General features: G+C 48.2%; 1 protein-coding gene across 1 annotated transcript; it reads right to left on the bottom strand.

The window, feature by feature from the left end:
* Positions 1–3046: 3046 nt before the first annotated feature.
* LOC143962924 (protein GOLM2-like) lies at positions 3047–32655 on the bottom strand (the record flags this gene model as incomplete). The annotated part of the gene is given in 4 exon segments (XM_077472425.1): positions 3047–3131; positions 3220–3322; positions 12722–12776; positions 32237–32655. Coding segments are annotated over 4 exon segments (570 nt in total), but the record flags the coding sequence as incomplete, so codon positions are not given.
* Between the last annotated feature and the right edge of the window lie 29727 nt (positions 32656–62382).

Here is a 62382-nt window from a genome sequence, read left to right as displayed (position 1 = left end):
CCAATGGCTGAGCTGATATCAAGTTATCCCAATCAAGTGCCGAGAAGCCCGTGCAGAGAGGGACAGTGCGTCTCCGCCGAGGGAAATATGGCTGGTCATTGCCAAGTGTTTCTCCCCCCCCCCCCCAAAGTGGTTGTAAACCCTTACAAGCCACTTTGACCTACAGGTAAGCCTAGATTAAGGCTTACCTGTAGGTCCAAGAAATATTTACTCGAAGACAGCCACCGTGCAGGCGCACTGGGCAGGCTGCAGATTGCGGTGATATGCCGCGAGTGTCGGCTCCTGCAAATCACAGCGCCGGAGCAGCGAGACCCGGAAGTCACTCCGGGATCCATGGCAGCGGCAGACATGAAGATGGGGGGATCACTTCGGGGGCTTCGTTCTCAGGTAAGTTATTCATAATGAGCTAGTATGCTATGCATACTAGCTTGTTATGCCTTTGTCTTGCAGGTTGCTTCTCCCCCCCCCCCCCCCCCCATGGGTTTACAACCACTTTAATGCATTAAGGGGAAAAACACAAAGGTTTAGAACCACTTTATAACCCCCATCCCACCAAGCTCACACGCAGAAACGCACTTATATGTGAGTAGCGCCCGCATATGGAAACTGTTCAAACCACACATGTGAGGCATCGCCACAATTGGTAGATCGTGAGCAATAAATTCTATCCCTAGACCTCCTCTAACTTAAAACATGCAATCTGTAGAATTTCTTAACCACTTGCTTACTGGCCACTTAAACACCCTCCTATCCAGACCAATTTTCAGCTTTCATCGCTGTCGGACTTTGAATGACAATTGCACAATCATACAACACTGTACCCATATTAAAATTTTTATCATTTCCCCCCCCCCCAAATAGAGCTTTCTTTTGGTGGTATTACATCACTTGTGCGATTTTTATTTTTTGTTAAAAATAAAAATGACCAAATAAAAACTAAGGGTACGCTGATGAAGCGGCAGTCATGGGCACCGACGGCCTCCCGGGAATTCACATCTGTGCTGTGGCTGTCATTCGCCCATAGCGTGGATGTCAAGTGGTTAAACATCGCCTATAAAGTTTGTCGTCATTCCACGAGCGGGTGCGACTTTGAAGCGCAACATGTTGGGTATCAATTTACTCAGCATAACATTATATTTCACAATATAAAAAATAGGCTAACTTTACTGTTATCTTATTCTAAATTAAGAGGAGGAGATATAGAGAGATAGAGAGATAGATAGAGAGATAGATAGATAGATAGAGAGATAGATAGAGAGATAGAGAGATAGAGAGATAGATAGAGAGATAGATAGAGAGAGAGATAGATAGATAGAGAGAGAGATAGAGAGATAGATAGAGAGATAGATAGATAGAGAGATAGAGAGAGAGATAGAGAGAGAGATAGAGAGAGAGATATATATATATATATATATACATACACAATCTCAAAAAGAGGCTCGGTCCTTAAGACCCCTTTCACACATGCGGACGATATGTCCGTATTTCATCCATCCGTTTGCGGATGAAATACGGACATACATGCATTCCTATGGGATAGCGGGTGTCAGCAGATGAACATCCGCAGACACCCGATATCGTCCGTCTCCGCTATTGTCCGATTCTGCACACGGAGGAAAATCCCTATTTTTCTATCCGTCTGCAGAGCAGATCGGATGAACCCATACAGACGGTCCATGTTCATCCGATACCCCATAGAGGAGAGTGGAGAGCTGACAGGGCGGTCCCTGCACAGTGTGCGGAGACCGCCCCGTCATCTGCCGGCTCAGCGTAGATAAACGGAGCGATCCCCGCTGAGCAAGCGGATCATCACGGATCCGTCCCGTGTGAAAGGGGCCTAAGTGGTTAAAGACTCAACAAGTTTGGCATGCATTTACTCAACGCAACCTCTATTTTACCACAAATTGGGTAAAACTTTGTTTTTTGCTTTTAGTAAATCAACCCCAGACTACAAAGATTACTCGATCACATGCAAGGAGAAAAAAAAAAAAAAAAAAAAAAAACAGCATTTTGCTTGCACATGAATGGAAGATGGAAGTCAGCAGAGCTTCCTCTCCTATACTAATCTCTGAAGCAACAGCACTTGCAAGTGATCAGTCTATTTGCCTTCAGTAAATGAATCCCATTGTGCTTCTGTGCCCTAAACTTTCGTGTATTCGTTACTGAAAATATCATGATAAACAGTTGCTCTATCATCATGTAGCACAAAAAATTGCATCTACCACCACTTTAGTCTCCAGAGTCCTGGTTTCAGAGCATAATAATATTCCGGGGTTTTACCCAATCTTCAGGTCTAAAATGTGCATTTTAACGTGTGCAAAGAAATGCTAAAACAGCTCTGACTGAGAGAAAAAGAGGTTCAACGCCGGCCACACACACACACACACACACACACACACACACACACACACACACACACACAAATATGCAGCCTCTCGGCGTGCAGAGCCTTAACGCCGAATGGCCGCATATATGTGACTATGTAAACCATTGCCAGCACGGTTTGCACAGAGCGGCCCCCCAAACCTCTTATGTCCCCCACCAGCTCTCCTGGCCCCTGTCCAGTGCCCCTACAGAAAGCCGCTTCCCATGGGGGTACTCACTGCTTCATCCACTGACGCAGACAGCGGTACTTGGCCCATTCCCCATTACTGCCTTTGATTGACAGCACTGGGAGAGTCAATGGCTCCCGGTGCCCCCCCCCCCCCCCAAAGCCAGTGAGACCCGGCAGTAAGGGGAGAGAACAGCTGCACACATGCACAGCGCTGGATCGAATGAGGGCTCAGGTAAGTATATGCCGGGGGGCTGATACCTAAACATTTTTACCTTAAAGTCTCCAACCACAATGAAAAAGAAAAAAATAAAATAAAAAAAAAGTTGTCTATAGTTCTACTGAAAATAAAAAAATAAAAAAAAATTGGAGAGAGAGAAGGTTTAGCTTTAGAACAAAAAATAAAAAATAAACTATTTTCCTGGCTTGAAGTTGATATTTCTGCCGGAGACACACCATCACTGCAATGGGCAGACATTTCAGAATCTGGCTCACCTTATCTTTGCTTGCCATCTGCAGCTTCCTAATGCTCTCTTCATATTCACGCTTCTGATCGGCCAGCTGTTTGGTACACTGTTGACTAATGTGAACATCAGAAGATTAGTGGATACAGTGCAGCACAAATAACCGTTCCAAATGCAAACAGCTCCTGAAGATTAAATCCCGACCTCTCTTCCTTCTGTGATTTCTGCAGCAAGGTGTAATTGTTCTTGTACTCGTGCAACTGATCCTCCTGTCGCAGGAATTCCTGACGCAGTTCATTTAATTGTTCTGCAAAAAAATTAAAAATAAACACAATACAGATGACTCTTCAGTGGTGGAGGCCAACGTAGCTGGCGCTGTGAACCCACTTGCCCCCCATAAGGTCTTACCCCTTTCATGACCGGGGCATTTTATGCAGTTCGGGACTGCGCTACTTTAAAATGACAACTGCAACAGTCATACAACACTGTACACAAATTTAAAGCGGGATTCCACCCTAAAGTGGAACCTCCGCTGATCGGATCCCTCCCCCCCTCCGGTGTCACAATTGGCACCTTTCAGGGGGGAGGGGGGTGGAGATACCTGTCAAAGACAGGTATTTTCACCCACTTCCGGGCATAGACTCCCGTGGGAGTCTACGCCATTTCCTGTCCTGCCGCGCTGTCTGCTGGGACACACACGGGTCCCAGTGACAGTGCGGAGATTTCCTATTGCGCGGCGCGGCTCGCGCATGCGCAGCAGGGAACCAGGAAGTGAAGCCGATTCGCTTCACTTCCTGATTCCCTCACCTAGAATGGTGGCGACAGCAGCCGAGAGCCGAGCGATCGATCGGCCTCGGCATCGCTGGAACCCAGGACAGGCGAGTGTCCATTTATTAAAAGTCAGCAGCTGTAGTATTTATAGCTGCTGGCTTTTAATATTTTTTTTTTTGGTGGAATCCCTCTTTAATTTACATCATTTTTTTTTTTCACACAAATATAGAGTTCTCTTTTGGTAGCATTTGACCACAACTGGGGTTTTTTTTTTTTAATTATATAAACAAAAGACTGAAAATTTAGGAAAAAATAAAAATAAAAAATGGGTTTTTTTTTTTTTTATACACAAAACCTATCCATTAAAAAAAAGAAAAAAAAAAGAAAAAAAAAAAAAGTTATTTCTTCATAAATTTTATTCTGCTACATGTATTTGTTAAAAAAATCCCAATAAGGGTATATTAATTGGTTTATGTAATAAAGACTGGAATTTTTTTATTTTTTTTATTTATTACAGGTACTTCTATAGCACCAACAATTTACGCAGCACTTTACATATATATTAAACATTGACATCAGTACCTGCCATTGCCATTTAAGTACTAGCAAGTGCGGTGATCAGCAACTTGTAATGGGACTGCGATAGTGCAGCGGACAATCTGACACTAATTGATGCTGGGGGGGGGGGGGGGGGGGGTGGGAATACACCAATACAGTGATCAGTGCTGATAACATACACTGTCACTGTACTAGTGACACTAGCCAGGAAGGGTTTAACATCTAGGGGCAATCAAGGGGTTAAATGTGCGCCTAACAACGTGAAACATGTGCATTCTAAGCTGGTTTTTAATCAAGATCTTTGTTTCTACTCCCTGCTTTGGGAGAACAAAGCCATCATTCCTTCTGTACAAAGCCCTTTGTTGACTGTCAGCACAGAGCTCTAGGCTGTGATTGGACACAGATGATCAGCAACTCCGGTCCATGATCCATTGGCCAGAATCTGCTGACAGATTCCCACTGTGTACAATCACAGCGGGTGTCGGCAGGAGACACACGTGTACCCTAGCAGGCAGTGACATACCAGTACAGTGCTTTGCCTGCACGGGCCACCTGTCCACAGTAAATTGAGGGCGGTTGGTCCACAAATGGCTATTGAAATGGATTTAAATTTAAAAATTTACATTTTACACTCGCATTGAGACCCCACCACAACGTGGCGCTCGCGTTGAGACCCCACCACACTACCAGGGGAGTCATGGAAACATCTCCAGTGAAGATAGGGGCGAGCTTACAGAAAAAGTTAGACAGATTCTGGTGGTAGGGGATTCAATTGTTAGAGGGACAGAGAGGGCAATCTGTCACAAAGACCATTATCGCCGAACAGTATGTCGATCACCGGGTGCTTGGGTTCAGGGCATTGTAGATTGCATGGACAGATTGTTGGATGGGGCTGGGGAGGACCCAGCCGTCATGGTACATATTGGTACTAACGACGAAGTTAGAAGAAGATGGAGCAACATACAAAATTATTTCAGGGACTTAGGAGCTATATTGAAGAAAAGGACCTCCAAGGCAGTATTTTCAGAAATACTGCCTGTACCTCTCGAGCCACATTAGAGAGGCAACGGGGAGCTTACCAAGTGGTCGAGGAACTGGTGCAGGGAGTAGGAGTTTGGCTTCATGAGAACTGGGCTGATTTTTTGTTCGGTTTAGCGTCTCTATAGCAGGGATGGACTGCACTTAAATGGGAGGGGTGCAGCTTTTTGGGGAGTAAAGTTTGCCAAAAGATTGGAAGAAATTTTAAACTAGGTGGTGAGGGGGAGGGATCAGAGGATGATTTGCTAGTGAACATGAGGAAAAAGGGATTTCCAAGTCAAGCCATAATCACTGGAGTGTCCTCTATGTCATCACTCTCTTGAAAGATTCTCATCAGCACCTTTCTTCACCACCAGGAGTGCTACAGTATCTTTTCTGCAGGTGTATGTCAGGCCGCCTATGGAAGGTTAGATGTAGGTAGTCCTTTCTCCCGCAGTTGTGCATCGGGACTGCTATGAGGGGAGGTTGGAGGGCGGTAGTTTTTTTTTGCAGATGTCTGTTGACCAGCTATGAGGGGAGGTTGGAGGGCGGTAGTAATTTTTGCAGGTGTGTTGGACCTGCTATGAGGGGAGGTTGGATGGCGGTATCTTTTGCAGGTGTGTGTTGGACCTGCTATGAGGGGAGGTTGGAGGGCGGTATCTTTTGCAGGTGTGTGTTGGACCTGCTATGAGGGGAGGTTGGAGGGCGGTATCTTTTGCAGGTGTGTGTTGGACCTGCTATGAGGGGAGGTTGGAGGGCGGTATCTTTTGCAGGTGTGTGTTGGACCTGCTATGAGGGGAGGTTGGAGGGCGGTATCTTTTGCAGGTGTGTGTTGAAACTGCTATGAGGGGAGGTTGGAGGGCGGTATCTTTTGCAGGTGTGTGTTGGACCTGCTATGAGGGGAGGTTGGAGGGCGGTATCTTTTGCAGGTGTGTGTTGGACCTGCTATGAGGGGAGGTTGGAGGGCGGTATCTTTTGCAGGTGTGTGTTGGACCTGCTATGAGGGGAGGTTGGAGGGCGGTATCTTTTGCAGGTGTGTATTGGACCTGCTATGAGGGGAGGTTGGAGGGCGGTATCTTTTGCAGGTGTGTGTTGGACCTGCTATGAGGGAGGTTGGAGGGCGGTATCTTTTGCAGGTGTGTGTTGGACCTGCTATGAGGGGAGGTTGGAGGGCGGTATCTTTTGCAGGTGTGTGTTGGACCTGCTATGAGGGGAGGTTGGAGGGCGGTATCTTTTGCGAGTGTGTATTGGACCTGCTATGAGGGGAGGTTGGAGGGCGGTATCTTTGCAGGTGTATGTTGGACCTGCTATGAGGGGAGGTTGGAGGGCGGTATCTTTTGCAGGTGTGTGTTGGATCTGCTATGATGGGAGGTTGGAGGGCGGTATCTTTTCCAGGTGTGTTGGACCTGCTATGAGGGCGGTATCTTTTCCAGGTGTAATAAATTTTGTGAAAAAACAGTGTAGCGCTTATTCGTTTTTTACCACATTACAATGTGACCAATGTAATCAGTGCATACATTAGACTGTGCAAACAAATAAATACATTCTAGCAACACTTATTTTTTTTCGTTTCAAGTAATTTAATAAAAAATTATCAAACTCGCGTGTACAAAGAACATAAGCGCTTTTTCAATAAAATCTCTGCAGCCTGAGATTTTATTGAAAAAGCGCTTATGTTCTTTGTACACGTGAGTTTGATAATTTTTTATTAAATTACTTGAAACGAAAAACGGAGTTACGCTATTGTGGTCCCTGCTTTCTTCTTTTATATCTATCCCATTACCTATGATGATTTATGTGGATGGAGACATACTGCAGAGGAAATAGCCACACTTGAAAGTCTTCCAGAAAAGGACAACACCGAAAAAGCCTATGTATATCTACAAGCATATATGATCCTCCAAATATAATTTTGAGTAGGATCCATTAAATCTGGTAAGCCCCCCATTTTATGTGGTGGAGGGTTCATGCGGTGATTGTGCGATCATTCTTTGGAGAAGGTGTAGGACTGTTTTCACTTCATCGTATCATACACAGAAAATTTGGAGAACTTTTTCACTTGTTTTCACGTTGTTTTCCTATTTTTTTATATATTTGTTTGGACATTCTAGCTTTAATTATCATATATAGCAAAGAGTGTTTAAATGTATTTATTTGTTTGCACAGTCTAATGTATGCACTGATTACATTGGTCACATTGTAATGTGGTAAAAACGAATAAGCGCTACACTGTTTTTTCACAAAATTTATTATGCCACATTTGTACACCTAGATGTTGTGTTAGCTGCTGTTTGTATACCGTCTACACATTTGAATAGCGCAGTGTTTTTGGTTCTTTTTGAAAAAAATCTTTTCCAGGTGTGTTGGACCTGCTATGAGGGGAGGTTGGAGGGCGGTATCTTTTTAAGGTGTGTTGGACCTGCTATGAGGGGAGGTTGGAGGCCGGTATTTTTTTCAGGTGTGCGTCAGACCGGCTATGAGGGGGGGGAGGTTGGTAGTTCCTTTTCCCCCACACCTGTCCTTACTCAAGATGGGCGCAGCTAGAAATGCTAAGGGGAGGGGGTTTCAAAGCGATTGCTCAGCAAAATAAAGCGTTGAGACATGGATGGATGGGGGCGTTTGCTTTGAATATTAAAAAATGAATTAAAAGCCTTTTCAGGTTGTTGCGCTCAGACACAATTTAGTTCCACTTTCAATTAGCTGAACTTGCCAATGATGATCATGTGACCTACACTGAAGGAAGCAGCATTTTTCTCCCAAACAAAGGGTGAATATTTCAGCCCATTACTGTTATTGATGCGTACTAGCAAGAGTGCCAACATGGCTTTATAGAACAAATAACCTGGTGACAGATTCGGCTTATAGCAGTAGTATTTCTAATTCCCGGGTATAATACACCCATTAATCTTCCAGACTAGAAGGCCTTTCTTACAAAACTTCTCAAAAGAAGATTGTTTCTTGTTGGCATATAAATCCAGCTGTCCCATAATAGCAAGTGATGAATAAAAAGAATGCATCTGGTTGCTAATGGAAACAAGAGCATTTGTTTGTTATATAAAATAGGGTGGTAATTACCCTGTGGATTCCATCACCGGGAGAGGCTAACAATGACCGATCTGTCCATGCTTAGTCACTTCACTGGGTCTCCTGCAATTTATGTCGGACTCTGCTGTCTATTGTGATATTTTTTATTAGACTCATCCACCTTGCCAATGGTTTAGGGTCCTCCACCTCTCCGCTCAGTGCCCTCTAACCGTCTCTGCCAATCCCTCAACGGCCTCAGATCAGCACCCTCCATCCCGCTCTGCCAAACCCTCCACCCCTCTCCGCCAATCCCTACACTGGCCTCTGCTCAATGTCCTCCACCCCTCCCTGCCAATCCCTGCACTGGCCTCTGCTCAATGTCCTCCACCCCACCCTGCCAATCCTTACACTGGCCTCTGGCAGGGAGGGGTGGAGGACACCGAGCAGAGGGCAGTGGAGGGATTGGCACGGGAGGGGTGGAGGACACTGGGCAATCTCTCCACTGGCCTCTACCCCTGTCCTCCACCCCTCCCTGCCAATCCCTACACTGGCTTCTGCTCAGCGTCCTCCACCCCTCCATGCCAATCCCTACAATGGCCTCTGCTCAGCGTCCTCCACCCCTCCCTGCCAATCCCTACAATGGCCTCTGCTCAGCGTCCTTCACCCCTCTGCCAATCCCTACACTGGCCTCTGATTATTGTGTTCTCCACCCCTCCCTGCCAATCCCTACACTGGCCTCTGCTCAGCGTCCTCCACCCCTCTGCCAATCCCTCCACTGGCCTCTGCCAGGGAGGGGTGGAGGATACTGAGCAGAGGCCAGTGGAGGGATTGGCGGGGGGGGGGGGGTGGAGGACACTGAGCAATCTCTCCACTGGCCTCTGCTCAGCGTCCTCCACCCCTCCCTGCCAATCCCTACACTGGCCTCTGCTCAGTGTCCTCCACCCCTCTGCCAATCCCTCCACTGGCCTCTGCCAGGGAGGGGTGGAGGATACTGAGCAGAGGCCAGTGGAGGGATTGGCGGGGGGGGGGGGGGGGGGGGTGGAGGACACTGAGCAATCTCTCCACTGGCCTCTGCTCAGCGTCCTCCACCCCTCCCTGCCAATCCCTACACTGGCCTCTGCTCAGCGTCCTCCACCCCTCCCTGCCAATCCCTACACTGGCCTCTGCTCAGCGTCCTCCACCCCTCCCTGCCAATCCCTACACTGGCCTCTGCTCAGCGTCCTCCACCCCTCTGCCAATCCCTACACTGGCCTCTGCTCAGCGTCCTCCACCCCTCTGCCAATCCCTACACTGGCCTCTGCTCAGCATCCTCCACCCCTCTGCCAATCCCCACACTGACCTCTGCTCATTATCTTCCACCTCTCTCCGCCATTCCCTACACTGGCCTCTGCTCAGTGTCCCCACCCCTCTGCCAATCCCTACACTGGCCTCTGCTCAGCATCTTCCACCCTTCTGCCAATACCTACAATGGCCTCTGCTCCGTGTCCTCCACCTCTCTCCGCCAATCCCTCCACTGGCCTCTGCTCAGTGTCCTCCACCCCTCCCTGCTAATCCATCCAGCGGCCTATGCTCGGCCAACATCTAAATACTAAAGCTTCATGCACACGGCCACAAATGGTTGTATAGCATAAAACATGGCCATATTTTCTCTGCTGGGAGTGACAGGTGCAGTGTACAGTCATCATTTAGAGCTCTTTCACACTGGGGCAGTAGCGGTGAAGCGCCGCTATATTTAGTGCTGTTTTACCGCCGTTACGGCGGTGCTTTGTCGATGCTATTCGGGCGGGTGCGGGGTGCTTTTAACCCCCCTAGAAGAGGTTAAAAGGGGTTATAAAGCGCTCGTGTAGCGCTGCTGCTGAAGCACCTTGGCATCGTTGCCTATGCACTCCAATGGGGAGGAGCGGCGTATACACCACTCACAAACCGCCCCAAAGATGCAGCTTGCAGACTTTTTCTAACATAATAAGGGCACCACTCGGGTTTTCACACTGGGACTGCAGATGAGGCATTTTCAGGTGCTTTACAGGCGCCATTTTTAGCGCTAAAACACCCCAGCGTGAAAGGGGTCTTAGTCACCTTCTACTAATCAAAAGGCAAGCGACGGCCGATTTAAACATACAAATATGCAAAAACAGATGCCAATCCGATCGGCTACATGTGCCTCACCAAAAACGCAAGCGGTCTGTATTCAGGGAGATGCATACACACCTCTGTACGCATGTAGCCAATCAAGTCTGCATACATATGAGTACGGCCACCATCTGCCACCGATTTGTACTGGCAGACTGAGGATGGATGTACACTACACCTAAACTACAAATGAAAATCAATCCGTGCAGTCCAAAACCACGCCAACGTGGGTTACAAGCTGGCCACCATAGCAATGTAGAGGCAGCATTATAGAGGTGTGCTGGTGTCATTGTCCGGCTACCTACTGAAGAAGTCCAGAGTTTGGACACAACACGCAGTGGGGCACTGGTCCTCCCACCGACCCCCCACAACGGGGCGCCATACCTCCCACCGACCCCCCACAACGGGGCGCCATACTTCCCACAACGGGGCGCCATACCTCCCACCGACCCCCCACAACGGGGCGCCATACCTCCCACCGACCCCCCACAACGGGGCGCCATACCTCCCACCGACCCCCCACAACGGGGCGCCATACCTCCCACCGACCCCCCACAACGGGGCGCCATACCTCCCACCGACCCCCCACAACGGGGCGCCATACCTCCCACCGACCCCCCACAACGGGGCGCCATACCTCCCACCGACCCCCCACAACGGGGCGCCATACCTCCCACCGACCCCCCACAACGGGGCGCCATTCCTCCCACCGACCCCAACAACGGGGCAATATTCCTCCCACCGACCCCAACGGGGCACTATTCCTCCCACCGACCCCAACAACGGGGCACTATTCCTCCCACCGACCCCAACAACGGGGCACTATTCCTCCCACCGACCCCAACAACGGGGCACTATTCCTCCCACCGACCCCAACAACGGGGCACTATTCCTCCCTTTGACACCATTTATCCCCCAATACTAAATATCAGGCATGGTTTACTCCCAATGGCCACAGTCCGGCCGGTCTGAGGGACAGTAGACTGGCCCTTTCCTTAGAAAGTTTGGGGACCCCTTCTATATGCAAACACTTGTGTAAAAATTAAAGAATGATGGTCACTCACATATCCATAGTCTGGGATGGACAGGGATGGACAGGGATTGACAGGGATCTCCCCCCCCCCCCACCACACCAAATGATTTGGACCAGTGCACAAAGCAAGGTCCATAAAAGACATGGATAAGCGAGTTTGGGGTGGAGGAACTTGACTGGCACAGAGTCCTGACCTCAACCAGCTATAACACCTTTGGGATGAATTAGAGTGGAGACTGCGAGCCAGGACTTCTTCGGCCAACATCAGCACCTGACCTCACAAATGCTCTTCTGGAAGAACGATCAGACATTCCCATAGACACATCTCCTAAACCTTGTGGACGGCCTTCCCAGAAGAGTTGAAGCTTTTTATAGCTACAAAGGGCCAACTCAATATTGAACCCTCCGGACTAAGACTGGGATGCCATTAAAGTTCATGTGTGTATAAAGGCAGGTGTCCCAATACTTTTGGTAATATAGTGTATTTTCAGCTCATTCATTGTTGCGTAAATAAATTGACTATGGTGATAAAAAATTAAACGGTACGTCTTTTTAACACTTGACCCCCTGGCTTTTTCCTGGCACATTTGTTTACAAGTAACAATCGGTATTTGTTGCTAGAGAATTCCTTAGAACCCCCCCCAAACATGGTGGCTGACAAGTCACTGCTCTCTGCTCAGAGCTGACTGATAAATGAGCGATCGGTGGTCATGTGATCGCTCAGTTTTAAGGATTAGTGTCAGCGGGGGACAGCTGCAGCATCACAGCGAGGATAGTATGGATCTTTCTTGGGGGTTTTTTTTTTTTTTTTAGTACCTCACACTTAGATAGATAATAGTGGCAGGTGTCCCAATACTTTTGGCAATATTCGTGCATGTTGGAAAATGCCCACCTCGTGGACCAAGCCCTGGTGAACAGGGCGAAACAAGTCAAGGGGAGTGGTGCTGGCTGAGACCACATTTATCTACATACTATTGCACTAGGTTGGCGATTGGCGCCTTTGATAAGATTGGAAAACGTGTGTGTAATGTAATTAGCGCAGCAGCGATCTGTAATCTCGTCAACACCGCCGTATTGGAAGACCGGTCCAGCTGAAAACAATTGTATAGACGGAGGGTGGCTTCTGATCCATCTGTGCGCCCGCACTGGGTGGCATGTGTGTGTTTGTCTTACCCTTTAAGCGACTGATGTCTGCCATCTGTTGCGACACGTTGGCCAGCAGCTTCTCCTGAAAACAAGGCAGAAATATGAAGACGGTTAGGATGGGGCCGGCCCTCTGATCACACATCGCATGCTGCCATTTATCAATACGAAAGGCTCTTCCAGCTCAACACAAATTCCCTTATTAAAGCTAAAGAAGCAAAATCATCATAGAAGATTATTCCACCAAACCACGTGCCTTCCAGGTGCCTACAGTCCGTGGTGAGCCAAGGTTCAAAGAGGAGCCCAAAACCTGAATCCAAATAGAACTCACAGAAAAGTGAATTCCTTTCCTATAAAATCCTAAGAGGCAGATATTAGAAGGGGAACTCCCGGGGCAAAAAAAAAGCAAAATACAGTTAAAAATACACATACTGTATGAAGAATATTCTACCTGTCAAAAGGCTTCTCTATGAACCAAGGAGAGTACAATGTGCTTTTTACATCAAGTGGTTTGGTAGAGGAGCCAACATCCCAAACTCAACATAAGAACCCCAAAATAAGTGTCCCGGCACCCCCAACACCGCATACATGCAGGGAGAACATGACAGCTTGGACACGGCTCCCGCATTTCCCCAATCCCCCCCGTGTACGAGGTGCCAGACAGTCTGAACCCTTGCTGTGGCCGGTACATGGATTCCATCATGCTGGCCGCAGACTTCCTTCCACAGGCGGATCGGCGGGCACAGCACACTATTCTTCCCAGTGAGAGTCCCTGAACCTTTCTGCATCATTTTTACCTGCTGTGCCCTATTGCTGCCCCTTGCACTATCCTTGTGCTGTGCCCTCTATTGCTGCCCCGTGGACTACTCCTTGCGCTGCGCCCTCTATTGCTGCCCCGTGGACTACTTGCGCTGCGCCCTCTATTGCTGCCCCGTGGACTACTCCTTGCGCTGCGCCCTCTATTGCTGCCCCGTGGACTACTCCTTGCGCTGCGCCCTCTATTGCTGCCCCGTGGACTACTCCTTGCGCTGCGCCCTCTATTGCTGCCCCGTGGACTACTCCTTGCGCTGCGCCCTCTATTGCTGCCCCGTGGACCATTCCTTGTGTTGTGCCTTATTGCTGCCCCGTGGACTATTCCTTCTGCTGTGCCCTATTGCTGCCCCGTGGACTATTCCTTGTGCTGTGCTATATTGCTGCCCCGTGGACTATTCCTTGTATTGTGCCATATTGCTGCCCTGTGCCATATTACTGCCCATGGACTATTCCTTGTACTGTGCACTATTCTTTGTACTGTGCCCTATTGCTGCCCCATGGACTATTCCTTTTGCTGTGTCCTATTGCCGCCCAAGAATAAAATAGATCGGGGTTTGATGTCGATCAGCCACAAGTGTAGCATTGTTTTGGCAAAATTGAAAGAGGCATTATTATTTTGAATCTTTCTGCCAGCACGGATCTACCGCCATACTTCCTCTAATCAGTTTGGAAAAGTAAAAAAATGTGTCAGTTTTGTGACACCAACAGAACTAAAAAGTGGATAGAGAGAGATATATATATATATATATATATAACACACACACACACACACACACACACACACACACATTCCTAGTTATAACCCCTGCTATATATACACACCGTGCATCCGGAAAGTATTAACAAAATGTGTTAAAAGTTAAGCTCTAATGTTACAGCCCTATTCCAAAATGGATTAAATTCATTATTTTCCTCAAAATACTAAACACAATCCCCCATGAGGACAACTGGAAAGAAGTTTGTTTGAAATCTTTGCAAATTTATTAAAAATAAAAAAATAAAAAGGGGGGGGGGGGGGAATCCCATGTACATAAGTATCAAAGCCTTTGCCATGACACTCATTGATCACAGGTGCCTCCTCACTGATCATCCTTGAGATGTTTCTACAACTTAGGCCCCTTTCACACTGACGTCCCGTTCAGGCCCGCCTGTCAGTTTTTCAGGTGGACCTGAACGGGTGCTCCATAGAGCTCTATGGAGCGTCGGATGTCAGCGGTGACATGTCCGCTGACATCCGACCCGCTCCGATCCGAAAAAGTGTAACGGAGGAAAAACCTATTTTTCCATCCGTCTGCGGATCGGATGACGACGGGCACTGCGGTCCGTCGTCATCCGATCTCCCATAGGGGAGAGCGGCGCTGTGACAGGTCCGTCCCTGCGCAGTGTGCAGAGACAGACCTGTCATCTCCCTGCTCAGCGGGGATCGACGGAGTGATCCCCGCTGAGCAAACGGATATCCACGGGGCGGATCAGAACTGATCCGCCCCGTGTGAAAGGACCCTTAGAGTCCACTCGTGTTAAATTCAGTTGATTGGACATGATTTGGAGAGGCACACACCTGTCTATAGAAGGTCCCACAGGTAACAGTGCATGTCAGAGCACAAACCAAGCCATGAAGTCCAAGGAATTGTCTGTAGAACTCAGAGAGGATTGTATGGAGGCACAGATCGGGGAAGGGTACAGAATAGTTTCTGCAGTATTGAAGGTCCCAATGAGCACAGTGGCCTCCATCATCTGTAAATGGAAGAAGTTTGGAACCACCAGGACTCCTCCTAGAGCGGCCGCCCGGCCAAACTGAGTGATCGGGGGAGAAGAGCCTTAGTCAGGGAGGTGACCAAGAACCCGATGGTCACTCTGACAGAGCTCCAGTGTTTCTCTGTGGAGAGAGGAGAACCTTCCAGAAGAACAACCATCTCTGCAGCTCTCCACCAATCAGGCCTGTATGGTAGAGTGGCCAGACGAAAGCCACTCCTCAGTAAAAGGCACATGACAGCCCATCTGGAGTTTGCCAAAAGCCACCTGAAGGACTCTCAGATCATGAGAAACAAAATTCTCTGGTCTGATGAAACAAAGATTGAACTCTTTGGCCTGAATGGCAAGCGTCGTGTCTGGAGGAAACCAGGCACCGCTCATCACCTGGCCAATACCATTCCTACAATGAAGCATGGTGGTGGCAGCATCATGCTGTGGGGATGTTTTTCAGTTGCAGGAACTGGGAGACTAGTCAAGATCGAGGAAAAGATGAATGCAGCATTGTACAGAGACATCCTTGATGAAAACCTCCTTCAGAGTGCTCTGAACATCAGACTGGGCAAAGATTCATCTTCCAACAGGACAACCACCCTAAGCTCACAGCCAAAGATAAAGGAGTGGCTATAGGACAACTCTGTGAATGTCCTTGAGTGGCCCAGCCAGAGCCCAGACTTGAACCCAATTGAACATCTCTGGAGAGATCTGAAAATGTCCGTGCACCGTCACTCCCCATCCAACCTGATGGAGCTTGAGAGGTCCTGCAAAGAAGAATAAGAGAAACTGCCCAAAACTAGGTGTGCCGAGCTTGTAGCATCATACTCACCAAGACTGGAGGCTGTAATTGGTGCCAAAGGAGCTTCACCAAAGTATTGAGCAAAGGCTGTGATACTTGTGCGCATGGGAGGAGCCGTGATACTTGTGCGCATGGGAGGAGCCCGTGATACTTGTGCGCATGGGAGGAGCCCGTGATACTTGTGCGCATTGGGATTTTTTTATTTTTAAATAAATATGCAAAGATTTCAAAGAAACATTGTTCTTTTACGTTGTCATTATGGGGGATTGTTTGTGGAATTTTGAGTAAAAAATATGAGCCTGTAATAAGGCTGGGGGGGGGGGGTGTTACTCTTCGAGTTAAGTCTTTATAGACACATGTGGCATTATAATAATTTTAGGGGTAACAAACACTTTAAATCCTGAAAGTCCAGTCTAGTGGTGGATTAAAACGTCGCTCATCTCTGGATTTAGCTTCAGGTCAGTTACACTTCAATCAATTTCATTTACTTGCTCTTTGAACTGGATGTCTCACACCGCTGTGTCATGTACTGCTTAAAAATGAGTAACAAATAACCTGATCAACACCTTACTGCTATATAAACTACACACACCCTATTAAAGACATTTAAATATGAGCCCTTCCACAATTGTCATCTATAATTAAATCATTTAAAGAGAATCTGTAAAAAAAAAAAAAAAAAAAAAAAAAAAAACACCCCCCACACACACACACACACACACACAACACTGTGGCATGTATGTAGAGCGGGTACTTTCAGCAACCTCTGGAATTCCCGGCTCTACTGATCACAGAGCTCCGGGCACCACATGTAAATGAGACCTCACACTAAATGTTTCCATATTTCTGGTTAGCAAAGCGCTAAATGGTAGAGGTCCGCGATTAATCGCGAAACGATTGCGATCTCGATTCACCCCCCCACGCGATCTAAGTTCTGGGCGACCCGTGATTTTCTTTTAGTGCCGCCGGTTCCGCGTAACCAGCGTGGAACGCAAATGGCGGATATCGGAACTGACGTCAGCCCCCGGAACTGACGTCAGTCATTGGAGCGTGCGATGTGGCATGCCCGCTGCCTGCTTGTGGGCGGGTACAGTGGCCGGGAAACAGCAGTGTGAGTGCGCACTGCTATACACAGCAGTAGGGGTGCAACGGATCGTCACCGATCTGTGATCTGAACGGGTCACCCCGCTCGGATCGGCACATACCGCGATCCGCGTAGCGCTCCGTGGTCTCGGCCCTAGGAAAGGCCGCTGCTTTGGCCTAGCTCCGAAGCGGCGGCCATCTTTCTACACCCAGGCTGTTTACACTGTGATCGCTCCGACGGAGCGATTACTTGTAAACAAACCGGCATCATGTCATGACGCCGGTTCCTCTCTCCCATGGAAGCAGCCATCCTTCCATACCCTGCAGTAACTAGCCAACACTCTAGCCAACACTCTAGCCAACACTCTAGCCAACACTCTAGCCAACACTCTAGCCAACACTCTAGCCAACACTCTAGCCAACACTCTAGCCAACACTCTAGCCAACACTCTAGCCAACACTCTAGCCAACACTCTAGCCAACACTCTAGCCAACACTCTGCCTGTAAATTTTTCTAATAAAACTGTTTTTTGAGAATTGAGAGAGAATCGTGATCTTCATTCTAAGCAAAAGAATCGTGATTCCCATTTTTCCCAGAATCGTGCAGCTCTACTAAATGGTGCTATAATTAAGTGCAAATCCACTCAAGTATTACACCCACCCCTAAATGCCAGAATGATGAACACGACATGAGGTGATAAATACGAGATGTTTTAGGTTGTGATGTATTCACATACTCATCTAAATCAAAGAGATGAAACGCAGACTGTCAGAGTCGCACAATGCTGTATACTGGGAAAATAACGCACGCCTCACCGAAAATTAACTCCACAGGAACAATTAAACCGAACCCAGAATCTGCCTCTGCCCAGCCTGAGCCGTATGTATGAAGGTATCTGACCCATTTATCACCAACCGACAAGCACTGAAGCTATTATCTTATGTAAAGTAGGGCGCCCGGCAATGTGCGGGAACCGATAATACCGGCCCAGAGATCACCACTTCAAATATGACAATACGCCAGGGATTCTCATTAATCCACTCCCTTCCCAGGGAGCAGAATCTCCCTGTTAGCTGATTATAAGTTAGAGCGCCTTTGTTTTGGGGGGTAACCCCCTTCCTCCAACCGCTCCTCCTAAACAACCCCAATACCAGACACTTATAACCCCCACCCCCCCCCCCCCTCCTGCCCAGGCCAATTTAGTTTTCAGCGTTATCACATTTTAAATAACAAACTGCGTGGTCATGCAACACTAACAATATAAAACCTTTATCGTTTTTTTGAGACCGAGATTTTTATTTTTTTTTATCTTTTGCTAAACAAAAACAAAAACAAAAAAAAAAAAAAAAAAAAAGATTGCAAATAAGTAATTTTCTTCGGCAATGGTGAGGCAGCACTAACTGGGGGAGGAAGTGGTGAGGCTGCATTGACCGGATGGTACTGGTGAGGCGGCACCAACCGCATAGCATCGACCAGGGGGTACTGGTGAGGTAGCACCGACCGGGGGGCACTGATGAGGCTGTGCAACTGGATGGCACTGGTAAGGGGGCACAGACCGCATAGCATCGACCAGGGGGTACTGGTGAGGTAGCACCGACCGGGGGGCACTGGTGAGGCTGCTGCAACTGGCCGGAAGGCACTGGTGAGGCAGCAACGACCAGATAGCACTGGTGAGGTGGCACCAACTGGGGGGGGGGCACAGACCGGATAACATTGACAGCGGGGGGGGGCACTGGTGAGGCTGCTGTGACTGGCTGAACGGCACTGGTGAGGCGGCACCAACCAGGGGACACAGACGAGATAGCATCGACCGGGGGGGGGGGGGGGGGTACACTGGTGAGGGGTACAGGTGAGGCTGCACCAACCGGGCAGCAAGACTGACGTCCTCTCAGGGGGGCAAGCAAAGTACCGCCCAGCCTTAATTTTTACAATAAGCTGGGCGGGAACTGCACACAGCAGGCAGGTATAACACAGCTGGGGCAGAATTTATACTGCATTGTGTTGAGCAGGCAAAAAGCACCCGCCGAACACAACCCATTAAAGTGAATTGGATTGTGCTGCAGCATTTGGGGAGGGGGGAGGGGGAGGGGTTAGAGCAGGCAGTAAGGAAGTGACAGATCACATCCTCACCACCTATCAAACACCTCTGAAAAGTGATCTGAGAATGGATTGCATTTCAGAGGAGGCGCAGTCCTTGCCGCAATTGTAAACAAGCCACTTCAGTCAGTAAAAGCCCAAATCTGACCCCCAGGTATGAAGACAGAAAGAAAGATTGTAGGTTGCAGCTTCTTCCGGGTCTAGGGCGAGCGCCCCCCGGAGACCCACTACCGCTGTGACAGGACACAGTGGGAGACAATCAGTGGGTCCGGCGGTCCCAATGTTCGCCCGCACCTGCAGTTCTCTCCTGAGAGAGGCAGAACGGTGGTCTGCCTGTGTAAACAAGGCAGACCGACATTCTCTCAGAGGGGAAGATGGAGATCTTGTGCTCCTGCTAAGCAGAAAAACAGATCTGTCTTCCCCCAGTCAAAGCACCTCCCCCACACAGTTAGCAAGCAATCCCAAGGAACACATTTAACCCTTTGATTGCCCAATGTTAACCTCTTCCCAGCCAGTGTCATTAGTGCAGCGACAGTGCATATGTTTAGCACTGATCACTATTGGTGAAACTGGTCCCCCCAAAAAAAAAAAAATATATCACATTGGAACGACAGGGAAAAAAAAAAAAAGTACTGAACACATTAAAGAAAGGGAGGTGCAAAAGGGTATTGTCCGCCGCAATGTTGCGCTCCCGAAAAAAATAAAGTAGCTGATCACCGCCATTACTAGTAGAAATAAAGATGACATAAATATACCCCATAGTTTGTAGACACAATAACTTTTGCACAAACCAATCAATATACTTATTGAAGTTTTTTTTTTTTTTTTTTTTTTTTTTTCCCCCACACTAAACACATGTAGCAGAATACATATTGGCCTAAATTGATGAAGAAATAAGATTTTTTACTTTTTTTTTATTATATGTGTATTATAGCAGAAAGTAAAATATAGTCCACCCCCCAAAAAAAAAAAAAAAAAAATTTAAAAAGGCCGGGGGGGGGGGGGGGGGGGGGGGGGGGGTTTGGGTTGTGTGATCAAATACCACCAGAGAAAGATAAAAAAAATTAAAAAAAATTGTTTGGCCACGCAATTGTCAGTTAAAGTAACAGTGCAGATTGCAAAAGATGGGGGGATAAAATCTTCTGCAACTGAAGTGGTTAGTCTGGAATGTATTCATTCCGATGTGTAAACTTACTTATACATTGAGATGGATTTACTCAAAGCAAACAGACTAGCTAAAAGTGCACAATTTGTCTTAGTAAAAAGGTCAAGGTGGTAAAGGTTCACCTTCTATAGAATCACGTGCAAGGAAAAAATAAAATAAAAGATAAAACATTTTTGCACGTGATTGGAGATTAAATCAGCAGAACTTCACATTTACTAATCTCTGGGAAAAATGGGTGAGAATAAAAAGTGTATTTGCCTTCCATAAATCAACCCCATTGTATAGGTAAAGTTTACGCATCGGAATGAATACATTTCTGTGTAATCTAAAATGGACTTTGTCCCCTGGGGAGCTGGAGCAGTAAAATAAAAAAAAAAAAAAATAAGTGGGTGAATTAGATTAAATAACAAAAAAAAAAAAAAAAAAATCCATCTAGTTAAACCAAAAACACACACACACACACACACACACACACCACACACACACATATAATACAATCCCATATACACAATTCTATACCCACAGTTGATCCAGAGGAAGGTGAAAAACACCCCAGCAGACCATGGTCCAGTCAGTGAAAAAGACTCAGTTAGACTTACCGGTGACGGTATTTCTAAGAGCCTTTCAGGACAACCCCGGAGAGAGTGTAGCTCCACCTTGCAATCAGGAAACACATGCCCACTTTAAAAACACCTCCTCCTCCTCCATGGCTTCAGTTATTGTGGCCTTCCGACGCTGGAAAACAAAGCACAGAAAGCACAACACCATGGTAGAACTTAATACATTTACTAAGCATAACCTAGGGAGGGAAGTAACGGTTGTCCTGAAAGGCTCTTAGAAATACCGTCACCGGTAAGTCTAACTGAGTCTTTCTCAAATCGCCTTTCAGGACAACCCCGGAGAGGATAACCGAGAAACTTACCCTAGGGCGGGACTACTGCCTGCAGTACCTTCCTGCCGAAGGCCTGATCTGCTGCAGACAGTAGATCTAACCGGTAATGCCGGAGAAATGTCGAATAACTGGACCAAGTGGCAGCCTTGCAGATTTGTTCAGGCGTGGCACCGGCCCTTTCAGCCCAGGAAACTGCCGTGGATCTAGTAGAGTGGGCAGCAATACCTGAGGGAGGTATTTCTCCTTTTGCTTTATAGGCTTCTGTTATAGCCAACTTAAGCCACCTACCCAGCGTACTTTTAGAAGCTTTCTCCCCCTTGCGTGATCCAGAAAATATCACAAAGAGGGCGTTTGATTTTCTAAATTCTTTAGTAACTTTCAGAAACTGTAAAAGACATCTTCTCACATCCAATGTGTGAAAAACTTCCTCTCCTGCATTTACTGGGCTTGCAGAGAATGTAGGTAACACTATTTCCTGTGATCGATGGAAAGTTGAGGATACTTTCGGTAGGAATGCTGGATCCGTCCTCAGTACCACCCTGTCCTGATAAATTCTAAGGAAGGGTTCTGTAATAGCTAGAGCTTGGAGCTCGCTGACTCTCCTGGCCGAGGTGATGGCCACCAAAAAGATTGTTTTTAAAACCACCTTCTGCAAAGAAGCTTCCTGTAAGGGTTCAAACGGTGCTCCCGAGAGACCCTGTAAAACTGTAGACAAATCCCAACTGGGAAAGTCTTTAAGGGCTACTGGTCTATTTCGAGCAAGAGCCCTAAAAAATCTAGAAATTAAAGTTTCTTTAGATAAAGTCTTTTCAAAGAAAACTGATAAGGCAGCCACCTGAGTCTTCAGGGTACTGGCTGCGAGACCCTTCTCCATTCCTTCATGGAGAAACTCCAAGACTGACACCGTGCTCTTGACCTTGAGTTCTCTAGAACTGCACCAGGAGTTGAACTTTTTCCAGACCTTCATGTAAATTGCCTGTGTAACTGCCTTCCTACTGGACAGCAGGGTCTTTACTACTTTATCTGAGAGACCTTTAGCCTTTAACAGGTCCTCCTCAGAAACCAGGCGGTTAGCTGCAGGAGTTCCACTTCTGGATGACTTACTGTCCCCTGGGATAACAGATCTTTTCTGAGTGGTAACCTCCATGGGGGCTTCGAGGCTAGGTTTCGAAGACCCGCGAACCAGGGTCTTTTTGGCCAAAAAGGAGTGACTAGTATTAAGTCTGTCCTTTCTTCCCTGAATTTCCTCAGTACTAGTGGAATTAGAGGAAAGGGGGGAAAGGCATAGCACAGCTGGTAATGCCAGGGGTGAGCGAATGCATCCAACCCTATTGCTGCATCTCCTCGGTGAAGAGAAAAGAATCTGTCCACCTTTGAGTTCTGCTGGCTGGCAAAAAGGTCTACCTGAGGAACCCCCCAGGCCTCGGAGATCATCAGGAACACTTCCTGATTCAGACTCCATTCTGCCTCTAGCAATTTGCGCCTGCTTAGGAGGTCCGCAAACAAATTCTGAGAGCCCTTCAGATGCACTGCCGATAGTGAGGCTGTGTTCTGTTCTGCCCAGGCTAACAACAGATTGGCCAGCTCCATCAAGCTCCTGCTTCTGGTTCCCCCTTGCTTCATAATGTAGGTAACCGCTGTTGTGTTGTCTGACAACACCTGAACATGGTGGCCTCTCAAACTCTGCTGAAATGCCACTAAACCCAGAAAGATCGCCTTCAACTCCCTCCAGTTGGATGATCTTTGAGCTTCCTGTTTGGACCAGACCCCCTGAGATGTCTGACCATCCAGATGGGCTCCCCAGCCCCAGGCACTTGCGTCTGTAGTAAGGCGCTTGTCCACAGGAAAGGTCCACACCAGGCCCCTTGAGAGGTTTGCCTGGTCTCTCCACCACCAAAGAGCCCTTTTCGTCTTTGACGAAATTTTTAGCTGTTTTTCCAAAGGATCCTGATGGGACCAGCTTGACAGAACCTCCCTCTGAAGGGGTCTGGAATGGAACCTGGCCCACTGAACAGCCGGGATTGCTGCCGTAAGCAGGCCCAGAACTGCCATAGCCATCCTGACTGAGACTGTCTGGTTGCTCTGTATCCGCTGTACAGCTAGCTGTAACTTTTCCTGTTTTTCCAACGGCAGGAAAACTTTCTGGAGAATCGAATTTAATGTATACCCCAGAAATTTCATTTCCTGTGAGGGGGTCAGGATTGACTTCTCTAGGTTTAGAAGCCATCCCAGGCCCTCGAGGTGAGACTGGGCCCTCTGGAGATTGACTAGGACCTGCTCCCTGGAGTCTGCAAAAAACAAAAGGTCGTCCAGATAAGGAACAACTGGAATCCCCTTCAATTTCAGGGGTTCCAAAGCCTCTGCCATAATCTTCGTAAAGACCCTGGGAGAGGACGAGAGTCCGAACGGCAGAGCCCTGAATTGGAGGTGCCATACCGAACTCCCTACCTTCAATGCCAGGCGCAGGAACTGCTGCGATGCCTGATGAATTGGTATATGAAGGTAGGCATCCCTTAGGTCCAGGGATGCCATGAAGCATTCTGGGGTCAACAGCTTTGTGATGGAGAAAATTGTATCCATCCTGAAATGTTTGTACCGAATGAACCTGTTCAGGAATTTCAGATTCAGGATTAGACGGTACTTCCCTGAGGGTTTTTTCACCAGAAAAATATGTGAATAAAAACCCCCGCCCTGCTGGTTTACTGGGACTTGAATCAGAACCTCTTGCTGTATCAGCTCCTGTAACAACAGCTTCATTGCAGAGGCCTTCTCCTGATCCCTTGGCAATGTTGTCACATAAAACCTGCTCGGGGGTAGTTCTGAAAACTCCAACCTGTACCCCTGATCGACAACGCTCTTCACGAACAGATTTGGAGACAGCCTGTCCCATTGTTCGCGAAAAGCTGACAGTCTCCCCCCCACTGGGGAGATATTGTCACTTGTTCTTAGGGGACTGCTCTGGGGGAGATCTAAAGAGGACTCCACCCCTGCCTTTGCCCTTCTGTGAACCCCATCTGCTCTTGTGCTCCTGGTCTTTTTTATGGGACTGCTGAAAAGCACGAAAATTCTTTTTAGCAATCTGCTTTTTCTTAACTGGAAAAGCCTTCTTTTTATCGGCTGTTCTATCCAGCACAGACTCTAAATCAGGACCAAAGAGCAAGTCACCCGAGAAGGGAAGACCACACAGCTTGACCTTAGAGGCAGTGTCCCCAGACCATGTTTTCAGCCAAACTGCTCTCCTGGCTGAATTTACAAGAGCCGAAGACCTAGCGGCCAGTTTAACTGATTCTGCTGATGCATCCGCCATGTATTTGACTGCATTCAGGATCAGTGGAAAGGACTCTAAGAGATCCTTGCGGGGTGTCCCCGCCTCAATATGGCTCTTCAGCTTCTCTACCCAACATTCCAGATTCCTGGCCACCACCGTAGCTGCCATTGCTGGTTTTAGACTGACTGACGCAGCATCCCAAGCTTTTTTAAGGATGGAGTCAGCTTTTTTGTCCATTGGGTCTTTAAGGATCCCCATATCTTCAAAGGCTAGATCCGTTCGTCTGGATACCTGCGAGAAAGCTGCATCGACTCTGGGTTTCTTGTTCCAAACCTCTGAGTCCTTATCTTCGAAGGGAAACCTTCTTTTGAGAGCTTTAGAGAAGAAAGGGGCTTTTTCTGGGTCCTTCCACTCCTTTCTCACTGAGTCTGAGAGGACCCTGTGGACAGGAAAAACTCGCCGTTTTGTTTCGTCCAACCCCTGGTACATTTTGTCATGAACTGACAGTTGTACTTTTTCTTCCTGAATTTCTAGAGTAGTGTAGATTGCTTTTAAAATATCATCTACTTCCTCTAGTGATAGCTTGAATTTGGAGCCCCTGCTATCTTCTTCCTCTTCCTCCTCCTCAGAATCCCTGAAGGAGATGAGAGTACTACCCCCTTCGTCTCCAGACTCTTCAGTTTCCACCTGTCTGGATGACGACGCCCTGGGGCTGGGCGGTAAGTTCTGAGGCTCGGTCTGTGCGGGAGGGTTTTGTATCAGGATGGACTTGACTGAACTCAAAGAGTTTGTCAGCTCTTTAACCGAAGAAAACAAATCCTTATATTGTTGAGATGTTTCCTCTTCCACCAATTCTCTGATACAATTTCTGCACATTGCCTTCTGCCATGAATCTCTGAGGGGGGTTTTGCAAGAAGGACATTTTCTCTGACCTGGTCTAGCTTTTCCTAGTGATTTTTCCTGAAACGACATACAGGTTTAATTCACTAAAAGCTCTCAACAACCAGTTGCTTAACACCAAGCCAGTGCAGAGACCCACCACCAAACAGACCTACTAGTGAGACCCCAGAACTAGGCTGCAAAAGGTCAGAGCGAAGTCCACCTCTGACCTGCAGCGACAGGCCCCCAAGAGGGGGGAACAAACAAAGACATACCCACAGTAAAGCAGAGGGTGCCAGTGCACCTTACGTACCTGGGCTGGACCGGTGCTGGGGGCGCCTGTCTCCGCCATAGCTGGCTTGCACTCTTCCATCGTTTGAGTGAGGCAGCTATTTTACAAACAGCTCTCATTTTAAATTTTCCCGGCCGCCGCGTCATCAAGGCCGGCCGGAAGCGGAAGCACACGGTCACCTGACCCGCCCCATGACCCCTGCGTTCCAGGCGCTGAACCACGGCGCCACGCCCCCTCAGAGCGCCCGCGCGTCACCGTGAACGACGCCGTCGCCGCCCGGGACCCGGCGCCGAAAACGGAGCCATGCCGCTGACCTGCAGCGGCCTCCGCCAGCAACAGAGCCCTCCCTGCGCTAACAAGCGGACACCGGGCACCCGACGCCGGCACTCCGAGGGTCCTTACTCCCGTGAGATGGCGGGACCAGGAGCTCCAGGAGTCCTCTCCCCGTGGAGATGCTGCTGGGGGTCAAAGAGAAACAACCTGCAACAAAAGGTAAGCCTTACTCCCCTGCAGAGAGTGTAGCTCTCCCTGGTTCAGGCACATGCTTCCTCCAAGGAGGAAACACAATAACTGAAGCCATGGAGGAGGAGGAGGTGTTTTTAAAGTGGGCATGTGTTTCCTGATTGCAAGGTGGAGCTACACTCTCTCCGGGGTTGTCCTGAAAGGCGATTTGAGAAAATTCCTTCCTGATCCCCGAGAGGCAAATCAGATTTTCCCCGGATCAACTTTACCTATAAATGTCAGTACCCAGTTATATTATGTACATTCAGGAAAGTATCCAGGCCTTTCTTAAAGCAATCCACTGAGCTGGCCAGAACCACCTCTGCAGGGAGTCTATTCCACATTTTCCAAGAGCGCCCCCTTGTCCTCTGATGACATTAAAGTTAATAACGCAACACCAAGTTCACTATATGGACCCCTTATGTATTTATACATGGAGATCATATCCCCCTCCTTAATCTCTTCTCCAGAGAGAATAAATTCAGTGCCTCCAATCTTTCCTCGTAGCTGAGCTCCTCCATGCCTCTTATCAGTTTGGTTGCTCTTCTCTGCACTTTCTCCAGTTCCCCGATATCCTTTTTGAGAACTGAAGCCCAAAACTGAACTGCATATTCCAGATGAGGTCTTACTAATAACATCTCTCTGAAGTCCATATTTCTCTTATACAAGAAACGACTTTGCTTGCTTTGGAAACTGCAGCTTGGCATATATACACACACACACACACACACACACTCTGTATCTCACAAAAATAAGTACCCCCTCCCCTCACATTTTGTAAATTTTTTCTTCTATGGGCATGGAGGAAGAAAAGATTTACACAAATGTGAGGGGCAAAAAAATAAATAAAAAAAATAATATATATATATATATATATATATATATATATATATTTGTTAGAAAAGTTTTAAATGTTTATTGTGTGACTATTAGAAAAACAATAGTCCTGAGACTGATTTGTTAAAAAGCTTACTTCTGAGCACATTATTGTATTAACTCATTGTATTGTTTTGTCCTAATTAACTCCATAGTAAGTAGGATGATTAGATTTAACTAAATATGATAGCCTAAGAATGTACGGGAATATGTATAGCTTATAAAGTGCCAGCCTGTGCCATGACACGTTATTTATGTTCCCTCAGCCAATAGAAGCACAGAGATGTTATTCTTGTGGGATATGTGAGGGCGGAACACTTTCTTTTGTTGAGACTTTTTCTTCAGCTTTCGTCCTGTAAGCATGTCTCCCTGCTGTGGGCCACATCAGAAATAAATTGTCTGCTTCTCAGAACACCTGATGTTTTTTTTACTGATCACAAGGGAATTTCCTAACAATATATATATACATACACACACATCTACTCTTCCATCTAGCAAGAAGTAATAGTTGATCCTAACACACATAGGAAAAATAAAAGTACGAGACGCACACTGTTAGGCCTCTTTCACACGGGGCGGATCAGTAATGATCCGCCCCGTGATGATCCGCTCGCTCAGCGGGGATCGCTCCGTTGTCCCCGCTGAGCCGGCTGCAGACAGGGTGGTCTCCGCACACTGTCAGCTCTCCGCTCTCCTCTATGGGGATCGGATGAGCACGGATCATGTGTCCGTGCTCATCCGATCTGCTCTGCAGACGGATAGAAAAATAGGATTTTCCTCCGTCTGCAGAATCGGACTGTTGGGGGAGGAAATCGGGTGTCTGCGGATGTTCATCTGCAGACACCCGCTATCCCATAGGGATGCATGTATGCCCGTATTTCATCCGCAAACGGATGGATGAAATACGGACATACCATCCGCATGTGTGAAAGGGGCCTAAGGGATTATCCAACAAATAAATAAAACACGAAGCTCAGGTCACTTTCAGACGTTTGAAAGAGCATAAATAATCTGCAGCTTTTTTTCACCAACAAAAAAACCTGACAATAAAAGCAGTGGATTATTTATGCTCTTTCAAATACCCGAGTCCCCCGAGCTTTGAAGCCAAACTCCATGTTTACTGTCCCTTTAAATAGTTTGTTCGGCCCAAGTAGTCTAGTTACTGCACTAACAGGTGTGCTGTGTGACCTGTATGTGGCCAAAGCTACACAGTGTAGAGCTCTGCGTTCCGGAAGGGAGATGAGAACTTCCCAGTCCCATTGCCACAGCAAAATTGAGTTGGACTGGGCACAGCGCTGCTCATCCATTCATAGGAAGCTTTGTATTCTATGGATGATGTATATCCACATACATATAATATATATATATATATATATATATATATATATATATATATATATATATATATATATATATATATATATATATATATATATATATATATACACACACATACATACATATATACATATATATATATACACACACACACACTTATATATTTTTTTTTTTTTAGCTATTCAGCAGTGCGCTACTTTAGCCAACAATTGCGCAGTCATGCAATACTGAACCCAAAATAAATTTATATATTTTCCACACAAATAGAGCTTTCTTTTGGTGGTATTTGATCAACTCTGCTTTTTTTTAAAAATTTATTTTTATTTTCGTTTTTTTTTTGTGATAAACAAGAGGGGAAAAAAATAAAATAAAAAAAACACACACACATTTTTTAGTTTCCAATAAAAAAAAAAAAAATAATAATAATAATAATAATAATAATAATAATAATATCAAATTTTCCCATAAAATTAGGCAAAAATTCTGCTACATATTTTTGATTTAAAAGATTGTGTACGTTTGCCCACTTACAAAGAAATGAAGGTTCTATAATTTTTTATCATAGGTGTATTTTATATGATAGAGACAGAAGATCGACCAAAAATCCAGAAAAAAAATAAATAAACACAATACAAATGTTATAAATGGAGTGGCAGTTCAGTGAGTAAAATAAGTATTTGATCCCCCTACCAACCAACAATAATTCTGCCCCCCACAGACTGGCTACAGTAGGTGCTCATGTGGTACACAGGGTAGTCCTGTCAATGTAAGAAGGTTCTCCTAACCACAACTCGTTATGTGTATAAAAGACACCCGTCCACAGAATCTCTTCCCTCCAATCCTCACCATCATGGGGAAGACCAAAGATCTGTCAGAGGACGTCGGGGAGAAGATTGGAGACCTGCACAAGGCTGGAATGGGCTACATCAGCAAAAAGCTTGGTGAGAGGGTGACAACAGTTGGAGCGATTATTCACAAATGGAAGAAATACAAGATAACCATCAATCGCCCCTCGGTCTGGAGCTCCATGGAAGGTTTCTCCTCATGGGGTGAGGATGGTTATGAGAAAAGTGAGAGATCCGCCCAGAACTACACGGGAGGAGCTTGTTGTGAATGATCTCAAGGCAGTTGGGACCACAGTCACCGAACAAACCATTGGTAACACAATACTCCGCCATGGATTGAAATCTTACAAACACCTGCAAGATCCTCCTCCTCCAGAAGACACATGTACAGGTCCATCTGAAGTTTGCCAATGAACATCTAAATGATTCAGAGAAGGATCAGGAGAAAGTGCTGTGCTCAGGTGAGACCAAAATTGATCTCTTTGACATTAACGTGACTCGCCGTGTTTAGTGGAGGACAAATGCCGACTATGACCCCAAGATCACAATCCCTACAGTCACACATGGAGGTGGGAACTTGATGCTTTGGGGCTGTTTCTCTGCTAAAGCTACAGGCCGACTTTGCCACATTGAAGGGCCAATGGACGGGGCCATGTATTGTAAAATCTTGGATGAGAACCTCCTTCCCTCAGCCAGAACACTGAAGATGGGTCGTGGATGGGTCTTCCAGCATGACAATGACCCAAAACATACCGCCAAGGAAACAAAGGAGTGGCTCAAGAAGAGGCACATGAAGGTCATGGAGTGGCCTAGCCAGTCTCCAGACCTTAATCCTATAGAAAATGTATGGAGGGAGCTGAAACTTCGAGTTGCCAAGAGACAGCCAAGAAACCTTCAGGATTTAGAGAAGATCTGTAAAGAAGAGAGGAGCAAAATCCCTCCTGAGATGTGCGAACCTCATCACCACCTACAAGAAACATCTGACCTCTGTGATCGCCAACAAGGGTTTCTCCACCAACTACAAAGTCGTGTTTTGCTTGGGGGGGGGATCAAATACTTATTTTACTCACTGAACTGCAACTCCATTTATAACATTTGTTTTTTCTGGATTTTTGGTCTCCGTCATATAAAATACACCTATGATAAAAATGATAGACCCTTCATTTCTATGTAAGTGGGCAAAACTTACATAATCTGCAGGGGATCCAATCAGCGACTTATAATAGAACTGAGATTGTGCGGCTGCCAATCTGACACCAACATCACATCACCAGTGACACTAATACAGTAATCAGTGATGATAATATGCACTGTCACTGTACTAATGACACTTGACATCTAGGGGCAATCATGTGTTAAATGTGTGTTGATTTTGCTAACTGGTCTCTGACTGACAGGTTATTCCCTCAGTACAGAGCTCTGGGCTGTGATTGGACAAAGCCGATCAGCAGGTCCCGGCTGTGACTCATTGGCCGGGACTTGCTGACACCGACTCCTGCTGCGTACAATCACAGCGGGGGGCTGGGGGGGTCCCGTAAGTGGTTAAAAGGGACAATAAATATAAGAGTTGGGGTTCTTGGTGTGTGGATGTGATGAGGAACAAATCCCTATGGCTGCCGTATCTGCTAGTATGTGGCGGGCTTATCACAATACACGGCGTGTCCGATTGTAGTGGACTGGTCATGTGTTCAGCACTGACGCTGATTTGCTCCTAAGCTCCGCTTCCTGAACTCCAATACACAGCCTGAGACATACAGAATAGAAGTCCTATACATCGGACCAGCCTGCAGCAATGTATATACACCAGACCTGACTGAACGTCACCAATGCCGCCAGTGCCGGGGGTCCTTACTACTGCCAGTGCCGGGGGTCCTTACTACTGCCAGTGCCGGGGGTCCTTACTTCTGCCAGTGCCGGGGGTCGTTACTACTGCCGTCGACACCAATGCTGGGCCCCATACCAGCCCCCAATACTCCCATTCCTCACCCCCCCCCCCCCGCACCTCTGGGCCTGGGTCTCTCAGTAGGTAGGTAAAGGGGGGGGGGGTGGGTAGGTAGGTACTCACCCGCTCCCCCTCACACCTCCGGGGCTCGGTCTCTCGGTAGGTAGGTGGGTGTATATAGGTATGTACTCACCTGCTCCCCCTCGCACCTCTGGGCCTCAGTCTCTCGGTAGGTAGATAGGTACTCACCCTGTCCCCTTCACACCTCTGGTCCTCGGTAGGTAGGTATGGGTAGGTAGGTACTCACCCGCATCCCCCTCGCACGTCTGGGCCTTGGTCTCTTGGTAGGTATATGGGGGTAGGTAGGTACTCACCCGATCCCCCTCGCACCTCTGGGCCTCGGTCGGTAGGTGTATGGGGGTAGGTAGGCAGAACCTCTGGGCTTCGGTCTCTCGGTGGGTAGGTACTCACCCTGTCCCCCCTTGCACCTCTGGGCCTCGGTCGGTAGAGGTAGGTACTCACCCGCTCCCCCTCGCACCTCGGTAGGTAGAGGTGGGTAGGTAGGTACTCACCCTGTTGCCCTTGCACCTCGGTAGGTAGGGGTGGGCGGGTACTCACCCTGTCGCCCTCGCACCTCTGGGCCTCGGTCAGCAGGTAGGGGTAGATAGGTACCCTGTCGCCCTCGCACCTCTGGGCCTCGGTCAGCAGGTAGGGGTAGATAGGTACCCTGTCGCCCTCGCACCTCTGGGCCTCGGTAGGTATATGGGGGTAGGTAGGGGTAAGTATATGGGGGTAGGTACTCACCCTGTCGCCCTCGCACCTCGGTCTCTCGGTAGGTATATGGGGGTAGATGGGTAGGTAGGTACTCACGCTGTCACCCTCGCACCTCTGGGCCTCGGTAGGTATATGGGGGTAGGGAGGTACTCACCCTGTCACCCTCGCACCTCTGGGCCTCGGTAGGTAGGTATATGGGGGTAGGGAGGTAGATGGGGGTAGGTAGGTACTCACCCTGTCACCCTCGCACCTCTGGGCCTCGGTCTCCCGGACCTGCAGCCTCTCCTCCACGCTCCGGTACTCTCCCAGCCGTTGCTCCAGCTGCCTCCTCCCGCTCTCGGATTGGACCATCAGGTCGGAGTGCCTCTTCTCCAGCCGGCTCCGGGCCACCTCCGTCCGCTGGACTTGTTCCTGCAGAGCGGAGAGCTCCTCCAGGAGGGCGGCCTGCCGGGAGGAGACGCTCCAGTAATTGAAGGCCAGCAGGCCGATCACCGCCAGCAGCACCACCAGGACGAAGGGCGGGAGGCGGCCCGTCCGCCTCGGGGCTCCGAACCCGACCATGTCCGGCCTACAGATCACCGATCTCCCCGCACACCGCGCCGCCTAACCTGCTGACCCGGGGACGGGGCGGCACTTGCACAGCAAGGGCGGGGCGCCCGGGTTCACAAAGCACCGATTGGCTCACGGGGTCGGGTGAACTCCGCCCTAAAGTTGAGTTGAGTAGCAGCAGGGAAAAAAAAAGAGCGAGTAGGAGCTCTGCGCATGCGCGGAGCAGTTCCGCAATCGTTGTCATGGCCGCGCTGTCAGTCTCCTGGGGGCGTGGCTTACTGCACTGGATTCCAGGAAGTGGTCGCTGAGCCCATCAGGGCAGGCGGAAGTAAGGGCGGAAATTATTTCCACACAGAAAAATCTTCCTCATCTCCACCAGGCTGTGTCTGAATTTGAACCAAATTACAGGATATCAGTATACACTTCTTCCTGCACCCCCTGCCATACCTGGACCCCCCACATGGTGACATCCTTCAAGGTGTCGCCCATCCCCCTTCTTTACTGATGACCTCTGGGGACCCTTTCTTTGTTTTGTTTATGCAACCTATAGCCGAAAGATGGAGCAGGGCTCACATTGCCGGTGTCCCATCATATAAGGTCCCCCATCAGATAGTGTCTGCTGTGTACTGCGAATGCGCAGTACAAAGCAACACAGATTCCGAAAATAGCCGAGGATGAACGGCGCCTGCGCTGTGAGTCCAGGTTCTATCCCCACCATCCAAGTGGGCATAGAGTAGGAATAAAAAAGAGCTGAGCGCAGCGAGGCCGAGCCGGAAGCCCTCTAATTTTCACAACCCTATGTCCGCTTGGATGGTGGGGCTACCTCCTCCACTCACGGCGCAGGCGCCGTTCATCTTCGGAGATTTTCCGAAGCTTCTTCTGCCCCGTACGGGGCATGCGCAGTACGGGGCTGACGCTATATGATGGCAGGATACTATCTGCCAGAACACCGGGAGTGAGGGCTTCTATGGATGTCCCCCTGTATCCACGCCTCCCGCACTCCCCCTGCGGCACCCATCTGTAATCACTGCGTCCTTCAGATCACTGATATCGGTAAAGAGCCAATCACAGCAGCTCTTGACCAGGTGTGTCCAATGACAGCTGATCACGGTGTAAATAGGATTTGCCGGTTATTGGCATTCCTCTCCTCACACTGAGAGTGAGGAGAGGAGAATCTATCACTGGAAAATCCACACAGGGGACATCTACACTGATAATCAGGGCAGCCCCAACAGTGCCCACTAGTGATGCCTGTCAGTGTCCACCAGTGATGCCTATCGGTGATGCCTGTCAGTGCCCATCAGTGATGCCTGTCAGTGCTCATACAGTGATGCCTGCCAGTGCTCATCAGTAATGCCTGTCAGTGCTCACCAGTGATGCCTGTCTGTGCTCACCAGTGATGCCTGTCAGTGCTCATACAGTGATCCTGTCAGTGCTCATACAGTGATGCCTGTCAGTGCTCATCAGTGATGCCTATCGGTGCCCATCAGTGATGTCTGTCAATGCTCATCAGTGATGCCTATCAGTGTTCATCAGTGATGCCTGTCAGTGCTGCCTGTTAGTGCTCATCTGTGATCCTTGTCAGTACTCATCAGCGATGCCTGTCAATACCCATTAGTAATGCCTGTCAGTACCCATCAGTGGTGCCTGTCAGTACCCATCAGCGATGCCTGTCAATATCCATCAGGTATGCCTGTCAGTACCCATCAGCGATGCCTGTCAGTACCCATCAGCGATGCCTGTCAATATCCATCAGGTATGCCTGTCAGTACCCATCAGCGATACCTGTCAATATCCATCAGGTATGCCTGTCAGTACCCATCAGCGATACCTGTCAATATCCATCAGGTATGCCTGTCAGTACCCATCAGTGATGCCTATGGTGATGCCTGTCAGTACCCATCAGCGATGCCTGTCAATACCCATCAGTGATGCCTGTCAGTACCCATCAGTGATGCCTGTCAATACCCATCAGGGATGCCTGTCAATACCCATCAGTGATGCCGGTCAGTGCCCGTGAGTGCTGCCTGTTAGTGCTCATCAGTGATCCTTGTCAGTACCCATCAGTGATGCCTGTCAGTGATGCCTGTCAGTGTTCATCAGTGATGCCTGTCAGTGCTCAGTGATGCCTGTCGGTGCCACCTATCAGTGCCCATGAGTGCTGCCTGTTAGTGCTCATCGGTGATCCTTGTCAGTACCCATCAGTGATGCCTGTCAATACCCATCAGTGATGCCTATCAGTGCTCATCAGTGATGCCTATTGGTGATGCCTGTCAGTGCCCATCAGTGATTCCTGTCAGTGTTCATCAGTGATGCCTGTCGGTGCCACCTATCAGTGCCCATGAGTGCTGCCTGTTAGTGCTCATCAGTGATCCTTGTCAGTACCCATCAGTGATGCCTGTCAATACCCATCAGCGATGCCTGTCAGTACCCATCAGCGATGCCTGTCGGTACCCATCAGCGATGCCTGTCAATACCCATCAGTGATGCCTATCAGTACCCATCAGGGATGCCTGTCAATACTCATCAGTGATGCCGGTCAGTGCCACCTATCAGTGCCCATGAGTGCTGCCTGTTAGTGTTCATCAGTGATCCTTGTCAGTACCAATCAGTGATGCCTGTCAGAACCCATCAGCAATGCCTGTCAATACCCATCAGGGATGCCTATCAATACCCATCAGTGATGCCTGTCAGTGCCACCTATCAGTGCCCATGAGTGCTGCCTGTTAGTGCTCATCAGTGATCCTTGTCAGTACCAATCGGTGATGCCTGTCAGTACCCATCAGTGATGTCTGTCAGTGATGCCTATCAGTACCCATCAGTGATGCCTGTCAATGCCCATCATTGTTGCCTTTCAGTGCCCATCAGTGATGCCTTTCAGTGCCCATTAGTGATGCCTGCCAGTGCCACCTATTAGTGCCCATCAGTGCCACCTCATCAATTCCCATCAGTGCCGCCTCAGTGCACATTAGTTTGGCCTATCAGTGCCACATATCAGTGCAACCTCATCATATCCTATCAGAGCCGCCATAGTGCCCATCAGTGCTGCCTATCAGTGCCCATGAGTGCCAATACCTATAATTTAATAGTTATTATTTCAGACTTTCTGATTTTTGAATTTCCGAATTTAGAAATTTACAAATTTACAAATTCACGAATTTACGGATATTCAGAAAACATCGTTAAACGGGACTCTCGTTAGATCGGATGTAAAAAAAAACAAACGGGGGGGGGGCGTCACCCTGATGTATTTAGTTGTGGGGCGGCCTGTGTTCTCCACCAAGTGACTTCATATACGTTTTCACTATCGCACTCCTTTTGCGCTACACCTAGCCTCCTTTAGTCAGACTTTGGTATCTGATCGATAATGCAGCAATATACATGCACACCCTGAGAGATATTTATTGGCTGGCTCCTGTGGTTATATCTAGAGGGTTTTCCCCTTTATTGGGAGATCTCCGCTCTCCCAGCGTCTCCTTTCCTTGTTTATGCCCCCCATGTGTGTCATCCAGGGCCAGGACAAGGGGTGGGCTGGAGGGGAGGCTGCCCTGGGCACTGTGCTATTATGTGGGGTGGGGCGGCACCACAAGGATATTGGAGGGGAGGGGATTTGTGTTGGGAGGGGGAATTTGGGTGGTGGCAGGGGTTAAGAATTGTTTTAGAAGGGCAGACTTGGGGAGGTGTGCTAGGATTGCTAATTTGGGGAGATTTGGGGTGGGTGAAGAGGATTTGTGGTAAGAGGGGGAATTTGTGCTATAGAAGTAATATGCTAGGGTTTTTTTTTGGGGGGGGGGGGGGTTGTGCTGGTAGGAGTGATTGGGTGTATTTGTGCTAGGAGGGGAAATTTGTGGTGGGAGATTTGTACTAGGATAGGGGATTGGGGGAGGGGAATTTGTGCTGGAAGGGGGGTTAGAGTGGGTAGGGGATTGTGTTTGGAGGGGAAAGTTGAGGGGTACAGGATTTGTGCTAGGAGGGGGAATATTTATTTATTTATTGGGGGGGGGGGTTGTGCTGGGGGCATATGGGGAGAGAGAGGATTTGATCTGGGTGGTTAGAGGGTGAGCATGCAGATTAGTGTAGCACTGACCCCCCGAAGAAGTGGCTGGTTTTGTTGGGCTTACCGATACCTTCTCCACCTCGTTCTTGTCTAGGGAGTTCCCGCGGTTGATGGCCCAATAAACTGTAGAGACCGACACTTGAATCCCTTTAGGAATTTTTATTTGCAAAGAACGCTGAACAGAACACAGCCTCTCAGTAGGGAATAGAGGGGATGGGTAGGAAAGCTCAGGTACTCTTGGAACTGCTGGCACTTGAAATGTCTCTCTCTAGGTCAGTGATGGTGAACTTTGGCACCCCAGATGTTTTGGAACTACATTTTCCATGATGCTCTAGCACTCTGCAGTGTAGCTGAGCATCATGGGAAATGTAGTTCCAAAACATCTAGGGTGCCAAGGTTCACCATCACTGCTCTAGGTGATCCAGGGAATAGCCATTCGCAACTGGATATTTCAACTACCGGATAAATCCCCTTTTAGTGAATTTAGCAGCCGACAAGAGATTTAAGCTTAGAAAAGTCTCTGCCACAGACTTGGTTGTAGAACTTTAGAACAAATCAGAAAGTCTCTCACAGAAACTTAGTTGTAACCGAAGGATGGAATTAGGAACTCTCTTATGGCACCAGTATCTTTCAGCTGGTCCTGCGATACCGTAAGAATGCGGATTCACTCGGTGTCCTTTCAGCTCAGCTTCCAGGCTCTTACCGAGCAGCCAGCCTCGTGCATGGCCCTCCTCTGAAGAGTCCTCACCTAGTTGTGTTCTCAGTTGTTGGGCCTCTCCAAACCCGAGACGGCACCGGACCACCTCAGAACCCTCCTTCCAGTTACTGTGCCTCGGGCTAGCCAGCCCAGAGACTCAGAAATGGATGGATCCGCACCCCAGGTCATGAGGGCCCCTGGGGGCTGGTCAGGAGGACCAGGACTATGGAGTCAGCACATACTTCTGGACCGGAACCCCAGAACTTATGTGATCTCAGCACCTTAAGTACCCTCTCCCAGAATACACAGCGAGACAACACACCCGCTGATTGGCTCAGAGAGAGAGATTGGTACCCAATGCGTCCAACCAGACTGCGTTCCAATGCCTGTCAAAGGTGTCACCTACACCTATGACCAGGCAGAACATAGTACAGTTCAGCCCCAACTCCAACACCCAACTATGGTCTTAGAGGAAAAACGAAATGTACAAAACATAGCGCGTGCTCTTCAGGAGCCCGGCGCTACATTCGCAGTCAATTATTTTTTGTGGGGGGAGGGTTTTGCTGACACAATTGGGGGGGGCGCAATTTGGCATGTTTGCCCTGGGCTCTAGGTGACCTTGTCCCAGCACTGATGTCATCCCTCCTTTCTGGTCTTTGCCATACTCTCCTCTGCATCCAAAGTCATTCAGCAACCACCGAATCAGTCCTGAAGAAGCAAGCATATCTTGTGAAACGCGTTGATGTTTGAATATGGAGCAACACACCAGCAGCATACTAATGTATCCAATTGAACATTGACCCTACTGGTGGATCTCTTTGCACTTTTCAATATACCGTGACTTTTTTTATTTTTTTGTCTCCATGTCATATGATTGGGTACCTGTTGACTCTTTGTTAGATGGAGGGTGCTTCTTTTATCACTTCCCCCTTTTTATATGATGTATTTTAATGTATATCCAATAAAATGTGTTAATTTTTATACATACCATCTCAAGCTGTGCATATAAAATCCATGGTTTGAGAAGCAGTGTTCAGCTGCTCCTCCTTTTATATGTTAGTATGGTGTAAAGGAAAAAATCCTGGAGTAAAGGGGGAGGGTCTGTATGTAAACATCAGTACAGGAAGTTCCCCAAATTATTATCATCTGACTTACATAAGACTTGTACATAAGAACGGAGGCAGCGTGACGTCACACAGGTCCTGGAAACCGCCTGGTGGCCATTTTGGTGCTCACTGCGTGCTGCCACCTATAGACCTATCAGCAATCCCACACCATTGCATGGGCAGTTAACCCTTCCCTATGCTATCCAAATCCTAAAAACAAATTTTTTGGCTGGAGTTACACTTAAAAAATGTACATGTTCCAACTGTAGCAAGGTCTCTGGCCTTGTCCAGTCTAATGAGGACCTCCAAGGCCATAGATAGCTGGCATCCCTCAATATGTAGTGGGTTGTGAAGCATAGTGGGTGCAAAGATGGTGAAAGTCATTGGGCGTCAGACACTTCTTGGATGTAAAAGAGGTTTTATTTATTTTGACAGTCCTTTTTGTATTTTTGGAGGAAAGAGTTCTAGGGCTAGGACACCTTTAGGCAGTTATAGCTTCAATTGGCAGACTCCGAGACTTCAGTAGGAAAACTGCTGTGCAGGGAAAGGCCCCAGCAAGGCACCGCATCTGAACATACAGGGATTCTGTCTCCTATGGCAACAGTCTTTATCAGTTCCTCAAACGTAACAGTCCTTTCAGCTTCACTACAACTGCTATTTGTCGTTCTTCAACATTGAGCTCCCGATTCCTCAATAGACCCTCCGATTCACTAACTCTGACTGGGATGTATCAACTTGGTGAAAATGATACTACTTTCCAAACTTCTGTATATTTTTTTGGCACGCTCCCTTTTATATCCCATGTCTTATTTTTAAGTCCATGGAATCAGTAATAACCACTTCCAGACCAACCGCCATCCTTATACATCGGTACTTTGACGTTAAATACCGGGGATATGATTAGAGCAGTGGTCTCCAAACTGCGGGCCAAGGGCCAGATGCAGCCCTTGGCTTGCTTTTATCTGGCCCTTGGGGCACAATTTCATCCACTGATACCAACACTGGAGCATAATTCCTCCCACTGAAACCAATGAAGGGGCACAACTCCACCCAATGACACCAATGATGGGGCACAATTCCTCCCAATGACACCAATCATGGGGCACAATTCCTCCCAATGACACCAATGGTGGGCACAATTTCTCCCAATGACACCAACAATGGGGCCCTGTCAGGGCTGGCTTAGCCCTTCCTTCTCTGGGATGGCTGCTCAGCTGTCGGCTAATTGCCAGCTCTCATCTCTCTCCACAGTTACCAGCTGTTCCTTATCCAGCCCGTCTGACCTGCCTACTTAAAGTTGTCCAGCTCACTTCATATCTGGCTTCGCCTTGGTCACATCACAAGCAACCATCTCCTGCGGTTCTGTTTAAAGACTGGCTTGCTGACATCCCTTCTGGCTCCTTATCCTGCTTGTTGTTGCTCCACTTGGATCCCTGACTTCTGGCCTGGCTGATTACCCGATCTGGTTATTGAACTCTGGACTGGCTGACTACTCGATCCGATTACTGGACTCTGGCTATGCTTTGAATACGCTTACTCTATTTACCTTTTTAGTTTTATTAATAAACAAGTGTGATTTAATTGTACTTCTGTCTCGGTCTAATTCATGGTTTCTGACAGTAGGCGAAGGCCATGAATTCAGAAGATACAGTCAATCCACTTGTTGGTAGTATTTTTTCCAGATTGGATGAGCAAGTTCACCGCATGGATCAGTTTGCCATGGCGTTACAAACGCTCCTAAGTCGCATGGCTCACCTGGAATCCCCCACTGTGGCTGCTTCGGTACAACCTGAGTCGCAGGCCGCCCCTGCTGCTGCGCCAGTCTCTGTGCAGGCACCCGCCTCGAGTATTACCTCTATAGGAGGTATGTCTGGTTCTGCTCTGCTTCCCCAGCGATTTGGGGGCGATCCAGTTCAATGCAGAGGGTTTCTCAATCAGGTTGAGATATACTTCGAGATGCTGCCCCAGGCGTTTCCCAGGGACAGAAGCAAAGTAGGTTTCGTGATATGTTTGCTTTCTGAGAGAGCCTTGGCCTGGGCTAACCCTCTATGGGAGATGCAAAAACCTGTTGTCTTGAATTACCCTCAGTTTGTGGCCTCCTTTAAAAGGGTATTTGACGTTCCCGCACGCTCCGCTTCTGCTGCCAAGTGCCTCAAGTCCATCAAACAGAGTACGAGAACTGTTGCTCACTACGCCATTGAATTCCGTACTCTGGCAGCAGAGGTTGCTTGGAACAATGAGGCCCTCGTGGCTGCTTTTTCTCATGGTCTCTCGGATCCCATCAAGGATAAGATAGCAGCCCGAGATATACCCACTGAGCTGGAGAGCTTGATCTCTTTTGCCATCCTCATTGACTCCAGACTCAGAGAAAGACTTTCTCTTAAGGAGCACTTGCGGAAGCCTCCTGTACGTTTGCCTCTGAGCTTTGTAGTCCCACCCATGCCTCCCTCACCTCCTAAGCTCCTGGTACCGAGTCAGTCAGTGAAGACAAACCCATGCACCTGGGCTTCACGTGTCTCTCTGCGGATGAGAGAGCCTATAGGAGGAAGGAGAGATTGTGCCTTTATTGTGGCCAGGCAGGTCACTTTTTGAAGTCTTGTCCTTCCTGTCCAGGGAACGCCCGAACCTTGAGGTCCTGTCATGAACAGACCTTAGATGGCGTTGTTTTATCCCCAGTTATCCAGAAGGATAAGCCCTTGGTTTCGGTCACCCTTTCTTGGGCTGAGTCGTCCATCGAGATACAGGCTCTAATCGACTCTGGGGCTGCAGGCCTGTTCATTGATGCTGCATTTGTTTTGCAGCACTCAATTCCGCTGCAGCTGCGTGACACTCCACTTGCCATTGAGGCTCTTGACGGGAAACCTTTACAGCCTGCCCATGTGACTCATGAGACGGTTCCGTTGTCCATGGTCGTAGGGGCTCTTCAACACGAGATAATCCAATTCCAAGTTATTTCCTCAGCCAGGTTTCCGCTGGTTATTGGTTATCCTTGGTTACAGAGGCACAACCCCTCTTTTGATTGGCTCCGTGCTGAAGTTCTCTCCTGGTCACCACAATGCAGTGAGACATGCTTCCTGAAGGTATCCAAGGTCCTGTGCACCTCTTCACTCCCCTTCCTGCTGGAGGAGTACCGCGATTTTAGTGATGTCTTTGATAAAGGTCAAGCCAGTAGTTTGCTTCCACACCGGTCTTATGATTGCGCAATTGACCTTCAACCTGGTGCCATACCTCCTCGTGGCCAGGTTTGTGCTTTGTCGGTCTTGGAGGATAAAGCCATGGAGGAGTATGTTGCTGACGCACTCTCGAGGTTTCATCCGCAAATCCTCGTCTCCTGCTGGTGCTGGTTTCTTCTTTGTGAAGAAGAAGAGCGGTGAACTGAGACCTTGTATAGATTATAGGGGTCTCAATCGTGTCATGATTAAGAATGCCTACCCAATTCCATTGATTACAGAGTTATTTGACCGCCTCAAGGGAGTTTTCACAAAGCTTGACTTGAGAGGGGCATACAATCTCGTGCGCATTAAGGAGGGCGATGAGTGGAAAACTGCGTTTAATACCAGAACAGGCCATTATGAATACCTGGTAATGCCTTTTGGCCTTCGTAACGCCCCAGCAGTTTTCCAGGAATTTATTAACGATGTTCTCCGAGATTTGTTGCAGTTATGTGTGGTGGTTTATCTCGATGATATCCTCATATTTTCCAAGTCGCTGGAGAGCCACCACACAGATGTCTGTCGTGTGCTTCAGAAACTAAGAGAGAACAATCTTTATTGTAAACTGGAGAAGTGCGAGTTCCATCGTGAACAGGTTGCATTCCATGTCATTTCCACTCCTGGTTTTTCGATGGACCCAGAGAAACTTTCGGCAGTCCTACAGAGACCTCGACCCGTGGGTTTACATGCTCTGCAGCGTTTCCTGGGTTTCGGCAACTACTATCGGACGTTTATTCGTAATTTCGCGTCTCTGGTCAAGCCCCTGACTGATATGACCAGAAAGGACTGTAACCCACAGAGTTGGTCTACGAAGTCCATTAAGGCCTTTGAGACTCTCAAGGCTGCCTTTGTTTCTGCTCCTGTGTTGGCACATCCTGATCCTATGTTGCCTTTTATCCTAGAAGTTGATGCTCCTGAGACTGGAGATGGCGCCCTTCTGTCTCAGCGTCCGAACTCTGAGAGCGCTATGCATCCGTGTGGCTACTTTTCCAAGAAATTGTCACCTGCTGAGTGCAATTATGAGATTGGTGACAGAGAGCTGTTGGCGATCATTTTAGCCCTGAAAGAATGGAGACAGCTCCTTGAAGGTACCACTGTGCCTGTTCTTATTCTTACTGACCATAAGAATCTTACATTCTTGTCTGAGGCTAAGCGACTCTCTCCCAGAAGGGCGTGATGGGCTCTTTTCTTGTCGAGCTTTAATTACATTGTCTCATTCTTACCCGGTACTAAGAATGTAAGGGCTGATGCCTTGTCACAACAATTTTCTTCCACTTCCAAGTCAGAGACAGTTCCGGTTCCTATGATTCCTCCAGATCGTATCTTGGCTATGGCTCGCACCAGTCTTACTTCTCCTTTGGGTGACAAAATTCTTGCTGCTCAGGTCCATGCTCCTCCTGAGAAACCTTGTGACCACTGCTTTGTCCCAGAGAGTCTCCGTACTGCTGTACTCCAGACTTACCATTCTCCCAAGGCAGCAGGCCATCCTGGGAAGAATCAACTCATTTGGGCCATTTCCCAACAATTCTGGTGGCCTAGTCTACAGGCTGATGTTACTGCCTTTGTAGCTGCCTGTCCCGTGTGTGCTCAGAGTAAGACTCCACGACACCTTCCAGTGGGCCTCCTACAACCCATACCCAATGGAGAGAGGCCCTGAACTCACCTGTTAATGGATTTCATTGTGGAGTTGTCCAACTCCCAAGGCAACACTGTTATCCTTATGGTGGTTGACCGGTTCTCAAAGATGTGTCACTGTACTCCACTTAAGAAATTGCCCACCTCTAAGGAACTGGCTTCCATTTTTGCTTGGGAGATCTTTCGCTTACATGGGCTACCCAAGATGTTTGTCTCGGACAGGGGCAGTCAGTTTGTCTCCCGGTTCTGGCGAGCCTTTTGTGCAGAGTTGGAAATCCAGCTTGCGTTCTCTTCTGCGTATCACCCACAGTCTAATGGGGCCGCAGAGCGAGCCAATCAGTCCTTGGAGCAATTCCTACGTTGCTATATTTCTGACCACCATAACAACTGGTCAGACCTATTACCATTGGCAGTGTGCTCACAACAGTGCCTTGAATTCTGCCTTCCGATTGTCTCCATTTATGGCAAATTATGGTTTCCAACCTTCCATGTTGCCTGACTCGTTTGTTCCGCAGAGTATTCCTGCATTAGAGGAGCATCTCCGTGGTCTTCGTTCCACTTGGGTACAAGTCCAGGAGGCTTTGCGTCATGCTAATGATAGGTACAGACTCCATGCTGACCGCAGACGCCTGCCTGCGCCTTCCTACCAGGTTGGGGACAGGGTCTGGCTGTCATCTCGCAACCTCCGGCTTCATGTTCCCTCACTGAAGTTTGCACCTCGGTTTATTGGGCCTTTCCGTATCCTTCACAGAATTAACCCAGTGGCTTACGCGTTGGACCTTCCTCCTAGTATGCACATCTCAAATATGTTTCTTGTCTCCTTATTGAAACCGTTGGTCTGTAATAAATTTTCTACCTCGGTGCCACGTCCTCACCCTATTCAGGTTCAGAACTATGAGGAGTAGTATGAGGTACAATCCATTGTTGACTCCCATAGGTTTTGTGGGTGTATACAGTACCTGGTGCATTGGAAGGGGTACGGTCCGGAGGAACGCTCCTGGGTTTCATCCTCGGACGTACATGCCCCTGTCCTCCTCCGCGAGTTCCATAGATGTTTTCCCCTCAAGTCTGTTGGCCCTCCGAGGGAGAGGGGTCATTGAGGGGGTACTGTCAGGGCTGGCTTAGCCCTTCCTTCTCTGGGCTGGCTGCTCAGCTGTCGGCTAATTGCCAGCTCTCATCTCTCTCCACAGTTACCAGCTGTTCCTTATCCAGCTCGTCTGACCTGCCTACTTAAAGCTGTCCAGCTCACTTCATATCTGGCTTCACCTTGGTCACATCACAATAAACCATCTCCTGCGGTTCTGTTTAAAGACTGGCTTGCCGAAATCCCTGTCTGGCTCCTTATCCTGCTTGCTGTTGCTCCACTTGGTTCCCTGACTTCTGGCCTGGCTGACTACCCGATCTGGTTATTTAACTCTGGCCTGGCTGACTACTCGATCCAGTTACTGGACTCTGGCTGTGCTTTGAATACGCTTACTCTATTTACCTTTTAATTTTTATTAATAAACAAGTGTGATTTAATTGTACTTCTGTCTCGGTCTGATTGATAGTTTCTGACAGGCCCAAATGAAATCAATGATGGGGCACAATTCCTCCCACTGATATCAATGATGGGGCAAATTTTTCCCAATAAAATCAACAATGGGGCACAACTTCTCTCAATGACAACCGACAATGGGGCCCAAGGACATCAATGATGGGGCACAATTACTCTTAGGCCGCGTACACACGGGCGGACTGTTCGCCCAACTTTGTCCGCTGAACAGTGTTTCGGCGGACAGTCCGCTCGTGTGTGGGCTTCAGCGGACAGTTTCAGCGGACAGTCTGACGAACAACGTTTTTCGGAAATTCCGTAAAACTGTCCGCTGAAACTTGGTTTGAGCAGACAGTCCGCCTGTGTGTAGGCTTGTTCGTCAAACTAAGTTCCGCGCATGCTCAGAAAGGATTTACACAGCGAAGGTTGCATTGCAGTGTATAGGACGTCGTATTTCTAGTCCCGTCGTACGTGCCGTTCACGTCATCGCGCAAGTTTCAGCGGACTGTTCGTTCATCGTGTGTGGGCAAGTCCGTCCATGCTAATTTTGAGTGGACTGTCCGCTCAAACTGTTTGACGAACAAAGTTGGGCGAACAGTCCCCGCGTGTGTACGCGGCCTTACTCCCACTGAAAACAAACTATGGGGCATTATTTTTCCCACTGATGTGATATGATTGACCTTTTCTACTCCCAATAGTCACAGGCTGGCCCCCCTAAAGTCTAAAGCAGTGGTTTCAAAACTGCGGCCTGCGGGCAGGATGTGGCCCTTTGCTTGACCTTATCCAGCCCCTTGCTTACTAATCCTTTAACTCAGGGGTTTAGCAACCTTTTTCCACTTAAGAGCCGGATTTAATATATGTGAATATATCTAGGGCTGCTTTCACCTGCTAATAAATGAAGATAACATTACACACCTCTTGACCTCTTTACATTACACAGCCCCTGCACTTCTGGACCTCTTTACATTACACAGCCCCTGCACTTCTGGACCTCTTTACATTACACAGCCCCTGCACCTCTGGCTCCCCTTACATTACACAGCCTCCGCACCACTGGACCCCTTTACATTACATAGCCCAGTGCCTCTAGATCCCTTTACATTACACAGCCCCTGCACCTCTGGACTCCTTTACATTACACAACCCTTGCACCTCTGGACCCCTTAACATTACACAGCCCCTGCACCTCTGGCCCCCTTTACATTACACAGACCCCTGCACCTCTGGCTCCCCTTACATTACACAGCCCCCGCACCACTGGACCCCGTTACATTACACAGCCCAGTACCCCTGGGCCCCTTTACATTACGTAGCCCCTGCACCTCTGGACCCCTTTACATTACACATCCCCCTGCACCTCTGGACCCCTTTACAATTACACAGGACTGTTTGGCTATCCGTGTGTGGTCAAGTCCGTTCATTCGAAAGTAGGACGGACTGTCCGTCGGATTGTATGACGGACTAAGTAGGCCATACAATCCGCCCGTGTGTACGCGGCTTCAGATTGAACAATAAAAATTTTTTTTTAACACTTTTATTGCTATAACAAGGCATGTAAATATGCCTTGCGACAGTAATAGACAGTGACTGGACCTCTTTATGGAGGGATCGGGGGGTCTACAAGACCCCAAATCTCTCCTTTACACTTAAAAGCATTCAAAACGCCAAGTTTGGCAGTTTTGAATACTGTCATTTTTTTTAAATCTGGTGTGTTTAAGTCTTTAGTAAACCTGGAAGAGATGTCATGACATCACTTCTGGTATACTAGACCCGACACCTGATTGAAGCCGATTCCGGCTTCATTGCTTGTCCTCTGGCCAGCCAGCAGACAAGCCGGCTGGACGGTCGGGCCTCCCTGAGGGAGGAGAGAGCCCGGGCGAGCCGCGGAAGGCAGCAGGAGTGGGGGATGGTCCTTCCCGCTGTTTGGAGTAACAGCCAAGTGACTTCTTAGCCACATCGGTTGTTATCCCAAAGCCAACCGCAGGCGTAACCCCGGTTTAACTCTTCAAGCTGAGGCCGCATATTTGCGTACGGTCGGTGTGAAGGGGCTGAAATGTCATCACGTGCACTGAAGGGCCGGACATTTAGCAGCGGCGGGCTGTAGTGATATGAGGCATTATTCCTCCCACTGATACCAATGATGGGGCACTATTCATCCCACTGACCCCAGTGATGGGGCACTATTCATCCCACTGACCCCAGTGATGGGGCACTATTCCTCCCACTGATTCTAATGATGGGGCAGTATTCCTCCCACTGACACCAATGATGGGGCACTATTCCTCCCACTGACACCAATGATGGGACATTATTCATCCCACTGACCCCAGGGATGGGGTACTATTCATCCCACTGACCCCAGTGATGGGGCACTATTCATCCCACTGACCCCAGTGATGGGGCACTATTCATCCCACTGACCCCAGTGATGGGGCACTATTCATCCCACTGACCCCAGTGATGGGGCACTATTCATCCCACTAATGCCAATGATGGGGCACTATTCCTCCCACTGATACCAATGATGGGTCACTATTCTTCCCACTGACACCAATGATGGGACATTATTCATCCCACTGACCCCAGTGATGATGGGACATTATTCATCCCGCTGACCCCAGGGATGGGGTACTATTCATCCCACTGACCCCAGTGATGGGGCACTATTCATCCCACTGACCCCAGTGATGGGGCACTATTCATCCCACTGACCCCAGTGATGGGGCACTATTCCTCCCACTAATGCCAATGATGGGGCACTATTCCTCCCACTGATACCAATGATGGGGCACTATTCCTCCTACTGATACCAATGATGGGGCACTATTCCTCCCACTGATACCAATGATGGAGTTCTATTCCTCCCACTGACACCAGTGATGGGGTACTATTCCTCCCACTGACACCAATGATGGGGCACGATTTCTCCCACTAATACCATTGATGGGGCACTATTCCTCCCACTATCAACAAGGTAGAGGCACTATTCCTTCCACTGACACCAGTAGTGGGGCACTATTCCTCTCATTGACACCAACAACAGAGCACTATTTTTTTCCATTGACACCAATGATTGGGTGCTAGTCCTTCCACTAGTACCAATGATGGGGCATTATCCCTACTTCTACTAACCATACATGCTTTGTATTTTGTTACTCCTACTGACCGAGAACCTTGGGAATGGTTTACTTCCATTGATGCAGGGGCATTTTTACTTCCATAGTCCAGCCCACCTAAATTCTGAAGGATGTTGTTTAGAAAATTTGGAGACCCCTGGTCTGCTTTAACTGATATGAGGCATTATTCCTCCCACTGACACCAATGATGGGGCACTATTCATTCCACTGACCCCAGTGATGGGGCACTATTCCTCCTACTGACACAAATGATGGGGCACTATTCCTACCACTGACCCCAGTGATGGGCACTATTCCTCCCACTGATTCTAATGATGGGGCACTATTCCTCCCACTAATACCAATGATGGGGCACTATTCCTCACACTGATACTAATGATGGGGCACTATTCCTCCCACTGACACCAATAATGAGACACTATTCCTCCCACTGATACCAATGATGGGGCACTATTCCTCCCACTGACACCAATGATGGGCACTATTCCTCCCACTGACACCCACTTACTTCCATTGATGCAGGGGCATTTTTACTTCCATAGTCCAGCCCACCTAAATTCTGAAGGATGTTGTTTAGAAAATTTGGAGACCCCTGGTCTAGATGGGTAATGTTTTGGCATGTTGCTAATATTTTGGAGAAAAGTTTGAAGTCAACGTTTAATAGGGATAAAAATAGCACACCCACCGCCCCTGTTTAGACGGAGAACCAAGCAATAAAACACACGCCCGATTTTAGAGCTCCCTGAGCAGAGAGCTGCTGACTGTCAGCCACCGCTGATTGCTCTGCCCCTCCAGTGCTTACTGCAGCTCTGGGCTGTGGAGGGGGCGGGAGCGGCCAGCTCAGCCTCTCGGTGGCTCGCTATGAGGCTGAGCTGGGTGCCGGTCCAGGCATGGGGGCAGATCCCGGCTAGCGGCGCCTGTTGTTTTTATTGTTTTTTGGGGGTGGCAAACAACAACCCATCAACCCCCCCCTTGTGTGGCACCCATTCAAGCCCCCCCCCCACGTGGCACACACCCCCCACTGTTTGCTCTTACCCTATTGGCATCGACGGTCGGTGGCAGGCAGCGTGGTGCAGCGGCTCTGTGTCCTCTCCTCCATGGCGGCTTCCAGCTCCTTCCTACCTCCTCCTAGGAATCCAATAGGATCGTAAACAGAATAAATCCCAAAGAGAGGGGGAAAGAAAAAAGGTTGGGGCTTGTTGAATGACATTAAACACATACTGAATAGTATAAAATAGAAATATTTTATTGATTAAATATAAAAACATGGTGATAGACTGAGGTTACTGGTGGTAAACTAGCTCAAACCACGTGGTGGCTGGTCACGGTGGACCAATCAAACACGTGCACTCACATGTGGGACATAGACAACATATAACAAATACAAAAAGCGTCCGGACGCCAGGTAAATTGGTGTCGGTTATGCCGTGTACACACGATCAGACTATCCGGCGGACTTAGTCTGGCGGACAAACCGCCGGATTGTCCGCCGGACTGTCCCAACGAGCGGACCTGCCCACACACGGGACTTTTTCAGCAGACTAGGTCCGGCGGACTATCCACCGTACTTTTGAAATGAATGGACTTGCCCACACACACGGAAGAACGTCCGCTCATTTTGAGCGTGGCTCCAGGTAGCCGGGACCAGCGAAGGAAGCGTCGCTGGCCCCGCCACCTGGTATGGACTTAAAGAGGAATCCCTACGCCAAAAAAACGGAGTGGGGGTTCCCCCCAGAGTCCATATCAGACCCTTATCTGAACACGCTACCCGGCCAGCCAGGAAAGGGGGTAGGGACGAGCGAACGCCCCCCCCCTACTGAGCCGTACCAGGCCGCGTGCCCTCAACATGGGGGGTGCCTTGGGGAAGGGGGGGCCACGTGGCCCCCCCACCCCTAAGCACTTTGTCCCCATGTTGATGAGGGGCCAGCGTTGTCGGGTCTGCGGGCCAGGGTTGTCGGGGTCTGCGGACGGGGGGCTTATCGGAATCCAGGAGCCCCCTTTAATAAGGGGGCCCCCGGATACCGGCCCCCCACCCTTGTACCCCTACACATTCACCTGTGAAAAAAAAAAAAACACAACACACAAGGGTTAAAGTAGTTTATTGCACAGCTCCGGGGGTCTTCTTCCACCTTCGGGGGTCTTCTCGCCGGACTCCTCCACTATCTTCTGCTAGCTCTTTTACTAGCGGAGGAGCCCGGCTTTCTTCGCCGCCGCCGCCGCCGCCGCCCTCTTCTTCCGACTTCGAGTCCCCCTCTTCGGGGGTCTTGTCCCCCTCTTCGGTTCTTCATGCCGGGCCACCACGCCGCGGTCTTCTGTCGCCGCTGTCTTCTGTTCTTCTCTTCTTGAGCTGTTGCCTCGTCGTTGTCTCTGGTCACAATGACAGGCACGCGGCGTGCGGTGACTTATATAGGGACATCGCCGGATGATGTCCCCGCCCATTATGATGTCACAGTCCCAGAGGATGCTCGCTCGTCCGTCCCCCCGCTTTCCTGGCCAGCCGGGTAGCGTGCTCAGATAAGGGTCTGATATGGACTCTGGGGGGGACCCCCACGCCATTCGGCGTAAGGATTCCCCTTTAAGTCCATACCAGGTGGCGGGGCCAGCGACACCTCCTTCGCTGGTCCAGGCTACCTGGTGCCGCGCTCAAAATGAGCGGACTTTTCTCCGGGCGGGAAAAGTCAGTTCATTTCAAAAGTACGGCGGACTAGCACACACACGGCAGACAGATTGATGTGCAAAACTACAATCTTAGTCTGCCGGACTTTTGGGTAAAAAAAAGTCCACCGGAGCCCACACACGGGCACATTGTCCGGCGGACTTGAGTCTGCCGGACTTTTCCACCGGATTGTTTGATCGTGTGTACGCGGCTTTATACTCACTTGGAAATGCAGAGTATCCAGCAGTAGCTGTGAGTAAAACAACCCAACACCAACCCCCTGGAGGCTTCAGCATTGGGACAGGGATCCAATTGGATCGCCTGTCCTTTCAGCCAATTGAGTGACCGGTGCCAAACCCCGCTTCATGATTGGCTGGGAGGAGGATCAGTGTTACAACAGCGAATATTCATGAGCTGTTGTAACACACCTGGGTGGGATCGGAGCGCACTCTCTGTGACCAGAGCCCACCCTATATTGAAGCTTATTAGAGCTCTAATCAGTGCTTCAAAATAACACCCTTGCCCTGCATTTCAATCCGTGCACTGGTGTCCTGAAAGGGGCTGGATGCATGGATGGAGGGGCGGCGAAGGACAGGGGGAGCGTCCGTGCACTTTTGAAGCGGGGTTCCACCCTAAAGTGGAACTTCCGCTCATCGGAAACCCTCCCTCCCTCCGGTGTCAGAGTTGGCACCTTTCAGGGGGGAGGGGGGTGCTTCCGGGCATAGACTCCCACGCTCCCACGGGAGTCTATGTCTCTTCCTGTCCAGCGCACTATCTGCTGGGACACACACGGGTCCCAGAGACAGCGCGGACCATTCCTATTGCGCTGCGCGACTCGCGCATGCGCAGTAGGATACCGGGAAGTGAAGCCGTGACGCTTCACTTCCTGATTCCCTCACCTAGAATGGCGGCGGCAGCAGCCGAGAGCCGAGCGATCGATCGGCCTCGGCTGCTGACATCACTGGATCCTGGGACAGGTGAGTGTCCATTTATTAAAAGTCAGCAGCTGCAGTATTTGTAGCTGCTGGCCTTTAATAATTTTTTACAGTGAAATCCCTCTTTAACTTCAGCCCGGAAAGGATTTAATTCCTTCCTGACCAGAGCAGTTTTTGCGATTTGGCACTGCGTCGCTTTAACTGACAATTGCGCGGTCGTGCGATGTTGTACCCAAATAAAATTGGCGTCCTTTTTGTCCCCAGCTTTCTTTTGGTGGTATTTGATCGCCTCTGCAGTTTTAGCGTATATTGATTGGTTTGCGCAAAACTTATAGTGTCTACAAAATAGGGGATCGTTTTATGGCATTTTTATATTATTATTATTTTTTTTTTAGTAGTAATGGTGGCGATCTAAGATTTTTATCGGGACTGCAACATTATGGCGGACAGATCGAACACTTTTGACACTAATTTAGGACCACTGGCATTTATACAGCGATCAGTGCTATAAAAATGCACTGATTACTGTGTAAATGACACTGCCAGTGAAGGGGTTAACCACTAGGGGGCGATGAAGGGGTTAAGTGTGCCCTAGGGAGTGATTCTAACTGCGGGGAGGGGGGGCTTCAACACACAGGACAGTGATCACTGCTCTCAATGATCTCAATGGGGTTAACCACTAGGGGGCGATGAAAGAGTTAAGTGTGTCCTAGGGAATGATTCTAACTGTGAGGGAGGGCTTCAACACACAGGACAGTGATCACTGCTCTCGATTATCTTGAAGGGGTTAACCACTAGAGGGCGATGGAGGGGTTAAGTGTGTCCTAGGGAGTGATTCTAACTGTGGGGGGGGAGGGGCTTCAACACACAGGACAGTGATCACTGCTCCCGATGACAGAGAGCCACGATCTCTGTCCTGTCACTAGGCAGAACGGGGAAATGCTTTGTTTGCAAAGGCATCTCCCCATTCTACCTCTCCATGACACGATCACGGGCACCCGGTGGACATCGATTCTGGGGGACCCGTGGTCACGGAGACCGCGGCGGGCGAGCGCACACCCGCAGCACTGCTTCTTAAAGGGGACGTACCTGTACGCCCCTTTTGTTCACTGCTGCCATTCTGCCGACGTATATCGGCGTGCGCTGGTCGGGAGGCGGTTAATTGACAGGCCGTCTCTGATCCCGACCGACTGGACGTGACCTTTCCTGAGCCTGGACCGGCTCGGTGACTTCAGCCGACATCTGGCTTCAGCCCGTTGTCTGCTGAAAATGGGTCACAGAAGTACAGAATGAATTAAACTCCTGTGACCCCCCCCCCCCCCCAGGAGGAGAACAGCCAAACGAGCTTTCCCTGTACTTCTCCTTAAATGTTCTGTTAATTGATGTTTCCTTATAAACTGGCTGAGCCAGATAAGTAGGTGAAATGAGAAGCTCTCCCCGTCCAATAAGGAATTAAATAATCTCACTTTGAATTATTCCTGCTGTGTCTGAACCCGGCTTATCGCCTCCGACTTACATGCCGCTTCACTAATGAGCACATCACTCTCCCAAATTAAAAGTGCGGTGTCATGGCGCCGGCCCGGTGGATGAACTCGGGGGGTCCCCGGCGTCGCATTTGTCAAGGCTGAACGAGGGGATCCCGCTGTGCTTCATAAACAACAACATTGTGAGATGCAAAAGGCTTTACAGACAATTATTGAAAAACGGAATCCCATTCCGGAGATCACGTTTGGCGTTTCTGATATTGTCCAAGCTGCTGCTCAACATTGTAACGAAATTTGTATGGGTTCCGTTTAGAGCCCATTCACACAGGGGCAACTCCTGATCCGACTTCAGGTCGCCCCTAGTCGCCTCAGGTCGCCTCAGGTCGGACAACATTTAAAAAGCAATGTAAGTGAATGAGAGCCGTCTTAATGCACACTACTGAAGTCGCTCCGACTTCAGAAAAGGTTCCTGTACTACTTCTATCCGACTTGTAGGCGACTGGTACCCATTGATTTCAATGGAGATCGCCTCCAAGTCGGATCTCCGTTTATACGGAGGCGACTTTGACAGAATTATCAGCTCTCAAGAGGGAACTCCACGGCAAATTTCTGAAAAAAATTTGGCGTGGGTTCCCCCTCCGAGAGCATACCAGGCCCTTAGGTCTGGTATGGATTCCAAGGGGAACCCCCTACGCCGAAAAAACGGCGTGGGGGTCCCCCCCAGATCCACACCAGACCCTTATCCGAGCACGCTACCCGGCCGGCCAGGAAAGGGGGTGGGGACGAGCGGGCGCCCCCCCCCCTCCTGAGCCGTACCAGGCCGCGTGCCCTCAACATGGGGGGGTGCCTTGGGGGAGGGGGGGCGTGCGGCCCCCCCACCCCAAAGCACCTTGTCCCCATGTCGATGAGGACAAGGGCCTCTTCCCGACAACCCTGGCCGTTGGTTGTCGGGGTCTGCGGGCGGGGGGCTTATCGGAATCCGGGAGCCCCCTTTAATAAGGGGGCCCCCGGATACCGGCCCCCCACCCTATGTGAATGAGTATGGGGTACAATGTACCCCTACCCATTCACCTGTGGAAAAAAAGTACAAAAAAAAAACACAACACAGGGAAAAAATATTTTATTGCACAGCTCCGGGGGTCTTCCGTCTTCGGGGGTCTTCTCGCCGGACTCCTCCGCTATCTTCTTGTAGCTCTTTTACTAGCGGAGGAGTCCGGCTTTCTTCCTCCCCGCCGCCGACCTCTTCTCCCGACTTCGGGGGTCTTGTCCCCCTCTTCGGTTCTTCTGCCGGGCCACCGCGCCTTCTTATAGCTCTTTTACAGGCGGTGGCCCGGTCTTCTGTCGTCGCCGCCGCCGCCGCCGCCGCCGCCGCCGCCGCCGCCTTCCGTTCTTCTTCTTCTTCTTCTCCAGGAGATGTTGACACGACGCTCTCTCCGGCCGGAATGCCAGAGCCGCCCTGCGCTGCCACTTATATAGGGACAATGGGGCGGTGTCACATGGGTTGATGTCACATGGGTTGGTCACATGGGTTGATGTCACATGGTGACTCCGCCCCCTTACCATGTGACATCGACCCATGTGACCAACCCATGTGACATCAACCCATGTGACACCGCCCCATTGTCCCTATATAAGTGGCAGCGCAGGGCGGCTCTGGCATTCCGGCCGGAGAGAGCGTCGTGTCAACATCTCCTGGAGAAGAAGAAGAACGGAAGGCGGCGGCAGCGGCGGTGGCGGCGACGACAGAAGACCGGGCCACCGCCTGTAAAAGAGCTATAAGAAGGCGCGGTGGCCCGGCAGAAGAACCGAAGAGGGGGACAAGACCCCCGAAGTCGGGAGAAGAGGCCGGCGGCGGGGAGGAAGAAAGCCGGACTCCTCCGCTAGTAAAAGAGCTACAAGAAGATAGCGGAGGAGTCCGGCGAGAAGACCCCCGAAGACGGAAGACCCCCGGAGCTGTGCAATAAAATATTTTTTCCCTGTGTTGTGTTTTTTTTTGTACTTTTTTTCCACAGGTGAATGGGTAGGGGTACATTGTACCCCATACTCATTCACATAGGGTGGGGGGCCGGTATCCGGGGGCCCCCTTATTAAAGGGGGCTCCCGGATTCCGATAAGCCCCCCGCCCGCAGACCCCGACAACCAATGGCCAGGGTTGTCGGGAAGAGGCCCTTGTCCTCATCGACATGGGGACAAGGTGCTTTGGGGTGGGGGGGCCGCACGCCCCCCTCCCCCAAGGCACCCCCCCATGTTGAGGGCACGCGGCCTGGTACGGCTCAAGAGGGGGGGGGCGCCCGCTCGTCCCCACCCCCTTTCCTGGCCGGCCGGGTAGTGTGCTCGGATAAGGGTCTGGTGTGGATCTGGGGGGGGACCCCCACGCCGTTTTTTCGGCGTAGGGGGTTCCCCTTGGAATCCATACCAGACCTAAGGGCCTGGTATGCTCTCGGAGGGGGAACCCACGCCAAATTTTTTTCAGAAATTTGCCGTGGAGTTCCCCCTTGAGCTCATTCTCTGCTTGGCCTCGGCAAAAGTCGCCTGGCCTGGGGCGACTTGTAAGTCGTCCCAAGTCGGGCTTGAAGTCATCACAAGTCGTTTTGAAGTCGTCCCAAGTCGCGCTGTGATCTTAACTCAAGTCGTGTCCAAGTTGCCTGACTCAAGTCGCCTACAAGTCGTGTTGCCCCTGTGTGAATGGGCTCTTACAGTTGCCCTCGGGGTGGGGTAAAAATAGGCAGCTGAGACACGTTTTTATCCACCTGTAACATCCCCTTTAACCCCTTGACATCTAAAGCCTCGTACACACGATCGGTTTAATGTGTGACGACAGGCTGAGGGCGGAAAATCCGAGCGTTCGCACGCTCCAATCGGAAAATTGTTGTCGGATTTTCCGCGGGCAAATGTTGGATGGCAGGTTTTCAAATTTTCTGCGAAAAAAAGGATTTTCCGAGCGCGTGTACACAAGTCAGTCGGAACAAAAGTCCAAAGTACAAGCACGCATGCTCGGAAGCAAGGACGAGCCGGAAGCGGTCGGTCTTGTAAACGAGCGGTCGTAATGGAGAATTAACATTGGTGACGCGGCAAATTCTGAAATCTGGAAATGCAGCGCACAATTCTCTTCTTCTATAATGGGATAATAATGAAGCTGCTTTGCTGGTGATACTGATGGAGTCAGTGGCGTAACTAGAACCTTCAGGGCCCCAATGCAAGAAACCATGAAGGGCCCCCCTGAACCCCAGCCAGGACCCTTCCCTCCGAGACGGTGGTGGAACTCCAGGGCGTGGTCACAGGTATGACCTTTGTGAGCCCTGTAGTTCCACCACTGGTATCAGTAGTTTTTATTTATTTATTTTTTTACATTTTTAGGTGCCCCATTGGGGGACTGTCCCTAGGCAGGATTGGGTCCCCGTCCCTAGAAGAGATGAGGTCCTTTTCTCCAGGGCAGATGAAGTTACTGCCCCCAGGTAAGAAGGGGTCCCTGGCCCCAGGGGAGGTGGGCGTCCCTGTCCTCACGTGAGAAGGAGTCCCTGTCCCCAGGGGGATATGGAGGGGGTATGTAATAGTGTGTGCTATCTGCCTATGCTGCTGCCGGCCATATGTAGAGGGGGCTGCATGGGCCCCCTGCATCACAGGGCCCAGTTGCGGTCGCGACTGCTGCACCCCCTATAGTTACGCCCCTGGATGGAGTTATTGTAAACTCATTTTCAAAGGTTTTTTTTTTTTCTAGTGATATCAAGAATAATATTATGTTTTTTTTTTTTGTTTTTGTTTTTTGTGCAAGTTATCACAACACCATTATCCCGGAGTTTATAAGATCAAAGATACAACTATGTTGGTGTCCCTTGTCAATATTACATTGTATCTTTTTAAAATGTAACTGCCGACTCCCAAACTCTCATTTGAAGTAAAACACATCGCCAAGTATTATTCTACACAAATTTTTTATTCCCAATCAAAAAAAGAAAACAAATAAAATTAGACATGATATCTGCCCAGCGGAGGCCCAATGTGCACTGTCCCTATGTGCCCTGTATCCTGGCGCCGGGCGCAGTGCAATATGGGAAGCGTCGCGTCTATGCAATCACAAGATTGCAAACGAGGCGGTCCATTTGCCCAAAAAAAAAAAATGCTTCCGGCGCGATGGACTGGCCGGGCGAGGGCATAGACTGGCTCTTTAAGTGACATGGGCGGCGCTTCAAGAAAGTGATGTTGGCACGCTGTTCTCACTGCAACGTCCCGCCTGAGAGGATCACAGGCTTACAGGCTGAGGTAAGGTATGGCCATGCTTTCCAACATATATTTAATATATATATATTATAATATATAGATTAAATATCCTTTTTGGCCCACCCCCCAACCTTAATTCTTTTTCTTCTCAGCGGCAAGATTAATTGCTATTTTCGGCGGCCCCCCGGTGGTCAGCGGCATACCAATCCAATACCCCCCCGTGCTCAACATGATTAAAAAGCAAAAAACGTATTCTCGGTGGTCGGCAGGATACCAAAAAACAACACAACCCCCCCACCCCGGATCAACAAGATTAAAAAGTAGAACTCTTATTCTCGGTGGTCGGCGGCATACCGAACCCCCCCCCCCCGCCCAGTTATTAATTGTGATTAATTAATTGTTAGTTTACAGCCCCCACCCCCCACGGTCTCATTCTCTTCTGCTTAGACAGTGTTTGCTGGTTCTTGATGAACAGTGCTCATATAGTGACATGTGAATGCTGTTCTGCAGATCAGTACCGTAAGCCCAGGCAAGTGTGATGAAGCACCCAGATCTGCAGATATGTGCGATTTACAGAATGCACATATGTGCGATTTATAGGTTGCAGATATGTGCAATTTACAGGTTGCTGAATGCAGTTATGTGCGATTTGCAGGTTGCTGAATGCAGATATGTGCGATTTACAGAATGCAGATATGTGCGATTTACAGGTTACAGATATGTGCGATTTACAGAATGCAGATATGTGCGATTTACAGAATGCAGATATGTGCGATTTATAGGTTGCAGATATGTGAAATTTATAGGTTGCAGATATGTGCAATTTACAGGTTGCTGAATGCAGTTATGTGCGATTTACAGTTTGCAGAATGTAGTTATGTGAGATTTACAGTTTGCAGAATGCAGATATGTGCGATTTACAGAATGCAGATATGTGCGATTTATAGGTTGCAGATATGTGCAATTTACAGGTTGCTGAATGCAGTTATGTGCGATTTACAGTTTGCAGAATGTAGTTATGTGCGATTTACAGTTTGCAGAATGCAGATATGTGCGATTTACAGAATGCAGATATGTGCGATTTATAGGTTGCAGATATGTGCAATTTACAGGTTGCTGAATGCAGTTATGTGTGATTTACAGTTTGCAGAATGCAGATATGTGCGACTTACAGAATACAGATATGTGCAATTTACAGGTTGCAGAATGCAGATATGTGCAATTTACAGAATGCAGATATGTGCAATTTACAGGTTGCAATTTCCGGAATGCAGATATGTGCGATTTACAGGTTGCAATTTACAGAATGCAGATATGTGCGATTTACAGGTTGCAGAATGCAGATGTGTGCGATTTACAGGTTGCAGAATGCAGATATGTGCAATTTACAGAATGCAGATATGTGCGATTTACAGGTTGCAATTTCAGGAATACAGATATGTGCGATTTACAGGTTGCAATTTACAGAATGCAGATATGTGCGATTTACAGGTTGCAGAATGCAGATGTGTGCGATTTACAGGTTGCAGAATGCAGATATGTGCGATTTACAGAATGCAGATATGTGCGATTTACAGAATGCAGATATGTGCGATTTACAGGTTGCAGATATGTGCAAAAACAGAATGCAGATATGTGCGATTTACAGGTTGCAATTTCCGGAATGCAGATATGTGCGATTTACAGGTTGCAATTTACAGAATGCAGATATGTGCGATTTACAGGTTGCAGAATGCAGATGTGTGCGATTTACAGGTTGCAGAATGCAGATATGTGCAATTTACAGAATGCAGATATGTGCGATTTACAGGTTGCAATTTCCGGAATGCAGATATGTGCGATTTACAGGTTGCAATTTACAGAATGCAGATATGTGCGATTTACAGGTTGCAGAATGCAGATCTGTGCGATTTACAGGTTGCAGAATGCAGATGTGTGCGATTTACAGGTTGCAGAATGCAGATATGTGCAATTTACAGAATGCAGATATGTGCGATTTACAGAATGCAGATATGTGCGATTTACAGAATGCAGATATGTGCAATTTACAGAATGCAGATATGTGCGATTTACAGGTTGCAATTTCCGGAATGCAGATATGTGCGATTTACAGGTTGCAATTTACAGAATGCAGATATGTGCGATTTACAGGTTGCAGAATGCAGATCTGTGCGATTTACAGGTTGCAGAATGCAGATGTGTGCGATTTACAGGTTGCAGAATGCAGATATGTGCAATTTACAGAATGCAGATATGTGCGATTTACAGAATGCAGATATGTGCGATTTACAGAATGCAGATATGTGCGATTTACAGGTTGCAGATATGTGCAAAAACAGAATGCAGATATGTGCGATTTACAGAATGCAGTTATGTGCGATTTACAGTTTGCAAAATGCAGTTATGTGCGATTTACATAATGCAGATAGGTGCGATTTACAGGTTGCAGAATGCAGATATGTGCAATTTACAGGTTGCAGAATGCAGATATGTGCGATTTACAGGTTGCTTTACTAGAGCCCTGTGTATAATGTGCAGCCTGGTATATGATGTGCGGACCCCAGTGTATAATGTGCAGCCTGGTATATGGTGTTGATTCGACAAGGGGTGTGGCTTGTGAGAAGTGGGATGGGCCAAGTCTGAAGGGACGGGGTCTTGCGCCCCCCCATCCTAAAACTTCACCAGACGCCACTGTATATGCCAATAGAACTTAACTAAAAAGTGTAACAAATCAAATCATTATTATTCAACCAAAAAAATAATGTTAAAGCAATAACTCCAAGGCCAGTAATAAATAAAAGGTTATCTCCTCCGATTCCGCAACATGGCCGGTCGATGAACGGCCGTTGAGGAAACAAACTGAAAAGCGCGAAATGAAAAGCGTGAAATGAAAAGCGCCAACCAACACTCACCAAACTTCTACTAACATGAAAATTAGCAGAAGGAGCCCAAAGGGTGGCGCTAAAGAGCTGAAAAACCACGGAGTACGTCACTACGTTCGTAATTGTTGGCCGACAATCATGTGACCGTGTGTATGCAAGACAAGTTTGGGCCAACGCCTTTCAGACAAAATTCCGCGATTTTGTTGGCGGAAAGTCCGATCGTGTGTACGAGGCATAAGGGTAAAACAAATCTTAATGCCTAAGCACAATTGTGTGCATCCAGGTGGATTACTCTGTTGCTTTTTTTTTTCAGAACAAATTGGGCTTTCATTTGGTGGTAAATGGTCACGGATATCTCCTGATTTTATATTTCTTCTATCAAAGGAAAAATGTCCCAAAAAAAAATTTAACCTCAAAGAAAGCTTTGCACAAAAGGAAAAAGAAATTTCAGACCTTCACTCGGGGATATGTATGTATCCAGGTTTAACTAAGTAGGATCAATCCCATCAGAGCCATATGTAGACTCATCCCATGTTGACCATATTTTAGAAAATTTCTGCACCTTACCCTCCACTACGGCCGTCAAGTGTTCCATTCTATCAGTTCTATTCAATAGAATAGAAAAGAATAAATTTGAATAGAACATAAAAGAATAGAGTTGACTAGAATAAAAAAGATAAGAATAGAACAGAAAATAAAAGAATAGAATATGAGTAAAACAGAACAGAATAGAAAATAAAAGAATAGAAAAAAAAATGAATAAAAAAGGGGTAGAATAGAACATAAAAGAATAGAGTAAAATGGAACAAAATAGAATAGAAAATAAAAGAAAACAATAAAATAGAACAGAAAATAAAGGAATAAAATTGAATAGAAATAGAATAAAAAATAGAATAGAATTTAACCATGTTCTGAAATTCAAATTTCAAATAGAATAAATTTGAATTTGAATACAATAAAAAATAATAGAATAGAAAATAATAGAATAGAAAGAATATAACCATTTCTCAAAATTCAAACAAAATTAATTTGAATTCCAATAGAATAGAAAAGAATACATTTGAATAGAACATAAAAGAATACAGTTGACTAGAATAAAAAAGAAAAGAATAGAATAGAAAAAAACAATAGAATAGAATGGAAGAATATAACCATCTTCTGAAATTTGAATTTTTGAATACAATAAATTCTAAATTCGAATAGAAAGAAATAGAATATAAAATAGAATATAGTAGAAAATAAAAGAATAGAAAAGAACTAAAAAAAGAAAAACAATAGAATAGAAAGAAGATAATAATTTCACAAACTTAGAATAAAACTAATTTGAATCCGAATAGAATAGAATAGAAAAAAGATTAGAATAGAACATAAAAGAATAGAATTGACTAGAATAGAAAACAATAGAATAGAATAAAACAATAGAATAGAAAAAAAATATAACCATCTTCCAAAATTCAAATTTCGAATACAATAAATTTGAATTAGAATAGAATAAAAAATATTAAAGAACAGAAAGAACAGAAAGAATATAACAGTATAACCGTTTTCTGAAATTCAAATTTCAAATAGAATTTATTCGAATAGAATAGAAAATAATAAAATAGAATACAAAAGAATAGAAAAATAAAATACAACAGAATGGAATAGAAAGAATATAACCATCTTCCAAAATTTGAATTTAGAATAAAATAAATTTGATTTGGAATGGAATTCGAATCGATTTGGATTTTCCGAATTCAACTTTCAGAATTCGAAAAAAACATTTGAATTGATTCGAATTCGAATAAATAAAACAAATTCCAGAGACGAACTAAACTGATTTATGTAAATAACGAATTGAAATAAATTGAAGGAAAGTTTTTTATTCTACGCATGTCCACTGTACATGACTGCGGCGTGCCAGGAGAGCGAACCTCCGCGTGACGTCACCGGTGCCAACGGATAATCCGCGTTCTTGTGAACTTTTATGGTACCTCAGTGACTTTTGGCAAGCAAAGGTCCGATGGAGCCAGGGCCGTCTTTAATACTGATTGGGCCCTGGGCAAAAAAAAAATTCTTGGGCCTCCCCCCCCCCCCCCATGCAATTTCCCTCTCCACCTGCTCTGAGACATACAATAAATAACAGCTAGACTTAAAATCAGTCTACTGTATCAGATCAGGCAGCGATTGCGATTGGTTGCCAGCAGTTACAGCATTTCATTACTGCTTACTGACTAGTTGCTAGAGGTTACAGCAGACATTACGGCTCACTGATTAGTTGCTAGAGGTTACAGCACAT

This window comes from Lithobates pipiens, unplaced genomic scaffold (assembly GCF_037356315.1).
Source record: "Lithobates pipiens isolate NorthernLeopardFrog02 unplaced genomic scaffold, aLitPip1_a1.2 Scaffold_8, whole genome shotgun sequence".
NCBI classification, from domain to species: Eukaryota; Metazoa; Chordata; class Amphibia; order Anura; family Ranidae; genus Lithobates; species Lithobates pipiens.
This window is presented reverse-complemented; position numbering and strand designations above follow the sequence as displayed.